Genomic DNA, 72089 nt, shown 5'->3' with positions numbered 1-72089 from the left:
CATTCTTGAGTGCGTTCACTGTCAAGGCTGTTGGAAGAGTAGTTCCACCACCGGGATGCCTCTCACCATAGGTCTACTGCTGCCTGAAAAAATGCCAAGAGGAAAGATCCACTGTATGTATGGTCGGACTGCGCTACACACAGCCCATATGGAGTCTATCTTTAGCCTTTAAAAAAAAAGAAACAGTGATGGTTGCTCAGAGATACAGATTTTCCTCCCCTTTCCATCTCGCACAGAAGGAGCCGCCAACACATCAGTGCTGAGCTACGTGGAGTAGAGGAGCCTGTTTGTCCCACCTGCTCTGCCGACAGCCGTCCTGGTCTCTGAGACCATGAAGGTGATAAACACCTGAAAGGGTTTCTTAGCATCCCCTCAGGCCTATGTGGCCAAACCGCCAATGGCAGCAGGGTCAAGCTGGGTTGGGCTCTCATCAGTCCATTCAAGTTAAACAATTTTTTTGGCTTGAATATTTTCAGCAGAGGCTTTAAGAGGCAGGCTTTGGGAGCAGAATGGGCATGTGGAGCAGTGGCGTGTACTGGTCTGTGGAGGTGACCATCTGCTGCAATGGTGTGAGAGATGGAGGGACAGGCTGGGACAGCTGCTGCCAGGCCAACAGTAACTCTGTGCCCCCAGCTGCCGTTGTGAAAGATGCTGGAAATGCTCCTCTCACTTCCTAAAAACTGGTCAGAACAACAGAGCTGTGGTATCATATCCCACAGGAGGGAAGCTCACAGAAATCCTCTTTGCTCTCCTTTTTTCCCCTTTTTCCAGCAAACACACATGAGTTATCCAGCTTGCATTTATCTGGCTGTCTTGAGTGCACTGTTTTACTACAAACCACAGCAATGGCTTTTGTGTGATAGAGATGCCACAGGTGGGTTAGACAGAGCCCTAGGCTGACGTGTGGGGTTGGAGGAAGCCTTGGCTATCTGGAACTATGCCTGTCCTTTGGCACAGTTCCTGGGACACACTTGCACTGCACCACAAAACAGTGTGGGGAGCTACCAGTTCCATAAGAAATACAATTCAAAGAAGCCTGTGCCATCCTCCTTCAAGCTTCCATCTTATTAGGAGTCCCCTCAGGTGAAGATGAAGGAATAAAGTGTCTGTCCTAAAGAGCTTCCAGCTGAAGGAAAAAGATAGGGAAGAAATCTGCGAATGTTCTGTCATTGAAATTATTTCATAGAGCACTCTATGAACAGCCAAGCATTGGTTTATTCTGACAAACAGTAAGAGGACCTGGTTGACTCTTGGACCTTAGGAATTTTAGGAAAGATGGGCATCTGTCCCATAGAGTGATCTCACGAGACAGACATGCTGTTAGCAGTTTCCCTGCAGGGATTTTGAGGTTGTTGGTACTGTTTATGCTATATAGAAATACTATCAGACATAAAACTGAAGTTTCTTGTTCATGAGACCCATTGGTCTGACACATTTGCTAAGGAACAGACCAAACACAGATTGATCAGCGGCTGCTTAAGGCCAACAGGACTGAATGCAAACACTGTCTGCCTGAAATTGGTTATTTCCACTGGAGAAGTAATAAATCTCATTCCCTGCAAGTGAGGATAGTTTCCTATGTTTGTCCCATATTTCTATGTTTCTGTTCCTATATTCCTGACATCTTCCAAATATTATCCCGGGTAACACACTCAAGTACTTATTCAGTCACTTGAAATCTTGTTGATGTTACAGAAAAACCCCAGCCTGGATGCCCCTTGCACATATTTTGCTTTTGTTTCATCAATTACTCCTTATTTACAGTTTATAACAAACATTTTTGTTTTCACATGTTATTTGGGAAATAATCCTATCAATGTATGAGTTACTTGCTGAACAACTCTTACAAATCCATTTCAGCCAATGGATTACTTGTTCACCTGAAAATCTGTGTGTGAGTGTGTCATCTATTAACCACTGTCTGAGGTTTTCTTTCAGAAAGATAATAGTCTTTGAGTTAAGCAAAGTCTAATTCTGCAGTCAGGCCTCACTGAAAAAGTGTCATCTGTCCAAACATAAAGTAGAGTTTGGGTCCAACAGGCACCTCTTCCTTGATACTGTCATTCCATTCATCTCCTCTAGGGGTAGGAGAAGGAGCTGGACACTACAGTGGCTCCTGAGGGCCAGCAGCATGGGCCCTTACAGGAATGAAGAACTATGCATTAGACCGTGAACAAAACTGACCTGCTAAACTACCTCCAGGATGCAAATATCAGCATCCTGACACCGCAAGATAATTCAATAAATGACCAGAGTTGTGGTGGTTCTGCACAGAGCTTCAGCACAGCTGGGGCCCAGGACATCACCCAGGTGCTGCTGCAGCACGTGGTGAGACAAGGGAGCGCTGGGTTTGGTCCCAGCTTCTCTCAGCATTTGGTGCTCCTGTGGTAGGATGTGGTCAGGAGATTTGACAGTTGTCTTCTCCCTTAAGGAAATGCTGATCTGTTGAAACCAAAATTTTGCTTGAAAAAACAGGGTTTTTTTAAAAAACTCAGCATAAGAGATCAAAATGAGGGGACAATAAACCCAGTGTCAGGTCTTCCATGAATTAAGTGACCTGACCAGTGGAGTATCTACAAGCTCTTTCAGTGTCCTTTTTACTGTCAGCATATGTGAGATTCCTTTTCCTCTGTGGAAAACAGAATAAAATTCTTGATCTCAAAAAGTGTGGCAGACTGTGAAAACCCTTTTCAGCAGGTTTCATTTGAATTTAAGAAATACAGTTTCTCTCCACTACCCACAAATGTTAGATAATTTCATACTGGTAAGGTGATATGTTGAAGAGATGAACTGAATAAAAAACAAAAAGGAAGGATATTTTTAGTCTTATTTGCCAATGAAATAATTACTTGTATCATGCATGCTAATTACAGACGTTGCAAAAATCAGAAGAAAAATGAAATGAATTAGTTCAACAGGGGCATAAAACCAGGGAGTTGCCATGGGCTGCCATCTGCCCCTCGCCCTTCAGCCATCGAACAGCAGCAGCTGGGCACACAGAAGGAGCTTGTTCAGTTGGTTTCTGCTTCTCATCCCAGAGCAGAACCAGCGTTAAACTCACCATGGGTTTCCCACGGGGACTCCTCCTTATCTACAGACAGCAGCAAAAATCCCAGTGGCCACAGGGCCTCCTGACCAGGGCACGTGGTGCTCAGCCTCCCGCGCTCACATGCTCTTTTCTCCTCCCGACAAAGGCAGTCTGGGAACCGGGGGCATCCCGGCGGGGTGTAATCCTCCATGCCACAGCCTTGGTGGCTCCCACACAGTGCTTCCTTGGCAGAGAGAGGAAACATGTGATGAAGCATCCGTCTGTGTGCTCCATGAAAACGGCCCCTATCTTCTTTGGGTTTAATGAGAAATCTCTCAAGCCTGTTAAGAGCTGGTATTTCCTGGCTTGTAACGCGGCTCCATCACCACTCCCAGGCAAATCGTGCCCTGTACATCCCGTTTACCTCCCCCCTGCCCTGCTTTGGGGCTGTGAAACACCCTCTCACAGGCACTGAGCTGAGGGGACAAGGTTTTCAAAGGAAAGGGATGCTAAGGACAGGCAGGCAGCCTTGCCAAAAGGGAAAAAGCAAGTCCTCCTCACAAGAAGTCATTTCCCAAATTGCAGAAACCACCAATGCCCACTTTACATCCAGAGCAAGTGGGGGTGCCGCTTAGGCACGGTGCCTGCCAAGGACCACATAGGGTTGCTTTGCATTGTGTTTCCTCTGAAATACAATGTCAAACCATTAAACTTTAATAGCACTAAAAAGGCTGGGGCATGAAACCCTTGATGCACACTCATAATGGGCAAAGGGAAAAGCCTTTCAAGCCAGATTTATTCCTGGACACTTGGATAGCTGCTGAGACAGGTCTGGGTTGCAAGGCTCCACTTCCCTTCCTTCTGCCCTCTAGTGCCAGAGAGAAAAATTAAATGTAAAGAAAGCAGTCTGCAATTTTCTCCTTGCAAAGTGCAAGAGAAAAGGAGGGAGAAAACCCTATTTGTAGCTGCATGCTTTGATACCAGTTTAGGTGAAGCATTCCAGAAAAAGTTATGTCACAAAAGCCACTGTCAGCAGGGTTTATAGTGCCCTTTGGGAGCCAGATGTGCCTCTGCAAAGTGCAAGCTGGGTACAGAACATGATATTGCTTCTGCTGTTGAACTGGACCCAGGCCTGCCAAAAGCGATGGAGACTCCCAAGTAAGGTAGGAGCTCAGAGTTTAGTGCCGCAGGTTGGGACAGGTGTATCCCTGTAACCACCCAAAGATGTGTCTGTTCCAGTCCCGCTGCTTCCTTTAGGTTAAAACCCTGACTAAGCTTTGAGTCAAAACATTTACACTAGCAAAGTGCCTGCTGTTAAACGCTTTGAAACTCATTTAATTCACACTTGCTCTTAATCTCTGCCTCTGAACACCACCTCATTGGGCTGAGTTAGACCTGTTACCCTGACTGCTCTCTTCCAAAAACATGGTGGGAAAGGCAGCTGAGCCGGGGGAGTGCCCTCATGCCAGCGTTCACTTTTGTGTATGTGTCTGTGCTTGACATCTTTTGCTCAATGAAGGTGTAAGGGAAAAGCCACGCTGCCGTAATTTCAGCAGCTTCTGTAAAACAGAGGAGCCGTCACTTGCATACTGAGCTGCCAACAGCAGGTGAGAGCTCCAGGACAACACAGGTACAAACATCAACAGGAAAAGACATGAAAGGGAGATGAGGGACTGGCCCAACAGTCTGAACAACGGGGCTCAGTGATGCAGCCCAAGGATGATGCTGAGGTTCCAGTAAACCAGTGCATGGGGCTGGGAATCGGCTGCCCCAAGTGACTGATGCCAAACAAGCCTAATGAGGACCAATGGGGCTGAGCCAGCTTGGCCACCAAATGGGCAAGAGGTCTATGGAAGGACAGACAGAACTCCCTGAGCCATGGAGCAGTGCCACACTGGTCTTCACTCCTTTCAGACTGCAGTTTTGAAGGTCTAACATCCTTCTGATGCTCAAGGCAACACACTGGATGGGAGTTCCTGAACAACTGCTCAGCCCTTTGAAAGGTTCCTGTCTTGGGATGTGTGAACTCTTCTTCCTTGTGTTTCTTCCATACTCCACTATTTTTATCTTACTCTCCTGCTGCTTTGCCTTTCACCTGGCCCAGCAAGATGAGACCCTGACCCATCCTGTCCAGTTCAGGGGCCTTCCTGTCACCAAAGGCTCCCTTAGCACTGCCATGGACACCAACAACATCCTGAAAGTACTGTGCAACCCCTCCCTTTTCCCATCCTCTCCCTTTTCCTCCTCTGTGCATATCTTACGGTCACAGAGGAAGCAATTAGGAAAAGTGACCAGAACTAAGTCTTCCCTCTTGTCTTTGTTACTTGACAAAACAAGAGTTTTAAGTCACATCCTCCCTTTGAAAAAACAAGTTGTGCTTGTGTACATTTTGCCTAACTACTCAATTTCAATTTCAAAATGCTTATTCCTGGTTTTGATCTATTTCTCTTGTGTATCCTCATCAGGATGTTTCAAAACTTCGGCATGAATTTTTCAGTGTGTTACCCCCTCGACTCCAAGCCCTGCAAGGTGACGAGCTGTTCAGTGTCACACAGCAAGAAAAACTGGTTTGCATTTCTGCTTCCCTTAGTCTGTTTATCTGTTCAATTAGTTCCTTGCATTCGCCTACAAACAAGATTCCTGGTTGCACAGGTCATGAACAGTGCAAGGTGCCGGGAAAGTTCTCCAGGGAAGCCACTGACATTTTGGGATTCCCTGCCAAAACAAGGATCCAAGGGATCTGCAACTGAGGGGATGCAGGAGTGGACACAGTAGTGCAGTTTTAGCTAAGATACAAGGAGTGGGGTATGATGTTGCTACCAGAGAAAAGATAACAGGACAACCCCCCAGCTTTATTCAGGGATCTGCTGTGGTCCTCCAAAATCAAAGTCAGGGTTTCAGGAGGACATTCACTTTTTTCCTTTTTTTTCTGCTCCCTGCTGTTCTCAGGGATTTAAAATGTGACATAGTAGGAAGGAACTATGAAATATAGAAACTTCTTATGGCAACTGTTGCTGCAGGCTGGTACAGGAGGACATTTCAGGGAAGTTACTGGCCCCCACACACCGTGCTGTAAGCACAGTACGTGGTCATTGCTCCCTTTTCCAGATAGTTGTGGGAAGTCTCAGCTTTCCTTTACAGTAAAATCATCACAATTCCACAGCAAAATGGCAAGACCTGAACTCACTTGAAAACACAGCACGAGCAAGGTACAGGGGGGTTCTCTGAAGGTAGTGAAACACAGGGAAAAAACCTGGAAGAGGACACAGAAAAGGCATCTTGTGTGGGCAAGCTTGGATGGAAAAGCTGAGGGAGAACACTTCTGAGGTTCATCTTTGTCCATCAGAGGTTGAAACTTGCCTTCACTTCAGTCATTCCTGTGATGCAGGAACTCTTTGCATGTCTTTATGAGTAAACAGGGTAGCATCACATGAAATGAGCTTTCCAGCATAATATTCTTCTCTTTATGGAAACAGTTCTCAGGATGGTTGAACAACTCTCAGGCCACATAAAGAGAAATGCACGTACACACAGACCTGTGTCTGCTCCTTATGTTCACACCCACAAAAGAACATTTCAGATGTGGTTCAGGCGATGTGCCACTGCCTTCTACAGCAGCAGTCACAAGAGCACACTGGAGGATGCTGAGGGATAAGTCAGTCTCCTGTTCCCTGCCCCGTGATATGGAGTCCCTAATGCCATCTCAGCCTGAAATGATGCTAAAATCTCTGACCTGTTACCAGATAAAACCTTTTTTATTTTATTTAAGAAACAATCCAAACCTCTTCTGGTTATCTTCTTAGGGAAAAGCTCTGAGATAGGGCAGCCCAGGGAGAGCAGCGCTGGAAGCCACAGGCTTTGCGTTCATGTCACAAAGGCAATTAAAAGAGAGAAGAGAAGCTCCTTTCTCCCTCACCTACCACTCAATCTCCCTCAGTCTAAAGATAATGTGTCACTTTATTGCGCTTTAGTGAAGGTGAGGCATCCATCTCTCTTGACACTGCTCAATAAGAGGAGTAACCCAGGGGTTTCGTGAGGAGGCAGACAGCACCAGAAACAGCGTGCTGAAAACTATGCATGGTTATGCCAGTAGGTCACATGGCCAGCAGGAGCTGGGAGAGGGATACACGAGCAGTACCACACAACCACACATTGATTGGCAACATCAGGGACTCTTGAGATAACCCAGTCCAACCCCCTACCTAAGCAGGGTCTGCCAGAGCAGTTCTTCAGGGCTGTGTATTATCAGGTTTGAATACATTCAAGAATGCACAACCTCTCTGGGGAACCTGATCCAGTGCTTGACCATCCTCACTGTAAAATAGCTTTTTCTTATGTTTCAGTGTACTTTCCTATGTTTTGGTTTGTGTTCATTGCCTCTTGTCCATTCTCTGGATACTCTGAGGAGATCCTGGGTCTGTCTTCTCTCATTACTCTCCTCACCACGTATTTTACACACAGAGAAGATACCCCTGCAGTTTCTCTTCTCCAGGTTGAACAGTTCCAGCTGAGGACTGGAGAAAAGATGCAGCAGGAACAATGAAGGTGATGGATAAAAAACCAGCAACAACTCCATGATCGAGGTCATGAGGACCACATCAACAGCAGGTCCCACTCAGTGCTTGCTAGTCTCGATGATGGCATGAATATCACAGCCCAAACACAGCCCCTTCCCAACCTGGCCCAGTCTGCCCCGGTGGGTGTCCACAGGGGTTGGGGCTGGAGTGCACCAGATGGCTGAGGCACTGAACCCATATTTGAAACGCAGAGAAAGGAAGGGAGATGATGGGGCATGAGCTTTTCTTACAGCGATGGCACTCGTGTTTTCCTTACAGCAACAGCACTTGTGTTTTCCTTACAGCAGCGTGGTCCTGCTGGGTTTTATTTTATGTCTTGTTCTCTTTCACTTCTCATGTTTGTGTTTGCAGAATCCATCACACAGTTGCTATGTGTAAATATGTCACCTGTTGAAGTGTTGCTTCTCCAGACAAGCCTTCCCGTCCCAAGCTGAGCATGACAGATGCACCCAAGCCCCCCGTCATACCCTCTGCTGCTGCACCCCGTGGTGAGGTGTTTGAGTGTACTGCCAGTCAGAGCTGCACCGTGAGGACCACATTTGCCACAGTCAGTGTTTGCACACACTCAGAGTACGAGTGGTGAGTTACGCAGGATCCCGATGCGGCCCAGCGAGGTAGATCCTCCTCTTCCACTGCTTCCACCACCTCTGGTAGCGTCCTTGGTCAAGCCCTGACTGTGACCTCCTCCTACCCAGGCTGCCTGCCTGCCCCAGCTCTGCAGCAAAGACGCTCCTGTCACCCAGCACAGTTTTGCCAACCTGTGTCAGATGTGTTGAATTAAACCCACAGTTCATCGCCGCTGGTGTTGATCTGGGTTGAGGCCAAACCTCTGCTTCTCAGCTTGGCACCCAGAAGAGCTGCTTGCTGTGGGTGCGCTGGTCCCTGAAATTCCAGCAGCGGGGCCTGATGGCTGCTCCATGGGCTCTTCTGTGTTCCCCGCTGTGCAAGACCATCAGATTCCCCATAGCCTGGTCCCTGGTGACTCAGATGCTTCGGAGGCAGCGCAGTGCATCAGCTGCTGCAGAGCAGCACTGACAGACATGCCAGGGAGAGGAACAGCCAAGAGGAGCTGAGGCACAGCCAGAGGCTCCCGACGTGAGACGGCGTTTATTTTTAGTGTGGTAGCATTGAGGATATGGAATGAGCTGCTTCCCTCTCGTCATGCTGACGCCATCACCCGACGCCCACGCGCCCACTAAGTGGGTTATCACAGCCCATCAGGCTCCCAGGGAGAGGGAAAGAACACAAAAAGGTCACTTCTCTTGCCAGCAAACAGCAGAATACGTACAGCGTTGTGATGTTTATTAATGGAGTTTGGTTTAAAGTGCTGAAGGTGTCTTGGGCAGGACATCTCTCCTGCTGTGCAGAGCTCCAGGACCAGCTGTAAGGCACCGTCCTCCCAAACCCATGAGAAATACCAGATCTACAGCACTTACAGAGGGCTTTCGTCTGTCTCAGCTGATAAGCTACTCCCTGTATCCTTGAATTTTCCCTGACCTGTCAGTATCCCTTCCTCTCAGCTAGACATCGCTAAAATCACTGTGATCCCAGCTACCAACCCTCTTCTCAGATGCCTTCTCTGTCATTTTAATTTTCCCATCTGACATATCAAAATTCACACTTGTCTGAGATGTTTGTGTCCTTTGTGCCACAGTGTTTACAGGGGTTCTCATGGGATGTTGTTATCCTCATCTAACACAGTGCAAGCTTCCCATCCCCCATGCCAGGGAGAGATGAACAATGTGCTCAAGACAGCAGAGACCACCCCAGCCCTTTGCACCTCAGGATCACACTCTTCCCTCTTTCCCTATTTTTCCTCCAGTTAGAGTCAATTCACTGATCCACAGGCCCCACTCCTCCCTATTCACCATCCTGTGTGTCCTTCCATCACAGAACTCCTCACCAGGAAGTTTCAGCCCATGTTGTTGAAGGTTTTTCTTCCCCCAACTCGCTTTTTAAAATTTCTGGCACCAACAAGGCACTTGCTGAAGTAGTGCCTCTCTGCTCTTCATCTGCCTCACCATCTGCTTAAGAGAGCGTGAGGCAGGGGGATTTCTGCAGAGATTTGTAGACTGAGGGCCAGAAAGAACCAGGACGATTTATATCCCCAGCATATAATAAATGCTGTAGACAACCAGAGAGCATTTCCCACAGCAAGTCCTTCATCACTCAGTGCTCTACCCCTAACCAGTGCAGATCCAGACTTCCTGTCTTTTTTTTTTTGAATGGCACTAATTAAAACATTTTTTGTACTATGAAAATATGTAACTATACAGGGAGAGGACAGCTAAGGTTTGGAAATCTTAATGACCAGATTTGGGAAGGCTGAATTCTTGAGAGAGCAGCAGTTTTTCAGTCACATGTACACACAGAATGTTGAGCTTGCAGTTTAATTAAAAAATAATTCCATCCTGTAAAATATGTTGACATTCGTAAATGCTTTGTTCCAGTGAATATTGGCACCCACCTCCTCGGGGAGCCAGGACCTGGTGCTGTACTGAACGTCATCCCTTGCATAAACCCAAAGCTGTGTAATGGGAACCACCTATTCCTGCCAGCCCAAACACTGATGGAAGAAGCCCTAACAGCACATGGGCCAGTACAAACAGATGCCACCTTGCCATCCAGCCATGGCTCAGTAGCCCCTCAGGGGGCTTACTGGGTCACTGACCCCATGACTCAGGTTACTCCAAAGATTCTCTGCAGCTACTGATCTGGGGTAGCTGTGCATCCATAAGCACAGATCCAGCTTTCTCCCTGTCACCAAAAAACTGTAATTTCACCTGACCTGGAACATCATCACCATTCCTCAGCCTCAGGAGACTAAAGAACCTAAAATTCTTAACCTAGATGGAAGTCTGCTATGCTCTATTCCCAGCCAAGGAGTACGTGACAACAGGGGGGTATTTGCCCAATCCTATCTCTACGTGGTGTCCTACAACTCTTCATTTTATTCCTACCTTCCAGGAACACTGCCAGACACAGGGAGGACTAAAGCCTCCTCACCCCACAGCCAGAGCCAGTAGACTCTTATTTGGTTCTGACGATAAGCTTGCTCTGACTAGCTCAACTCAGATCTCTCAGCAAGTCTTCTCAAAAACCTAATTATAGCCTGACCACCAACAATAACATTAGCCTGGACTGTTCTGGCAATTCCCTCCTTGGTGTCAGAAAAAATCCAAAGCTGAAGCCCAGCAGCACAGGTCTAACCTTTGCCCCAGAGCCTGAAGTGGGGTTTGACTGGGATGATTTAATCAGCCAGTCATCTCCCTGAATAAAGGGCAAGAGAAGCTAATATTTGCAAACTCATTAAAAATGTGCATAGAAGTATATTTATTTTCTTTGCTTTTGTTAAAAAAAACCATTTTATTCAAAGAATTAGTGCTTTCTTTTTAAAATACCACTAAAGCTTCCCCCAGTACAGGCTAAGCCTCTAACAAAAGACAGCGTGATACATGGTGTTCATTTAGGTGTAGACACATGAGAACATACTGCAGGCATATCTGTGATACAAAAAGTCATTTTATGAAGCACTTCACAAAGGGCTTCAGCATCTCCCTGGGTAGGAGCTGACATTGTGCGGGTGGTTCACCGGGGCCTCCCACGGAGAGGAACACTGAGAAGCAGCACACAGAGCTCCCCACTGCAAGCTGGTGGGAGCAGGCTGGTGTGCCATGCTGCTCGGGAATTTCTGTCCAAGAATATCTATATCATTGGACAATCTCTTAAATACTGTAAAATATAAAGAGGATCCTGCAAATCTTTATGTGCAGATTTCTTGTTTAGTAAAAACCGCATTACTCATGGTCAGAGAGAATTGACACTGATAATGTAGTATTTAATGCTGTATTTTAGTAATGTTAAGAATCAGTAAACTTTAAATAGCATGGCAATTTGCTATCTCTGGCAAATGCCTTTTTCTACTGATGGATTTAAGCAAAAGTAGAGTGATTAAGAGACACATAGTTGATTTGGCAACACTAGTGACTAATTCTTTTGGAAGACACTCTCCTAAAAGGATACTGCTTTCTCTCCAGACTTCTGGGCTTAGACTCGGGGTCACCAGCAAGAACTGGCAACATGCAGCGATCGACCCCACATGTACCCTTTGTCTCTATCAAACACAAGCTGATCACAAGTTAGAGGCGTGCACAAACCTGCAGGGCTGTGTTCTTATTGGCATCATGGAGACATGGTGGGATGGCTCCTAAGACTGGAGCGTTAGAATGGAAGGATACAGGCTCTTTAGGAAGGACAGGCAGGGGATATGAGGAGGGGGTGTTGACCTCTATGTCAAAGACCAAGTGGAGTGCATGGAGCTTTGCCTTGGGATGGATGAGAGCCTGCGGGTCGGGATTAAGGGAAGGGCAGGAACAGGTCACATTATGGGGGGGAGGGGTCTGCCACAGGCTGCTCCAAAAGGAAGACCAAGTGGATGAGGCCCTCTACAGACAGATAGGAACAGCCTCATGTTCACAAGCCCTGGTTGTCACTGGAGACTTCAACCACCCCCGTATCTACTGGAGGGACACACAGCAGGGCATAAGCAATCCAGGAGTATCCTGGAATGCCATGATGACGACTTCCTTCTCCAAGTGATAGAGGAGCCAACAGGGAGCAGTGCTATGCTGGACTTTTTTCTCACCATCAAGAAGGGTCTGGTAGGGAATGTGAACTCAAGGGCAGCCTGGGGTGCAGCGACCATGACATGGTGGAGTTCAAGATCCTCAGGGCAGTGAGGAAGGCACACAGCAAACTTGCTACCCTGGACTTCAGGAGAGCAAACTTTGCTTGGTAGAGTCCCATGGAATAAAGTCCTGGAGGGAAGAAGGGCCCAAGAAAGCTGGTAAATATTTAAGGATCACCTCCTCCGGGCTCAGGAGTGATGCATCCCAACAAAGAAGAATCCAGGCGGAAACACCACAAAGCCAGTATGGAGAAACAAGGAGCTCCTGGACAAACTCAAACACAAAAAGGAAGCCTACAGAGTGTGGAAACAAGAACAGGCAGCCTGGGAGGAATACAGAGAAACTGTCTGAGCAGCCAGGGATCAGGTTAGGAAAGCTAAAGCCCTGATAGAATTAAATCTGGCCAGGGACGTCCAGGGCTACAAGAAAAGTTTCTGTATGTACATTGGTGATAAAAGAAACACTAGGGAAAATGCGTGTCCTCTCAGAAAGGACATGGGAGATCTGGTTGTTCTGGTGTTGTTCAAACTGGAGAAGAGAAGGCTCTAGGGAGACCTTAGAGTACTTTCCAGTACCTAAAGGGGGTCTACAGGAACAATGGGGAGACACTTTTTATCAGAGAGTGTAGTGATAGGATGAGGGTAACAGTTTTAAACTGAAAAAGGGTAGATCTAGATTAGACATTAGGAAGGAATTCTTTACTGTGAGGGTAATGAGGCACTGGAACAGGTTTCCCAGGGAAGCTGTGGCTGCCCCACCCCTGGAAGTGTTCAAGCCCAGTCTGGGTGGGGCTCTGAGTATCCTGGTCTAGTGGAAGGTGTCCCTGCCCAAGTCAAGGGGGTTGGAACTGAATGATCCCTTCCAACCCCAAGTCATTCTATGATTCTGTGATTCTGATTTAGCTCAGCCCTCTTTCATACAGTCCTAGACCAGTGCTCAGAGTAAGAAAAAGCAGATGCATCCAGATGATTTGCTTTGAACAGAGCAGCTGAGCCACATCCAAATGACTAAGTTCAGATAAATTGAGCCATCAGATGCCCACTTAAGACAAATTAGTTTAGAATGGCCACGCTGCATTTGTCAATGGTTTAATGCACTAGAAGTGTATTTATAAGACAGGGCTAATTTCCTAGTCCTTGAAGAAGAACACTTTGAGAAAGCAACTGTTCCATCTAGCAAAGTCTTTTCAGATGCAGTCAAAAAGGCATTTGGAGTGCTAGTTTACTACAAAACAGCTTTGACCAAGAGTCACTCTTCAGGTTGAGGAAATATAGTCTTTGGTTTTTATAACTCAAACGGCTGAAGTAAGTGGCAAAACACTGAAGACATCAATAAATCATGTTGAACAAGTTCTCTGCTTTTTCACTTTGACCAGATTATATAGCAGCTGCAATGGAAGCCAGAATAATTACTCCACTATTTTTTATAAACTGGATTTTAAAATTCCAGCAGAGAATGTTTCTCTTACTCGAACATCAGCGAAGCATTTCACTTGAGCCAGCTGTGTCTGGGAGAGACATAAAACAAACAAACAAAAAAAGCACCCTACTGGTGCCAGCAGGGTGGGGCTGGTGGGGCAGGGTGACCATCCAGCCTGTGCAGCCTCTTCCATTGCTGGCACTGCTGGCTCACAGGGCTGTACAGGGCACTGAAACCCTCTTCACTGCAAGAGGAGCAAAAAGCCTAATTCTTTGGGACTGTAGCTTTATTCAGCTTTCCCCTGACTGTCTCTTCCTTTGTCACTGCTCATTTCTAGCTCAGACTCCTTCCCCCTGTCCTGGAGGAGCAAGGAGAACAGCCAGGGTGGCTGGCTGAAGCGGGACAGTGGAGGAGGCTGGGAACAGGGTAAGGTCAGGACAACACTGGACTAGATTGCTTGGGAAGGCAGTTTCCATTGTGGAAACAAAATGAACATAACAAATAATCTGTCTGGCATGAAGAGAACAAAAGCAAGGCCACAGACTCATTTTCTGAAGGTCCTTTTAGACCATTCCCTATTACACTGAGACAGCAATCCATACTTTAAAACGTTTACTGTCTCCTAATAGCAGCCACTGTGTACAAGAAAAAACCCAAACAACAAGTACTCATGAGCTTGGAAGTGGTGATCAGGGTTATAAGCCTCTGTGTCTCACTTTAGACTTTGTCAAGTATTATACAACCTCTTAGGAGAAGTAGAATTCTGAAATTTTTTAAGTCTCCAGTTATGCAAAGGTGAAAGATTACTAGAATTATTCTCCTTTGTATGGAAAAATTCTGGAAGGAAGACTGCAGCTCAAGTATTTGCTCCAGTTTTGGGCCATTAAAACCAGCAAACTGGAGCCAGTTCAGAGATCACCAGAGTGGTTGGGGCTGGGCAGAGGGGCTGAGGGAGCTGGCACTGGCCAGCATGGAGTTGGGATGACTTTGGGGAAACTTACCTCCAGCTCCCCCAAACCTACGAGGAGCCATCAAGGAAGCAGAGCTGGTCTCTGTACATCAGGGTAGGGGGAGGATGAGAGAGAACAGGCTCTTAAGGAAAAATTTCTCCCTAAGGACAGTCAAACATTAGAGCAGATTGCCAAGAGGGGTTGCACAGTCTCCATTCTTGGAGGCTTTCAAAACCCAACTGGATAATGCCTTGAGAAAGGAGCTCTGATCCTCCTTTGAGCAAGATGTTGAACCAAACACCTCATGAGATCCCTTCAGACCATCTGCATTTTGATTGGCTTCAGGCTCTGATGAAATTCAAGCACACACATTTACACAGCTTGTATAGAAGCCGATCAAGATGCAGATGAACAGCTCTCCAGGCTCCATTGCCTATTGATCCAATCTCCACGCACAAAGCAGACAATTCAATTTATGTACATCTGCAAGCTGAGTCCCAACCACTGCCTAGTAGTTTATAACCTAATTTCTGTATATTATATACACATTCCTTGCTCTTTTATGCTGTATTAGCAGACAACAGCCTAACACAATCTCCCATTTAAGTGCTTACAAGGCGATTCTAGTGTCATTTGCTTGGGAGTTTTTACCATGTGAGCTCAGTCTGTCTTGGCAGCTGGGGGCGAGGGATGGCAAGACATTGTAAGAAGCAGAGGAGACCAACAACTTTTTATACATCTTAATGGAGAAGTGTCTTTAGTCATGGTGCTCAAGTTTCCATGGAGCGTGAGAAGCCCCTACAATCACCTGGCTCAGCCTGCTGTTTTCTTCCTGGTGCACAGGAATTTTAAAATCACCAGATCTTAGAGAAATTGAATCAAGTAAAAAAACAGTTAGATGTCCCTGGAAATGTTGCCAAACACTTGAAGGCGGCTGTGGATCAGTGAGGCTGTGTCTGGTGAGAATGAGTATCTCCATGGATGGAGACAACCCCTCTAGGCAACCCTTAGAACAATCAAAGGGGTTTCTTCTGTCTGAACAGAATTCCTTGTTTCAGTTTGTGCCCACTGTTTCTTGAACTGTCACTGGGCACCACTGGGAAGAATATGTCTCCATTGTCTTTTTGCTCTCCATCAGGTATTTGTACACATGGACAAGATCTCCCTGAGCTTTTGCTTATCCAGGTCGAGCAGTCCCAGCTCTCGTGCTCTCCTTGTATGACAGATGCTCCAAATCCCTCGGTCATTTTCACAGTCCTTCACTGCACTCACTCCAATGTGTCCATGACTTTTTTTGGACAGGGGAGCCCAATGCTGGCCCCAGCACCCCAGATGTGCTGAGCAGAGAGGATCATGTCCCCTCAACCTTCTGGCAATGCCCCTCCTAGGGCTGCCCACGATGTCATTGGTCTTGTGTACTCTGTACATTGCTGTCTCACATCCAACTTGTTGCCCACCCAGATGCCCCAAGCCCTTTTCTACAAAGCTGCTTTCCAGCTGGTCACCCCTGGGTGCATGGGGTTATTCCTCACCAGGTGCAGGACTGGCCATGTCCCTTTGTGGAACCTTCCAAGATTTCTGCTGGCCCATTTCTCCAGCCTTTGTGAGATCACCAAGCCTGCAATATTCAACAAGCCAAATCTTTGATATACCATGGCCAGCAATAAAGTAGATGAACATCAGCAACTCACCCTCTTACAATTGAAAGAGCAACCCTCAACAGAAACTACAGCTTTAAGTCACAGGAAAAGGGGTTTGTACACCTGATTTCAGGCAATTCTACATCATTTAATGTAGAATCAAAGTCGTGACTTTTCACACCAAATCAGTGCTAATGTCTGCTGTGCCCTGGGATGTCAGAACCACTGAGACAGCAGCACCTGCTACGGCTGAACACTGAAGCATGTGGTGTGCTGCTTGCATGACTTGCTAAGTCCAGCTCTGTTGTACTTCCCTACCTTCCCATTCCAGAACCACTTAGGGTACCTATAACCCCTTTTCCATGTTGGAACTAAAACACAGTTCCACAGAGCATCTCTTGCCTTTTTTTTATTTTCAAGTTCAACGTACTTTAAACCTGGCACATAACTTTCACATATCCAACCCAGTGTGGCTGCCCTCAGACTTCCTAGGCTGGGATGAAAGCATGCATTCAACACTCAGGATGGCAGCCAGTATGGCTGAGCTTCTGTCTCCATGGGAAGTACTAGTTCAAATGAAAAATAAAATACAAAGGTTTATCTGAAACAGGATTTGCTAGCAAGGAAGCATTTGATTGCCAGTCCAAGCACTAAAATCCTCTGAGAAAATCACTCCAGCAAATCTGTCACTTCAGTGTCTACTGTCCGAATCAACAGGTCTCTCCAGCACTTATTTGCCATAGCTTCAAGGCAGGCATCTTCCCCAGGCAGCAGTATGAGTCATACCAGAGAAGATGGAGCCAGCATTTGCCAGCATGTAAGAAGCACGCAGACTCCAGCAAATGTAGAACGAAGAACTTAGTATCTGACAAACACCATAAACCCAGCAACAGCTATAAATATTCAAAGATAGAGAATACTCTTTTGAATTTATTGTATACGTTACAGTTTTGGACACATACCTAGATAATCCTCCTTTGAGTGCCAAATTTGCTTTAATGAGTGGGACAAAAATACAAAATTCCTGCAAACTGAAATGATTCAAAATGTCGAGCCTATTGTATTTCTGAAAATAGGTGCAATTCTTAGAAGCAGGGATCAACAGCTGCCATCTACCACAAGCAATGCAGTTCTCAAGAATGAGAACACTGAATCACTAGAAAGGAAGATGAAAATATACCAGGAGAAGGGAAAAGACTGAATTTTACACATCTCATTTCTAAAGGGGAACAAGACAGAAATTACATTCCTTGTCGAGTAAGAGGCTGTATAAGGCCAGGCTGGCCACAGATACCACAGCTGCTCAAGAAATTCCATTTAGGAAACAGGTCTTCTCCCCCACAGAGCCTATTTAATTGCCCACCTCCAAACCTTTGTTCCCACCACAGTGCATCCTGTTACCCTCCTACTGGAGAGGCGCACATTTCCCCTCCCTCTCCCCCATGCAGGGCTGGCTTGTGGGGGCTTCAAGCCTCTGCCGTGCTCTGCTGACATCCCAAACCTGAGCTAAGTACATTGACGTTGGAGACAAACGAGCAAAACGACAAAGGTTTCTCATGCACGCTCCAGCCTATGAGCTGTAGGTTCCTGGAAAACACCTCCAGCCTTGGAAACAACAGGCTGGACCTCCTGAATTTCACTCACTCGTTCTACCTGGGCTGACAACTCAAGCTGTATGGAGAGCATACACACGACTTTGTTTTGGAAGACATTAGACACATTTCATTATGTACCACTGATTCCATCCATGTAGATTTCTTAGATCCATCCAGCTTTGGTGTGTTTTACAACTTAAATTCTTCCATTTATCCCTCCTTCCTCAGAGCATTCTTAGCCATGGTAGATTTACTGCTCTGCAGACGCCGTCTGCCTACAGCAAATGGGATGTGAAGCCATCAGACTGCAGGATGGTTTCCGCACCTTACGTGCGTAACACAAGCACACAAAGCAATTTACTCTTTCAAAACTGATGAGAATTTAGGAGACATTAGGGAGTGATTTTATCTTCGACTCCCTCCCCCCAGCACATATCCCTTTTGCTCTCCATTTTGCAAAACAGTGAACTGTGTCCAAACCAGTTGTGAGGAGACAATGCACAGAATCCTCATAGTCTATCACCATGAGAGAGTTTTAAGATGTAGCACATTTACAGCTTGTACGTAATAACCAAATAGGCTAAAGCAGAAATTGGACTCTTTCTCCTCCCCACTGTGAAAATAAGGCTCAAAAATGACAAAGCTTGATGAGTTGAGCCACGTTCAGCAGAGTGAGCAAGGCTGCACTTAAGCCAAGGGTTTTACCTTCCATTTGTTGTAAGCCAATTGTACCAACACTGAGTTTACTTCAGCTGATTGTAACACTGCTCCTGCCAGGACCAGTGCCGGTCTCCTGTGGACATCAGTTGTGCATTCCTGTCCATTCCTCCATTCTGCTGATGGTACAACAACAGCTTGGGACCTATTCCAAGAAGTCCTTTCTCAGTTACTTTTTAGACCAGCCAATGTGCTGATGTGAGGGAACAGACAGGCAGGATGGACGTGACACAACTGAGGCTGGCCAGCCTCTTTACAGGGTTTCTGTGCTCATTTGGTATAACAGCTCAGTATTCCATGTGCCACTCCAATAGGAGTTAAATTTCTACCTGACCAGCTTACGTTGGGCATTGAAATATAAGCAGGATCTATATGCATGCTGAGAGTGGATGGTGCAGTAACTGGATGGCACCAGGCTGTTACACAGCTTATTCTCTCAAAAGCAGAGATGAAGTGTGTAACATTACTTTCATCTATAAACCAGCAAAATTTGAAATTCAATCACGTCCTGACTTAAGTTGCACCCATAAAAGCCCAGCTATACCAGGAGGTTTTAACTGAAAGGTCTGTGAAGTAAAAGCGTATTAGAAAACTTAAAACTTCATAAAATCTTTTTTCTAGAGAAGCCTTAGGATCAAAGCACAATGAATCACAGTTTCTGTGACAATAAGTAATCTCTGGATGCTCAAGTGCATGTAATCTTCCATATTCACTCTTTCTCATCATGCCCAAGAGGAAATGAAATCATGTGTTCAACATGAATACTGGTGCAACCACCACCAAACATCACCTTGTTCTGGTGAAAACTGTCACCAAGGGGACACTGCCCAATTTGCTGTGTGAACAAATAAATCCCCAATTTCTGTCAAAGCTGGGGTGCTTCTCGAGAGCCACACTAGGTTTATGGCAACATTGCTGACAAATTTCCATGCATTTTTACACAGTGGTAGAAAAGTTTGTCCCAAGGGCGGAACAGGATACTCCATACTGAAGTGGAAACTGGTTGCCTTCAACTACCTGTAGTCCGGGTCATCACCAAATCCCAAAGTTTAACTGACTTTCCTAACATGGAGAAGCTCACAGTTCCCAGTGTACGCTGGTATTCCTGTGTTGCCTTACTCTGCTGATAGACAGCAGTGGGGAAATAAATCACCAAGCAGCTTAACCTGTCCAGGAGCTTCCAGAACAACCGGCCTGAGGAATAATACTGCAATACTTCCCAAGATGCTTATAGAACACAGTAAATGTTAATACTTCCACGCTTACATCCATTGCTAACCTTGTTCAGATACAGCTGAGAGACAAACCTTAAAAGAAAAAAAACCCGTGCATTTCCAAAATATTTTTTTATGTAGAGAGAGGCTATTCCAGAAGCTCTTCTTTCCTAGAGGCAAGACCAGAATAATCTCTGAAGTCATCAAAAATAAGTCCACGACATCTCCATATTTGAGAGCCATGATACCAAAGCACCAACACAAATGTTAAAATACATATTTAAGACCAAGCCAACACCTTATCTAATAATTTGATGAAACCACTACTGAGGAAATCCTCTAGTAAACAAAAAACCACATAAGCTTTTTTTGTTTGCTTTAAAAATGTTAACCAGTCATAGCTCCCTAATAGAGATAGATATTGCTGCTTTCAGAGATATGTTACAGGGGTTCCTGCTGCTGCTACATAGCCTTAGGTGATGGTTACAACAGCTGTGTTGAGCAGGAGAGCAAGCAAACATTTTTTTCCCAAAATTAGAAATATACAATTTCCAAAAATGGGAGCGAAAGACAAAAGGTAATGAAAAATACTGCTGAAGAAAGGTTTAATTAAAAAAATCAGGAATTCAACAGTGCCTAAATCTTTATTTTTCATAACCTACATATTTTTTTTTCAAATTAGACAGTTTTACATTTTATGACACAAAAGGAAACTTAAATTACTGATAGTTTACATGTAAGCTTGATTCCAGTCTTAATGGAAGAAGAACAAAAACAAAAACCCTCAAAAAGGCTCCCATATTACACTTCTGTTTCATGAATTGGCAGCTGTTAGGTCTCCTTAGGAATCTCAGATTGTCTGCTGCTATTAGTGTAATCGGTTACAAAGCACAAAAGTCCCTACCTGTAGCTACTGAAGGAGATACAGAGATAGGTGTGCACCATTACAGTCAGCTGTTGCTTGTGATACACTGCACCATGTTCCAACAAGGGCCTTTTCCATGCCAACTGCTCAGGGCTTTGAAGGGTAATGCAGCAAGGTAAAAAAAATTGCCACTGTTCACAGATTTCCAAGTGGTGAGTGACAGTGTCATGGTGAGGGACTGATCTGAAACAACCTTTGGTTTTGAAAGTAACCTTCATTTTTTTAAAATTCCTGGAAGGAGAGTCTCAGATCCCATTTTGACTCATTTTCAAAATGAAAAGCATCACTACACAGTCCTACAAGGTAAAATGCCAATTTTAATTACTGCATCCCTGAACCTTTAACTCAGCTACTGCTTTTGGGAGGTTTTTCATTTTAAAAGCCACATTTTAATCTCTCTCTGTATCGTAGCAACAGTCTGCATGCAACTTCACAACTCTACTCCGAAAACTCCATTTTGTCACTGAGTGGGGGGGAAAAAAAAAAAAAAAGGAAGAAAATCTCAAAGTAAAATGCAGTAAGGAGAAGTCGTATGGTATGTTACACAGCAATTTGGCGTGTCACTTTGTTTTTTTTTAAAAAAAGCTATAAAAACCACGTCAGAGGAAGGTTTAAACTTTTGGTGCAACAGACTGTTGCTGGGTAAGCAGTAATTACAGTGTATTGACCTAGCACAAATGGCAGCAGAATACATTAGAACAGCACAACACACCCCGCTGGTCTCAATATATCACCTCGGGTACCAGCTGAGCATCATGACGAGCCGTACACAGTCGCTGTAAGGAACCACTCGCGATTGTTTGCAGCTGGAAAGCCTTTCACTTGCAGCAGACAAACAAAATGAATCATACAGCTGGCCTAAACCATACACAAATCTAGCTACCATGTTCACTGCCGCTGGGGAAAGGAGAAGAGTATTAAAAAAAATAAATCCAATGACAGAACTAGTTGAGCGGTTTTGGTGATGTTGTCGGGGTCTTATCTCCTCCCACAGCATTCACAAAGTGCGCTTTTTAAACAAACAAACAAACAAAAAAAAATCAACAGACTCCGGCATGCCCTGTTTTGACCAATTCTGCAGCATACAACAGGCTGGATTTTAAAATGTCAACTAGTTACCAATTGATGCTTGTAATAGGAGATTTATCAGGAGTCAACTTCTATAGTTACTTTACAGTTCTGTGAATCATGCACTGATACTCTTGAAAGCACACAAGTAAGCTTCAGTGTATATTTTTGCAGCAGTCAAGTTTTTTCCCAATTAGACTTGATTTTTATTAATGACTTTAAAATTACAGTTTGACTGCTGAAATTCATTATTTACATTGCAGAACACTTTTGAATTGGTTAAATCGCTTGTTTTTAGAGGGACTTTGGGAAAACATTTGAGGGCTTTCAAATAAGACTTTCGTTCCATTTCCCTTTTGCAGTGAAGAGGCAGAGTCAGTTCAACACACCAGAATAAAATAAGAAAAAGAAAAAACAACGAATTAAAGTAATATTCAAACCACAACATTTAGTTTATCTACATCCAGCTCAACAGCAACATTTATAATATCAATAATTTTTATCAGATTTTTTTCTTTAGGGTACCTTTTTATATGTTCTGATTATTTACAACTGTACAAGCAAAGCACACACTTCCAAGTGCACATATTTAATACAGTATTGACTATTTGCATTTACAGGTTTTTCAACAATCTGAAAAAGATCAACTGTTTAAGATCTTTAAGGTATATTACAAAAACTGCTGCTAGTTCCTGTACTACAGTATGTTTACCCAGTAAGACCAGTGACAATAGATACATACTGTAACTGAGTAATTCTGTATTCCATTCATGCTAACCCTCCATGGGGTCAGACCTCATTAACTCTAAGCTGTCTTGTACAAAAGTTAAGGCAAAGTCATTTTCAAGTTTAAATAAAATTCAAGTCTTTAAATATTGGATGGAAATAATTCTTTAAAAAAATCAGTTGTTTAAATAAACATTTTTGTGGAATAAACTGTACTGTCATAGTCAGCAGGAACGAGTTTTGTCTGAACTTCCTGCAGTTTAAACATTTAAAGAAAAACTTTAGGCATCTTAAAACAAAAATAATTTATATTCAACTTTATTAGAAACTTGCTAATTTAGTGCATCCTTGTCCTTCAGAAAGCGCATCACTTCTAAAGTAAATAAGTGTGAGAAACCTCATCCCAGAGGTAAATATCAGGGATCTCTTCCTCCACCACACAAAACAAACACCACTATCTCACGTCTTGAAAAATTTAAATCCATATGCCAATGCTTGTAGTTACAGGAAGATGTCAACACAAGGCTGACTGAGATATGAACTCTTTCAAAGAGCACTTGGGGCAGAGCTTAAAAAAAAGTCTACACAGAGCACAGGGGTAACCAGAATATACAGCGCTGACTCAGTTAACTCCCTTACAAGCACAGGGAAGCTAAAGTTATCACAAGAAGGCTACACTGCTTTCTCCTGATAACATCCACTCACTAACAGGCTTCACCATCATAGAAGCTCACAGACTTGATTCTTTCTATTCACAATGTGCTTTGTATTTGCAAATTAGAACATCAGTTTTATTCTGGAGTGAGAAGATGGTTACTTGCTTGCAGTAAGTCAAAAAAAGGAAATATTTTAGAAAGACTGCTATGGTGCCCCGTAGAATTAATTTTGTGTGTGCAAAACATCAAAAAAAGATTATTTTTTTAAAAAATACTAGAAACAGCTACTCATTTAACCTAAAAGTGCAAGTTCATTTGCTGACACTTAGTACAGCAGCCCAATAAAAAAAAAAAATCTTCAAGGTCACATACTAATTTGTAAAATATGTTCTACCTCCTTGCACTCTACACACTAGCTGCCGTTATCAGTCTTTTGGACACTTTAGATATGTACTTGCAGACCTGTTTATTAAAAATATTGCAGCAGCACATTTCTGCTTAACAGTTTAGAAAAAACTCACTATACAGAGCTTGCACTCACACAGCCACAGAGAGGCTTAATAAAAAGTTGATTTTTTTTTTTTAAAGACAAATATTTTACACCTTGGAAAAAAAAAAAATCACACTAAGCTTCACCTCCAATTAAGCACCAATCTAAATGTAAGGTTTAGAACAACTATCCAGAAATACCCAGAAAAATAGAATGTTTGTTCAAGAGGGGAAAAAGTATTTCACAGAAAAATAACTTGCAGGCATTATTATATGCCCAGTATCACTGCAAGCTCCTAACCAGCAACTCATTCTCAGGTATCTTAGTGGGAACATGGGTTTAATTTGTGGGAAGTAGACCTCTTCTCAAATCCCCCCCAGGTGTTAGTTTCACTGAGGAGATTTTGGAGGGGTACTCTGTTCTTTATTTAAGCGTTTGCCAACGGCTGGAGGGGACGATCTGCGTCCTGACTGTCTCCTCTGGTCTTTGGGTTGTCCAGGATGTGACTTTGCAGGAGGAGGTTCTCTGTTTTTCTCTATTGTTTCTGTGGGCTTTCTTTCTTCTTTCCCACATGCTACAGTGTTTGGCTTCTGTTCTTTCTGGGGTTGCAATGTAGGAGGATCCTTAGTTGTTCTCTGGCAAATTTCCGCATAACTAGGTTTTCGCAGTTCCTGTGAAATCGGAAGCAAACAGGACAGAGTTAAACAAAGCACCCTGAGAAAAAAATAATTTATTTTTATAAACAAAAAAAGCTAAAGTCCCTGTCCTCAAAGACTGCTGCACTAAAATATGCAGATGAGGGCTTGAGTATGAAGTTTACAGAAGCTGTACAAGACAATCAATTGGAAGACAAGTAAAATGCAAAACAGTGTTCCAGAAAAATGGAGTACTGGCATAGGGCAAAATAATTCCCATTCAAACAAACTCTAAACCAGCTGAAAGATGATGAATACTCTTGTTTAAATATCAACATGTGTACTAATGCTTCTACCTCAAGTATACTACCAAGGAGAGGATTTGGGTAAGGAGCTATCTTTTGCACTGCTAATTGCATAATTATATCATGCAAGTGATCATGAAGCCATCAACACACAAATTTAAAGCTGCTGGGCAAATTCAGGGTTGCTGGACTTACATGATTAAGCAACACTGGGTAGCAATAAATAGTCTGTTAAATGCATCAAACTGTATCATTAAGAAAAAGTGAAGTAATAAGGTCACTTACTATGGCAGCCCCATTGACTTGTACCGATTTACATGCAGTACTGAGTGAGGAAGAAGAAAGTCTTTCTGTACTCTGTGTCTCTCTCTGCTGTTTATCCACAACCTTGGGGTCCCTGTAAGCATTAGCAGGAAGCAAGGCTCATGAAAAGTGAAACTTCAGGATAGATCAATGATCTGATAATAGGTCTAAAAAGTTTGAGTAGGACTATAAGTAGTTATAGCTATAATTTGCCTAGCCCATGATGACTAGCATTGCTTTTTAAAATGTTATCAAATAAAAAAAAGTATATTCCTGTGGAACTTGACACTACCTGTAATTCGTGATGTTCTGATAGCATTTGGTTATTCAGTTATCTTTCCCCTGATACTCAAACACCTCAATTTGATTTGCAGGTTCCAAAGAAAGTGTTACAAAAACTTTCTTTATGGTATGGACATCAGTACTGCCCACAGGACCATGGGTTTACTCTCCATGCTTCAGAGCTAGCTAAATACAAGACAGTAAGGTATTCATTAAACTTCTAAATACTTGCAGAAACCAAAACACAACACTAAACTTTGGTCTGCTAAATGACTATTATGATTGAGTCACTGTTATGATATTGTTCAGAAATTAAATTTTATTGCCTTTACTACAAGTACAATACACAAAATATTACTTCTTTCACTGATTAAGATTTTAATAGCTATTTACATTGTTCTGCCTGATGAAAGAAAATGCAAATGTGATTCAGAGCAGAATAATTATACCCATGTAATTAAGTGCTTACTCAGAAGACTGCGGTGGCGAAGGAGACCTTTCAAAGGTCCTGGGCAATGTAGAAGAAACCGGTAACAATGGCTCTCGAGGAATTCCTGATGGAATAGTGTTTGTACTTGCATCCACATTAATGTTCTGAAGGAGGAAAAAAGGCACAGAAGGACAATCATAATATCTAATTAATATGGTTTGCCTGAAAATTAGCACAACCAGGAAACAGTTCACAATTTGAATTTTAAAGATAAATTAACTATAGGAAGGTACAGAAGGAGCCAATATATGTATTATAACAAATATGTTATTTTTTTCCTTTACATTTATTTAGAAACACAGACAAATTAATAACACACCGTGGTTGTTTCCAAAAAAGTTGTAAGCTTAGGTCCCTTTGGGACATATCTGGCTGACAAACTTACTTAGAATATTAGAATCATTAAGGTTGAAGAAGATCTCCTAAGATCAGAGTTCAACCTTTGATTGATCATCACCTTGTCAACTAAGACCATGGCACTATGTGCCACATCCAGTTGTTTCCTGAACACCTCCACTTCCCTAGGCAGCCTGTTCCAGTGCTTAATTACCCTTTCAGTGAAGAAACTTTTCCTGATGTTCATCCTGAACTTCTCCTGGTGCAGCTTGAGGCCACTTCCTCTTGTCCTGTTCCTGGTTTCCTGGGAGAAGAGACCAACCCCCACTTGGCTACAACCTCCTGTCAGGGAGTTGTAGAGAGCGATAAGGACTCCCCTGAGCCTCCTTTTCTCCAGGATAAACAACCCCAGCTCCCTCAGCTGTTTCTCATTTGACTTACTCTCCAGACCATTCATGAGCTTTGTAGCCCTTCCCTGGACGTGCTCCAGCACCTCAATGTCTTTCTTGTAGTGAGGGACCCAAAACTGAACAAAGGATTTTAGGTGCAGCCTCACCAGCGCTGAGTACAGGGGGACAATCCCTGCCCTGGCTCTGGCCACACTATTCCTGATACAGGCCAGGATGCCATTGGCTTTCTTGCCCACCTGGGCACGCGCTGGCTCACGTTCCACTGGCTGTCAACCAGAACACCCAGGTCCTGTCCCACAGGGCCACTTTCAGATACTCTTCCCCCAGCCTGTAGCATTGCAGGGTTTGTTCTGAAAGAAGTGGAGGACCGAGCACGTCACCTCAATGAACCTCATACCCTGGCCCATTGATTCAGCCTGCCCAGATAACTCTGCAGAGCCTTCCGGCCCTCCAGCCGATCAACTCTCCTGCCCAACTTGGTGTCACCTGTGAACCAATTGAGGGTGCCCTCAATCCCCTTGTCCAGATCATTGTTAAAGTTATTAAACTGGACTGGATCCAATATTGAGCCTTGGAGAACAACATTAGCAACAGGAACCAGTGACTTCTTTCAACCTGGAGATTTTGCACCTGCTGGTGACAAAGCAGGCTTTGCATCTGTTCATGTAACCACAGGCAACCTATGAAGACAAAAATCTCCTAGAGCCATGCACTAAGAACTGTCTTCTTCAAAGCTCTAACTCTGCATTGTCCCAATAGCTGGTGCAAATAACCCCAAACCTTAAAAAACAAAAGTTTCTGCAAACTAGGATCTGACCATCATTTAGAAGTCCCCTTCTTATGCTATAGCATAATTTGCTACCAAGCAAAAGGGGCTTTTTCCATAGCCCTCAAAAGATTCTGCTAGTGCCAAGCGATACTTGTGTAGTGCCAAATTGTACTTCCAGATAAAGGCCAAATAGGTTCAAGATGCATACAATGAATTTAAATTGTCACAAAATAAGAAAAGAGAAAGACAACTCTGTATCCTGAAAAATATTTCTCACATTTAAAACCATTTTGTTTGTTTGAAAGGGTGCTCCATTCTTTGTACTGCTTGTGACCTGTCTGACTAAAACCTGAAAAGATTCTGGTATGCTGAAGGGAAAGCAATGGGAAAACACAAGAACAGAAGGAACAGAGTCATTCCTTTCCCCCAGCCCAGCCACCGTTCAAAGGCCATAAAACCTAAGACTCCTGTGGTCACTGTTAGAAAGGAAAATGGTATTTGATATCACTGTTTTAAACTCAGGCAGCATAGATTATTGCAGTAGATCTAAGCCTAGTCTGACTCAAAGCAAAAGTAAAACAGTAAAAGGTGGATGTTTAGAAATAAAAGAACAGCTTCTATAGTTTTACTCACTACAATAGTGCATGCAAAGGCTTGAAGTTGCAAGCTGCTGAGCATTCTGGCCCAAGTGCATCAGAACTTGCAGGTACATAGTTAAATGTGAATAGTTTCAAGCCAAGCAGACATGCAAGTGCTGTTCCTTGTCAAAACAGCCCTTGATCTCACGTGCTGAATTTCCTAGCTACAAAATGTAGGATCATTACTACCTGCCATTCCCCAGAGCTACACCTAGCAGCATCACAAAGCAGAGAGCATAAAGATATGATGCTTGGATAATTACTGTTGAAAATTAGAAAACTTTAGTCCGCTCAGCTTCTGTACATTGAACTTGCCCATGTATAAAACAAGAGCAGCACTGTGTAACTCTACTTCAGTGCTCTGTAACTCTACATCAGGTGACATAAAAAAATATTGAGATCAAAGTGAAAAGCAGACTGTATACATTGGCAAGATTCTGATGTTAGCTCAAACACCTTTGTAAAAGAACACAATTGCTCTTTGGAGCCAGTTGCCATTACCTTATTCTTTATTTAAATGTCAACAAGGAAAGGCAGCATAATCCCTTTCCTCCGTACAATGGTACAGAATAACTCCTGTAAACTGGAAAAATAAACTTGAAAACTGAAGCTTTTTAATGTGTCAGTGCATTGCACTATCACAAAACCTCAGTGCCTGACTGATAGGAAGACTGCCTCTACAGGGGAGAAGTGTAAGTTCTTTACAATAAGTACAAAGCAAGTACTAGATTTGTAATGGGGGAACAAGGGGTTTTCAGCTGCAGGATTAACAGCGAGTGCTGGAACTATATTTAAAACATGAAATACAATAGTCAAAAAACACTTCATAACTAATAGAGGTATGATACCTTAAAAATGGATACGTCTTGGCCAAAAAGAGCCTATAATCTGTAGTACTGACAGTAAGTTAAACACTGCTCTTACCATGGCTCTGAACTGCACATTCCCTCTAAATGCAACCCTGGAACATAGCTGCCCCTCTTACCACTTGCAGGAGACAGAGCAGATGGTTGTATGTACAATCACTGCTTGGGGTGCAGGCTGCCCTGCTGCTTCCCTTTCCCTTGACCAAAAAATACTCTGTACCCACCCCTGACATGTAGGCACCAAAGAAAACACTTCTGCAACAGGCTGGTTTTAGAGACAACACACGAGAGATTTCGGTGTTTCACCAGGTTGATTTGAATTGCTAATCCAGGGGTTAACTTCTTCAGTTGTGGTACAGCTAGAAAAACACAAGTTAAATTAGGGCTAGCAAAAAAAGCCAATATAGACTTCCATAGCCTAGAGTGTTCCATAGTGCAGAGGGCTATATGAGTCTTCCTGGAGGAGAACATACTGTCACTCACAGATGGCATGGCAGAGACAGTTCTAAGAATGAAATCTATGAACAGCTACTGAACATTAATTTTCAACTGCATCTCTACTACATCTATAAATCAGTGGTTGCCAAGTTATCCCGGCGTATTTTTATCTTTCTGAGCAATATGACAAGACAACGCTGGGATCCAGCTGGTTTTGGTAACAGTTCTTGTTCCAGCTATGATGCCGTGTGTACTGAGATCATGTAGGCAGCTACATTATTTTGGTGCTTTGTCTCTGTCACTTTAAAGCGTTTCATATACAACTTAGAAGTCTTTCAAACAGGAGGAAAATGTATCCCATACTTTTCACCTGAGTCTATCAAAAAGCCTGAGGCAGTTAAGAACAGCAAAGAGCATATTTTCTAGTCTCTGCTATTAACATCTACTTATTATACTGGTACTCATACTCCACACCAAAGAGGATACGCAAGAAATTCTAAGATGTAAGAGAAGAAGGCAGCAGCACATCATTTGACAGTTGAAAAGCACTCCTTACAACCCACGTAAAACCACAAGTTATTTCTACCCACAAGCCACCAAATCTGAAAACAACAGGTATGCAATTCTCTGGTTTCCCAACAAAAATGAACACCCATTACTCACTCTTTCTTTTGTCGTTCCTATTACCACATTGGACAGTCGGTTTTCAAATAGGTCTTCAGTCTTCAAATTGCCAGCAGCCCCGGGTAATGGAGGAAAGCTAGATAAACCCAATTCAAAGCTGGGAGATGGAGGTTTTGCGGGTGGTGGAGACTGTGTTTGGCCTCTCTGGAATAGAAATAGCATGTTGAGGTTACTGCACTAGATGACAGAAAAGACATGCAACTCTAAACTGTATTTTGCACTTGATTTATATCAGTGAAGCCCTAGAGAACTCCCAAGAAAACTACACAGTACCAAGGAATAGATGCTTTCCTTTTCCACTGTTGCCCTTGAAATATGTAATTATTACTTAAATGGGATGGCATATACATAAGCTTTAGTGATACTGGTATAGTAAGAAAAGTCTTCTCACTGACCCTTCCTTCAGGAAAGACACATGACATAGAAAGGAAAACATTGGTTTATGTTTCATGATATAATGAAAATACGAAGCCCATTTATGTGCAGTTGGTTACATTCTAAATAAAAGACAGGAGTCAACAAGAATCTTATTTTCAGATTTATCAAGAAATAGCAAGACAGCATGCCTTGCATGTAGTACAGACAACAGCAATTTTCATCTAATTAGTATGAACTTATATGGTCACTATGTAAAAACGCAAAGATAAGTGTCAAAAATATTTTTGAAACAGAATTCACTAAAAAAATCACTAAGCCTACGAAGAAAAACAATGCCCCAGGCAAAAAACCCCCAGCAAGATCAGTGAGTTAAATGCAATTATTATGCAATACAGGCAGCAGTTCAGGAGTTACAAGTACCACAGTTAAAGATCACTTGTGAGGACTGCTTGTAAGGATTTATAAAGCTACATTCTATTTACACGGAAAAAATAAAATTCCTTTTGTAATATGTTGTAAATGAAGTTACCAATTAACTCCATCTGCACCATGCAAACAAAGAAGTAACTGTTTCTTGACTGTGCTCAGGCCTGTGCTAAGATGATCTCTGCCACAAAATGCCAAATGCAAAGCACTCTTTGAAACAGCTCCTATTTTGAAAACGAAAATATGAGTATATAGTCAAGATGGTCTGAATGGGAGAACGATGCTTCTGGACAAAAAGAGCAACAGATACAAGACCACCTTTGAGTTCTTTTCACAAACTACAAATTATGTCAAAAGAAGTGTGTGTCAAGAGGGAAGTGAGGAAATAACAAATACAGAGGCAAGAACAACTGCAACTCCCAGGACTGCTACTGAGCCAGCATTACCCCCAGGACACAGTCTAAGAGTGCTACAGCAACCAAGACTGCACACCTCCAAAACTGATGTCTGTGACCTTTGGCAGGTCATCTGAGAGAGACTACACTTATCCAGCTCAAACTGCAAGAGGAAAAGCTTGGGTTTTTTTAAGAATCGTTCTTCAAATCATAGCACTTGCTTTTCTTAAAGTGGACTGCAGTTCTGCAATAGAACGTGCTTGTTACAAACACTTCAAGTTACACAGTTGAGTCCTAAAAATCCCAACATACTAGGAGTCAAATGGCATTAGCATCTTAAATTAGCAGGATGAGGGAAGAGTGGAATGAATTTTAAACTAATTGCATAAAATTTCTCTCATTAATTTGTTACAAGTTGAGTAATTGGCTTATGACTGTAGCCTCAGAAACAATCTGATCAAACAGTTCCATGCTCTTTTTCATGCAAACATGCATACTCTCTAAATTTTTCCTTTTAAAGAAAGATCTTCTAAAGAAGTCATTACTCCATTCAAATACAACTGGTTTTAGTGATGTCCTGTGTACACTATCTAATGGCTAAAGCATCACACAAGAACTAGGATGCTGGATTCAATTATTTCCACAGTCTAAAGGGGTCAAATTTTAATCTTTTGCTTCAGAGTGTGCTCCTTCCCACTGTACACAGTCATGTGTGTGCAGCAGTTCTCACCTCTGCTCAAGGTACATCACCGAACAGGACACTGAAGATTCCTGGGCCAGAAGAGACTAAGGAATCTGTCTGCACAGGCTGCAATTATAGCCTGGTACTGAGAGAAGAGAACCGTGGGTCTCCAAAGAAGTCACATCTTCCTGTTTTTACACTCAGAGTTAAAATAATCTTTGCAGTCAGCTCACTCAGAAGTGCCACTCTGCTCAGTAAGAGTGTCCAAGGTAATCCTTTCACTCCAGTCACTCATGCACCTAACCTGTACCACTCCCTTGCTCTTTCAAATACAGAAAAAAGTTAATAGGAAAACCTCAATCTAAAAATTCAAGTGGCTTTGAAAGGGCAAAATAAAGAAGTCCAGGGAATCCTACATGTAATCTGATCTCAGTAGCTTTGCGAAGGTTTGACAAGAACTAAAAGCAACCAAAGGGAAGGAATCACTTGCTAAACCTTCATGCTCCTTCATCTAAGTTCACTAAGGCTACTCAACAAACACAGGAGCCACAAACACACAAATGCAATGATTCCAGACCTGCAGGGAAGTGTTATGGCTCATGCAGTGATGTTATTTTACAATTGTAACATGAATAAGGAAATGATCTGGTTCAACTTCATGAATATGCCATGTGTGGCAAAAACAAATTGCAGAGAAATTACTGGTTTTATCACATCAAACCTTAAACCCTATAAAAAAAAAGTTTATTCTCTTCTACAGAATTCTAGTGCAGCCTTTTCAAATATCAAGGCTATTTTGGTATTAACCATGAATTTCAGTTTACCAAAACCACAACAGTTCAGTAGTGTCAGCATACCCTTACCAAGTGGCTCTTGAAAGAGGCATTTAAGAAACAGAACCACTTCATAACTAACATTTCTGCTACACATTATGACACCAGGATGTATGTCCTTTAACACCTACATGAATGTATAATAATGAAGTATTAAGTGTTTTGAACTTCAGTTTAGCTGTTTAGCTCGCCCTGAATGTGAACACTGGCAAGTTGACAAAGTAACACTAAGATGGAAATTTTTTGCTACTGTAAGAGTAATTTTAACTTTGTCACCTGCTACTCCACGTAATATCCATACTCTTGCCTTGTTACCCCACATTTTTATTGTAGATGAATAAGATCACAAACACTCACTGTAAACTTGTCCTCCCTTTTCTTCCGGTAGCCGTATGAGTTTTTCCTAAGGGAAAGAAAGCAGAAATCAAAAACCTTGCCTAAAAATGGATGGAAAGCAGTTAATGAAACCAGGTGAAATTAAATCAAATTGCTATTTCATCCATCTTGATTCTAGACAGGTTATTAAAAAATGTTTTAAGGAAAAATTCCTAGCAACCTCTCATTAAAATAAAGGTACAGATCTTATGCAAGTCAGCATAAGAATACACTGGTTACAAGCAATTCCGTGTTAAAAGCATCTCAGTGCTGGTTACATAGAATGGTTAGACAAAACATTACAATATCTAAAGTAAAAGTTTCAGGATTTTTTTTAATACCAATGTAACCTTCCAAATATAGCTAACTATTTTCAGTTCAGGTAAAGCTCCTCCAAAACATTTTCAGCACTTTTCCCCCAGTCCTGTTTCAGGTAAAGCCCCTCCAAGCAGGAGTTTAAAATTTGCAATGCATTTTAATTTGGTTTCAATATATTTTCTAATTTTTTGTTTGACTTTTATTATTCTAAACGTATTAAATACTGAAACATCAGAATATAAATCTAAGTACTGACTACTGTAAATTTTTTGTAGTCTACAGTTTGAGTAATCTTGTTTCCTAAGTTCTTAATCACACTTTCATCCATTAGTTATAACACAATTTGGCAAATTAGATTTAGAAAAGTATTACAGTACTTGCACAAAATCCCCACTTAATTTTGCAATGATACAAGTCTAAAATAGGATCATCTGCAAAACATTCAACTTATCTTCCAATTCAGTAAGTCACTCAAAACATGATTTACTTAGAGACAAACACAGCCATTATCAAAGCTGCATAATGCTTTTATAAAGCACTTATTAGAACCCTACTATATTTAACAAAATTCCAAGATAACCCTGTTAAATTCTCACATTAATATTGGTACCACTGATTTTCAGCTCCCCAGATAGTTGGTTTTGTTCTTTGTTTCTTTGCTTTTTAAAACTATATAACAATAGTTTCCCTAGTTGCATGTAGCCCTTTTTCCTCGCTCCACACCAATCCACCATCTTTGTTCTGTCTATGTCCAATTTGGTCAAAATTCTGATCTTTCAACTGAAAAAGTTAAGAATCAGCACCGCTAGTAGAGGTTCAGGTGCACTGCTGAACAATGGAATGGGCAGAACTTCCTCATTAAAGTCAAGCAAATAATATACAAAAACTTTCTTATACCACATGAAGAAAGGAGGGAGGATCAGATCTTATGGCTGTACATTGTTCATCAGTTGCCATTAATGATTTTCATCTGGTAGGAAAGTATGCAAGTCCACTTTTGCACCTGTTCTATATTTAACACTTCCTCTGAAATACTTTCCAAGATTTTATCTTTGAGGAGACAATCTCATCTTAAAGCACTACTGAAAAGAGTCACAATACTGCACCTCTTCACTGAACGGAGTAGTTTAAAAGCAGCAGTACTTGGCTGTTCAGAGGACAACTACAGAGTGCACTCACCTTCCTCTCCCCAGTCCAGGAGACGAGTCAACGCTGGTCTGTTCCATCCGCCCAGTTCCTACTTCCCTCTTGGTGTAACTCGTAGTAGCACTCTGCATCCGTGTCCTGCTTTGTCCCGGCTGCCGCGTCTGTGGACTCCTGACGCCATTGATTAAACGATCAGCAGAAAAGTTGAATATTGTAGGACTGTCTAGAAGCCCAGGTCCCCTCTCTGCACTGGGTATTGTATGTCGTATATGAGACTTGCTAGGATTCCTATAAATTCAAAAGTCATTTCAACATACATACTAGGAGAGATCTTCTGAGGCCTAAGCCTGTACACAGGATTCAGAAGAAGCAAGATCTTCAGTCCTTTATTGTGTATTTCATGTATAAGAATGATCAACATTCATTTAAACAGGTCATGTGAATTATCAAAATTAACCTTTTCACTGTCTATTTTCAACTAAGCCTTTACCTAAAACCTACTTGAAATGGAAAATACTATATGAATAATCCTGCTGATCATGTCATCGTTCAGAATATTTCAGCTGAATACCCTAAATCATGGAACAGACAAGTTTTCAGCTTTCAGACTGTCCATTTACATTTTGAAACAGTACCTCCATTAACAACAGGAGCACTATCTGCCCTTTCGTCTCACTTAACCTTGCACCAGTTTCAGTTTCACAAGTAACCTCAAGGTAGCTGGTGTTACTAATATAAGCAGAAGAAAACCCCACGTGCCAGATAATACAACAGCTGTAAAAGATAGCTGAACTTGCCTGTTCCTGGGAGGATATTGTCTGAGTGTTGTCAATGGAGAAGCAGCAGGCTTGAAGGTTGGAGATGTGAACCCATTGATAAATCCAGTATTTGGAAATGGTGTTACCTATAAAAACATATTGCATGGTCATCACTATAAAGAAAATCAGTATTATTTTTTCTTAACCCTGTCTTTTACGTCATTCCCTGCAGGACAGTACTTAAAAGATTGGCTCAAACAGCAATAAAGCATTTGTCCAGTGCCTTGTAACCAACTTACAGATGTTTTTTGAGAAGACAGCACTACACATATTCAACTCCTGATAATTTAAGAGGATTGAAAAACATCAAGTCAAAATTCTTGCAGCTAAGTTAAATAACTCTCCTTCTATTTCACACCATCCTATGCAGGACTTTGGAGTACACAGATACTTCTTTGTCAAAGAATCTCTCATCTACATAGTCTGTAATTGTTTTTCTTATAATTCATATGTGAATCCCCCCCAAAAAGAAAAAAAAGTCTTTTTAGTTACTCATTTTACTTCCATGTGATACCTAAATAAAGCCCAGAGAATAAATGGATGTTAAGTGGAGCTCTGATGCTTTTCACATCTTACCATCTTATTCCACATGTGAAATACTGTCTTTTTGTCTGAAAAAGCAATATTAGCAAAAGATTTCCTGGCGTGGGTGCATAACAGTGTCTTGTATTAACAATATATCTCAAAACCTGAAGCATGTTCAAAGTAATTTTTCCAACCTCACTAGCACACTTTTGTCTTTTTTATTCAAATGTACAAGTGAGTTTCATTTAGGAAATGTTACTTTCAGCATCAGCAAATGCTTGCTAGTCTTCTACCCCTGAAAATAACTACAATGCAGAACAGTAAGAATCTTTCTACCCTTTATTAAATGACGAGAAACAGCTGGGAGTAACACCATTTCCTCTAAAGGTATCTTTAAACTTGACCGAGCTTTCTTGCAGAAGTTAAAACAAATCACTTATCGATGGAAAAGAAAATTTAACACCAAAGCTGTCATAGGTCAAACTACTGTTAGCCTAACTCAGCATGCACGACACCAAATGCTACCTCAGACTCCACAAAAAGGCCATTAGGAGTGTAATAAATCTCTTTGAGGAACAGAGTTTCATCAAAATACTGCTTTGAAGTACTTTCTGGTTTCAGAGTTACAACTTGAATGCTGCAAAATTCCATAAAAGCTAGTAAGCAACCACTGTGCCTGAATAACGAGAAGACACTAAACATACTAAAGGAAAACAAGTTTAACTCACTGCTTAAAGGGACCTTAGCAATGTTCAACCCTTCTTTCTTTATAATGATGGATGATCCTTTTGGAAGAAAAAAATGTTTGGGCTTTTTTTTCATTTTCCAGTAATACCAAAAGCATCTTCACAGAAGTCATCTGCTTCAAACATACTTTTTAAGATTTTTTCCCCTCCCAAGCAGGACAAACTAGATATTTTCTGAAACACTATTAAGTATGTGATGAAGAACTAGGTAGTTTTAGAATTGAGGACATGTTGCCATACTCTAGTTTCAGAACAAAAATGGTATGCCCACACTATTTAGTGTATTCAACCTCAAATTAGAGATGAGAGAAAGCACTGTTAGTGCTTATGCTGAAGCAGAAGAGAGAAACTTCTGCTATAGAGAGCACAGAGTTCTCAGAATACCCTGAGTTGCAAGGGACCCACAAGGATCACAAGGCCAACTCCTAAGAGAATGGTTCATACAGGGATCAAACCCACAATATTTTCATACAAGTCTCTACATGCAAACTGTAACCCTGTCATGAAAATTATTCCTGTGTCATGGCTCCTCATGGTCCCTGTTCTCCTCAAGTGATTTCTATTCAAATATAGCTCTTCCTACAAAAGAATCAAGAAACATCATGTTACATTCATGTACATAAAATGCAACTAACCAATGACAACACACTGCAAAACAGTGGGAGATAAAACTCAGACAGTTAATTTTCTGTTTTGACTAAGAAAGGTACGACATCTTTAATGCTGGCAAACTTGTAATGTCTTCCCCAAAGGATAGGACTGGGTAAGTTTTCTTGAATACAAAAAGTTCCAGGACAACATAAAACAGGTACACAGTATGCTGTGGCCAATTAATCTATGTCTTCTACAGCAGTCTCATCCAGCTACTTCAGTATCCCACAGCAAGACTGCATGAATCAGTCTTAGTTTATTTAGAAGAATATTCACATTCATTGCTGCTTACCAAGGTAGCTTTCTACTGGAAGAACACTGTTCACTATGCTACCTTGTTTCCTCCACGTTCTTCATCCTCCATAAAAGCCTTCCCCCCTGCAAGGGTTCTGGTTTCCTTCCTGCCTGTGAAGTCTTTAGCACACCAACTTTTTAATTAGCTTGCTATTCAGTACACAAGAAGTTTGCTCAAGTTTGTTCAAGGACACGTTAATCCTCTGCCAAAAAACCTCTAAAGAACTTCTAATTTTGAGCATTGCTACCCTCGTTTCTTTAAGCTGCAGGTAAAGATGCATTTCCAGAAGAATGAAAGAGGGTCCAGCTAGGAACCCTTGGTCTCCCAGTCATTACAGGAAACTATGTTCCTGTTAGTTTTTGTAGAATAACAAAGGCAGACTTAAAGGGGCCAAGGTAATTCTGATGGGACTGTCACAATGGAGAAGATGGAAGCAGGACTGCAGGATGAAAAGGGTGTCCCATTAGAATAGATAAGGATTACTGCTATCACTCTAGCTCTAAGGCTTACCAGTAGCCTCCTTAAGAAAATTTAAAAAAAAAAAGGTAATTTAAAAGTGATCTTTGTAATTGGCAAAAGTAATTTTATTTTTTTATTGCCAAGAGATGTTACTTTTGCACAGAAAATATTTTGCTTTAAGAACATGACAAATAGCGTAATTCAGCATGTCAACCTAGAGCCTAATTTCCTGTTAGAAGATCAAAATACCACATTATCCTTATCTATCTGATTCCATTAAGTTTATTCTGTACAAATCAGAATTGCTTTTTCTGGTATTCACATACATATTCTGAAGATCTAATTTCTAAAGAAGCTTTAACCCATTGCTAAAAGAAATTCTTACTAAGATTTCTTTTGGTAATGCTTAGTTAATAATCTTTACTAAAGAACTGGCTCAAAAAGAATCACACTCCAGCCTGAGACCACATACAATTTTCAAATAATCCATCTTTGTACACCACGGGAAGGATTCTGAAGAACTGTTTTTCAAGAAGAATTAGAATCTTAAACTCCCCTCTTCAGGACACATATGCTTCCTACACCACAGTACTTCACAAGAAAATAGTACCAAACTTTGAAAAGAATAGAACTGCTTCACAATCAAGAGACTTACCAATGAAGGGTCAAGGTAGCTGTGTGTAGCTGACCAGGTCTGTGGGCCAATTAAGCTGTACAATGGGAAGTGCTGCTGGGGACTGTATACTGGAGGTATGTAAAAGGATGTTGTGTAACGCTGCTGCGTGTAGAGGTTCATATCCAGAGGTCTATATCCATTCTTTGGCAAAAATGTGTTTATAGCTATTGCCTTTGCTTTTATCCTTGCCTGCAAAGGAGATGAGATTATTTACTACAGCAGCCTTTCCAATTATATCAGGATGGTTCTAACTAGCAGCTCTCAAATTTTAAATGGACACTTGTCAGTAACTGCTTTCTCCTTCAAGGACAGCAGGAACAGCTCAATGCTTCCCTGCTGCCTGATGCTAGGCTGGATGTGCCACTGTGAGAAAGGAGGAAAAGGAGAAGTAGCATTGTATGTGCTACATTTCAAAACTCAACTCCAGGTCACGTGGCTCCTGAGACTGCACCACTTAAATTTATATTAGAAAACACAGTGAACGCCACAAAAACCAGAACATACCCACAAGCTTCCCCCCAAACCCCCAAAAGCTTTATTTACCTTAATTGGTTTTCCTTGGAAAGTTTTCACTTCTTCTCTAAGGTATCTGTAAGCCTTTAAAAAAAGTAATTACCATATTTGTCACATATAATTTAAACATAGGAAACTTACATTTTGACAGGCTAAGCCTACAAATAATTCCTGGAGTGCCTGCTAATGTTACACTACAGAAAACTCATATATAATCTGCATTCACCAAAATTTAAGTTATCACTGCAGAAGTGCTTTAGTAGCATTAAAACAAGACTTTAATGCTTATGACTGAAGCATTTCAATGCTTCACCCAAAACATCAATGTTCTCTGTACAAAAAAATCATAGTTTTGGCCAGGACAGCAAAGATAAAGATGAACAAGATAAAACTCCTAAGAGTTATGTTTTGTAGTACTGATAGTACTAGCTCAGGGGAAGCATTACTGTTTTTAGAGGTTTGGGTATTATTCTTTTTCATTGTTACACATTTGTAATACTATTTAAGACCTGTCAATTCACCCTCATCTCATCCTTGTTTACTGTTACATTCTAATATGCTTCAAAAAATAGTGTTACCTGCTGTGCATCGGCTTCGGATTCAAATGTGATGAACCAATTGTCATTATAGGCAAACTCACAGTTGATGAACTTAGGCAAATTGTCTCCTTTGAAAAGTGCTTCAACCTCCTGAAGAGAGTGGTTTGATAACGAGGTAGAGAAAAGGGTGGAATAAAAAAAAAAAAAAAAGGATGGAGAGAAGAAAATATCAATTTGAAGTGCAAAACTTTGGAACTCCAAGCAAGAAAGAGAGAAAGTACTTTCAGGCTTACAAAACAGAACTGAGGAGTTCAGAACACCTGCAGCAGTGATAGTTCTCTCCAATCTACCTGCTAGCTAGGAGGAATTCAAACAAGCACTGGCTAAGGCCATAATGCAAGAGAAGATGCCTGCTCCCTTTAAATATGGAGAGATAAACTATTTGGGTCACAGAGAGACATTTAACCTTGGCATCAAGTGCAGAAAGATGTCTATTTCTCTCCAGTCCCTAAAACCATGGAGCCTCACGAAAACCTGTGCATATGGCACAGGACAGGAGAATTCTGTCCTTTCAGCAGAAACCTGGAGATAAGCTTCAACTAAAATGTCTACAGATTCATGTATTTGAAACAGGGTTTACCTTACCTCAAACACAATCAGCTAGTTTCTAGAGAAACACAAACCTTGGACTTTATATTTTAATTTATTTGCACATTTTTTGTTTTTCCTCACAGAGTTGAGGCGAGCAGCATCAAAAGGCAACGTAACTTGGGAGACCTTTACAGTATTTTGGAACTTTGTTGCTTAAATAAAGCCTGACACTGCTGTGCCAGAAAACGTAGGCTATTAAATCTGGCCAGTTAAGTCTAGATTTTTTCAGTCTGGCAAATTTAAACACAATGTATAAAACACTACACTTGAGACCAATTCTTTTGAAAGTAAAGACTTCTCAGAACTTTGTCTGAAGCATTTAAGAATGACCACCCAGGGGTAACACATGCAACATGACAAACTGATGACAGCAACAAAAATAAATATATATATATAAAAAAAATCTACAATACTAAAAGCTAGACAGTCTTTGAAAGGTTTCATTTCACTTGGAAAGCTAGAAGGGGCTATTATCTTTAAGCTACCTACATAGCAAATATCCAACTTTTTCCTTCCAATTCATTTTATCATGTTCCTATTTATTAAGGCCTCTTATTTTTTTGTTATAAGTTTTTAAAGTGCAGTACTTTGATTTTTGTCTGAAGACTATCAAGAAGAGCAACTCTTTCAGAACATTTAGTCTTCCTTGTAAAATTAAATAGAGGGGAAAATAAAATATCTACCTATCATAAAGAATCTGTGCATTCTCCTTCTTTTTGAAAATTCAGGATTGTTTAATCTACAGCCCCATAATCTTTTCTAATATTCCCATTAGTCATAGTCCCACCTACATCACAGTTGCATTGAGGATCTTTTAAAGAATCAAGTTCTCTACTGTTGCACTTGTTCCACAAGCCAGTGGAGATCCTAAAGTGACTTATTTACAGCTCTCAACTCAGCATTATGGAAGTGTTTGCAAAGCCTTAAGTACTTTGCTTGAACAAGCTTCAAGGTTCAACAGTGGCATTTTCTAGGCTAAGACTTATCTTCCTTCGTCTTTTTTGCTATTTATCCACTAAGTGCATATGATTAAGGCAGTGTCCAAGAAAATGATGGCATCTCTACCAAAGACAGCACTGTCAGTTTCTCAGTCCTCTGCAGAGCTACAGGTTCTACCACAGCCTTCCTATGAGGAACATGCTCCTATGAAACATATTTATTTTCCAAATAAACACAATAAACTAAGTTTAGGAAATGCAGTGAGAAATGTAATATGCTTACTGAAATCCAGAAGAAATCTAACTTCCAAATCCTAAGGGAAAAGTATTCTTTACGTAACAAGGAAACACTTACTTCAATGGGAGTAGATTCAGGTACTTCACGTAAAATCACAATACAGCGATTCTGATTTGGCCTAACTTTTTCCCCCTTCTCATCCACTTGAACTAAAGGCAACGCTAAGAGAGAAGAGACAAGAATGTATTTCAGAGGTCAGCAATCATAATAGCTTTGCACACCAAAAGATGCTGTGGACACAGTTATACAATGCAAAGTTTCAAATATTTTCGAACATTAAGAAATGAGCAGACAATGATTGAGAATATTTTCAAACCTATGAAACCAAGTAGACATGTTCCTTATAATTTCCACGCTCTTCCAGCCTAGAAATTCCCAATTCAATAGCTTTTCTTCTAAAGCACATGTTGAGTCATGTTCTTTTTTGATTCTTACCTTAGTGGTAATGTCCACCAGCCTTTTCTGAGAAATTAATCACAGAAACATAGAATACCAAGTTGGACCTCTAAACCATCTGGTGCAACCTTTCTTGGCAAAAACATGGTCTAGACAGGATGGCCCAGTTCCCTGTCAAGGTATGCAGTGTTGGGGAATACACTACTTCCCTGGGAAGATTATTCCAACGACTAATTGTTCTCATTGTAGAAAATGTTCCTCTTGTGTCCAGTTGGAATCTCCCAAGAAGTAACTTGGACCCACTACCCCCCTTTTTCACCACATGAGTCTTTGTATAAAAGGAGTCTTCATGTTCTTTGCAGCCACAGTTTAAATATTAGAACATGGTAATAAGGTCTGTCATAGAAGGTGATCATGTTTGTCAAGCACGATTTGCCCTTGGTGAACCCACGCTGATTTTTTACAACCAGATGCTTCATTTGACCTGTGATAGTCCCCAAGAGGATTTGTTTCATAACTTTCCTAGGAAATGAAGTAAGACTGTTAGGTATGTAATTTCCTGGGTCCTCCTTAAAGCCCTTCTAATAGATGGGGGTAATATAAGCCTTCCACTCTTCTGGGACATCCCTTAATCTCCACAGCTTCTCAGAGATTATGGAAAGTGGTCTCGCAATGATGTCAGCCAGCTTTCTTAACACCTACGGATGGATATTTGTCAGGGTCCGTCAATTTGTAGGGGTCAAGCCCCTGAAATAGTTCACACATCAGCTCTTCCTTCACTGACAGTGGGTCTGTGGTTACATCAACCTGGGTCAACCTGTTCCCAAGGTCTGGGGTCCATCAGTGCTGGTAAAAGCAGAGGTGAAGAAAATGTTAAGAATCTGTCTTTTCAGTGTCATTGGTGACCAGTTCACCTCTCCTGTTTAACACAGGGCCAGTATTTTCCTTCTGTTTCTGTTCATTGTTTATATACCTGAAGAACCCTTTCTTGTAGTTTTTGACATCTCTGGCCAAATTCAATTTGAGCTGAGCTTTTGCTTTTCTAACTGCATCTCTGTGCACCCTGGCAATGCCCTTGTAGCTCTCAACAGGTATTCATCCACACTTCTATCTCTGGTATGCCTCTCTCTTGGTTTTGAGCAGACTTAGAAACACAGAGTTAAGCCAAGGGGGTCTCTTGATCCACCTTTAAAGGAAATGAAATGTTTTTGTGCTTCCAGGAGAGAACTCCCAGCACTCATTAGCTCTTTTATCCTCCATGGAAACTTCCCACAGAATCCCTCCTAACTGTGCTCCGAGCAAGCTGAAGTTTGCTCCTCTAAAATCTAAAACCTTAGTACCAACCCTCGGTGTGCTCAGCATGACCCCAAACCCCACAGTGCTGTGATTGCTACAGCCAAGGCTATCACTGAGATATTACAAAGCAGGTTCGCTTGGTTTCTGAGTAGCAAGTCCAGCAGCGCCTCATTCCTGGTCGGCACATCTAAGACTTGTATGGGACAAAAATTCTCTACACATTCCAGAAACTTGATGGATGACGTGAGCTGCTGTATTGTTCTACCCACAAATGTCTGAGAAGTTGAAGTCACCTGTAAGAACCAGGTTTGGCTGATCCAAAACTTGCTTAAGTGACCCAAATATTGCTTTGTTGGTCTTATTGTCTTGGTTTGGAGGTACTGTAAGATCCCCCTTGGAGATAACCCCTCTGATCTTGACCCAGAGGTATTGCACAGTGCTTCCACAGTTGACGTAGTTGACTTCTGTACATTCAAGATTCTGTTTAAAAGAGTGACTTCTCCATCTCTTCTTCTCCACCTGCCTTTACAAAACAGCCTTGAGACATCCATTGTGATCCTCCAATTACGTGAGTTGTCCCACCATGTCCCACAATTTAAACTCACATTATTCTTATTTGCACAGATCATTATCCAATACCTGAAATATGAAGTAGCTTTGATAAAAATACAGTTCTATAACTGTGATGGTCTAAATTGGAAACTGCTTGGGCTGTTTAATGCTTAACAGAAAAATAATGGTCTATTATTGCAATACATCAAAAAAGAAAGACTGAAAATTCAGATTATTAGTCCTATGGCAATAACCAAAATGCTTTCTAAAACTGAGGAGCTTTTACTTACATCTCAGCACTTCAACAATCAAATCCATATCAGTACTGAGTTTCTTGACATGATCAAGGTTTGCTACTGTCATTATTGGCACATACTGATCACTGTCCATCTGTGATATAAGGTACATGTCACTGGCAAGATTTTCTCTGTTGGGAGGAAAAAAAATTAAAAGGACAAGTGTCACAGATACAACTTGAAACAAAAACTCATCACAGAGTAGAAGGCAGATTCCTTCAGCATTTTCACTAAATACTTAAAATAATTGGCTTAAATAAAGCTTAAGTTTCTCAGCTTTAATTTGCAAAAAAAACCCAAAAAAACCAGAAAAGGTCATAATAAGAATTCATCTGATCTGTAATTGCTCATAACTACTCTCACTTCAAATCAACATATTTGCTAGTTTATTCTTTAGGTTTCATGTTTAAGTTTCATGTAAGCTTTAAGAGGTACATCAATATGATACTCTGAAATTAGCATGTTAATTTCCCCAAATTCTCATCCTTTCCACTTTAGTTTTAAGTGACAGATGAAAAATATATTAACACACATCCCAAGTTAGGTACTAGGTCTTGTTGGTTATCCTCCAGTTTGCTACATTTATGTATATACATACCTAGATAAACAGAATTCCAGTGTCTTTTTCAGTAATTCTCGTAAATCTTCCTGACCTTCTGGCTGCAACTGTTCGTTTCCACCTAATAATTAAAATACTTCGGATTAAAATGTAGTTCTGTTGTATTACACAATAGATATTTTAATCAAACCATCATGTCTATTAGTCACTATATAACTAGTAACAAATTTTCAGATTGAATAGATGTTCATTATGTATTAGTTCACCAACCACCAAAACTGGATGGGAACACTTTTTATTTAAGACAGAAAAGAGAAAACATGTCTGACTTCACTTATTAACCTCTGTCCTCCAAATACATGAAAATCTGAAGCATTTTAGAAGAAGTAAATACTGAACTGATTTAGCTTGTAGACCTGTCTTCCATTCTCAGGAAACTAACCTCTTTCTGGCTGACTAAACCATGATTAACGCAGCAAGAGAGCAACGTAATAAAGGCACTCCATACTTCAGCCCTCACTCGAAATTACCAATACACTAACTCAGAAAAGAGTTCCAAAAATGAGGTTATAAAATATCAGCAGATATACAATCTACTAGCAACATGTGTAATTGACAATCTTTTGGTTAAGAAGGCAAAATTAATTTTTTTCTTATACTTGGGAGTTTCAAAATTATCATCACATTGAAAACATGGATTTTATGTTTATTTTAATTTAGACCCAATATACTAATGTCAGTAGAGGTTAAACTAATTGTGCCAGTGGGAGAACTGTTTAAAGATTAGAAGTTTAGCGTGGTTTTTAGAGATTTATAAAAGATCTAGTAACATGTTATTTAATATATACCTACGTAAATTAGTTTTTTTTAAAAGTATTGCCCTCTATACCCTTCCCTTCAGTAACTTTCATCCTTTTCTTCAGCTTTCCTTAACCATTCTCCTTCCTAAAGCAACTTCTAATTTCCTCCCACCACGCTGTCCTTCACGTGTTCTACTCTGAACAAGATAAGGCCAACACCTGAGAAATACACTTATGTTCTAACCACTATTTTCCTTCCCCATCTCCCCTTTCTTTCTTGTCCAAAACCCAGCAAGGACCAAAATTATATGCACTTTAAAAAATAATTATTAAAAAAAATTAAAAATCAGATTTCAGACTTGGGACCACCTGCGTCACTCACTATTCACCGGGTGGAACAGATCCAATGTGCTGTTCAGCCACTTACAACACTATCTGACTCTTGTTAAAAGTTAACTATTTTGGGCACATAAAGGACACGCTGACAAGTTTTAACACTAATCTGAAGAATACTGTTCCCTTCTAAGCTGTGAGGCACCTTTAATACAATTTTCTACTTGCCATCTAGTTATTAATATTCCCCAATAGTACCCTTAAGTAGAAGAGTCAAAGAGAGCTTTCAGTTTTTCAACATAAGCAAGGATGATCCCACGACCGTGTCTGATTTTAGTTGTCTGGATTTCCAGCTATTATGGATGCTATACTGGTAATTTTAAATATATGTTATAAAATCAGCTAAGCACAATGAACAAGGAACAGACCTCCCGTGAATCTCAAGAAACACCCAGCACATTTTCCTCTCCTTCCCATCCATCAGTTCAAGTAGTAATCCCACATGCATCTTGCAGACCTTCTGTCCCTTTCAGTGAAATATAAGCATGGCTGAATCTCTATGCTAGTTTCCAGAAACTTCTTAAAACATACCATCTGGTATAGACTACAGCTACTACCAGTTGCACTGAAAAAAACCCCTGAAAGTTCATTAAATAAGAATGCAAAGAAGTTAGACTAAAATGTAGCTTATTTTAGCATTTCAAGTACTGGTCTTTCCACACACTAACATTACTACTTGAGACATAAATGCTATGTGAATTTCACCTCACCACCTGACCCAACTAGAAACATGCAGCTTAAAGAGGTAGATATCTAAATGTAAATGTCTACACTAGGGATTTCCATTCAGAATGATATTCCAGAAAATACTCAGTTAAATCCAGAACATTCGTGCAGCACCTCTTAAGACTTATACCAGGACAAGACTGGTCTCCAAACATGTCTAAGTGTGATTGCAGAAGAGACAGGATTTTCTAGGGTCTGTTTACAGCACGCATATCTTGAACAACAAAAGTGGCGTAGCTCGGGGGGGCTCGTGGGGGTTTTTTAGATGCTCACTGTTCAACTCAAAATACATGGTTTGTTTTTTTTTTTTTAAACTAAGCCCAAGCAAATACTAGCTTTCCCTTACCTGTCTGGGTGGTTTCATGCATAGACTCATACTCAGAATGATCGAGAGCCAAAGGGTTCATATCTGTCTGGTCTGACACCGAAACAGCTGGTGACGGCTCCGGCAGCTCTGTCAGCACTGCATTCTGATGCTTTTTGTCGCCATCACCGTTGGCATCCAGTCCTGCAGCACAGATGACAAACACTCAGAAAGCATTCTTTCTAATCACTGTGACTTCACAGTTACAATTAAATCTGAAATAAAGTTGCTTACTCGTTTGCTTTAATTTTTTTAACAGAAAACTAAAATTGAGAAAATTCTGCACTGAATTTTAATTTTTGCTTGAGCAACAGCTAGAAAATGTCATTCATACCTTCTTTACAAGAATCTGGAGGTTGGTCAGGTATTTCTTCCCACGTTTTGCTCACACTACCATCAGTGGCACCACTTCCTTCCAAGTGTAACATATGATTTCCCCACACCTTTGCATTAGGGTTTAACTCGGAAACCTTGGTTGACTCCTACAAAAAGAAATTGATTATGCACTTTGTGGATGCACAGCATGCATCTGTGTGTAGATAGGTACAGTTTCAAATAACAGTATTAGACATACAACTCAAGACTGTACTGTCAAGTTTTTTCACATCTGAATATATTAACTGAATTCCCATAATCATTTCAGGTACAAAACCAACTGAATTGTGCTGCATGGAATTCATTTCCCTGATTAAGAATCATCAGAAAAGGCTAGCCAAGCAGAGCAAACAACAACAAACATTTCAAACCCATACTTGACCTAGACTTCAGGCAGTTCTCTAATATACATGTCTACTTGATGTTGACTATATTGGTATTGTATCTGTTTCTGCAAAATAACATTAAAGAAAAAAATAATCAAGAAAATTCCAAAGTACAAGGGTTTTTTTTTCTGAACTTATATAAACATGTAATGTTTTTGATGAAGCATTATGGAAAATTGAAAGCACTAAGATGTGCATGACAACTTCTGCCATTACTTTAAGAGGAGGAACAGTGCATTAGGACAGAAAGGATGAATTACCAGGTCCAGTTAAATCATCAAGACAATCTCCTTTAACCTGGCCTGGAAATGCACACATTTAATGATTATATATGGTTATATACAACCATCACATAAATGATTATATCTGTGCTTCAGAGACATTGCTCTCTGCAGTGCAAGCATCTAAATACTTTTTTGATGGTTACATGAGAAAGTTTTCTCTTGTGTTGCTAATGTTTGAGCAAAATGCATTAAATTATTCCATACAAAGAATATACTTGGAATGTTTTAATATAATTATACAGGGAAAGAGGATTGTTCATATTAAGACACACTAAAAAAGCTTATTGAAAATTTGTTTTGTGAATTTATGGATTCTAGGAACATTGCAGCATTTAAGACAGGCACTCCAAAACTCCATGAAGCTTTAAATCTTCTTAAACACATGCACTCAGGTAGTTATTATCACAGTGCGTAGAAAATATATCCAGAAAGTAAAAAGATCTAAAAAATCTCATCTTAAACACATCTATTGAGTGATAGAGAAAAGACTTATAAAAAGTGGAAGTGTTTGACATAACTACCTGAATAGTAACTATTCAAAGATGACAGCAAGTTCCATCAGTTTCCATTTTTAATATACAAAGTTCCTCCAGGAGACAGCAAACAGCCTCAAGTACAACCCACTGCCCACACTGCAACTGCTGGGCAAGGTCAGAGCAACTGCTCCAACACAGTCAGTGAGGGGAACAATATCCAGCACTGGCTCTGCTCAGTAGGGAAGGAAAAGGAGCAGCAGCTGCTGCAGGTTGGCTTTCACAGGGTGAGTAAGGTTGGAGAGGACCACTGGAGGTCATTCAGTCCAACCTCCCGGCTCAAGCAGGGCCCTCAGAGCTCATTACTCAGGACTCTGTCCAGAGGCTTCATTTGTTTCCTATCACAGCTTTCCAAGATCCAGCCCAGCTCACTCCCCTCACTTCTCCTGGAGCCACTCCTTTCTCCAACACTTCAGAAAATCATCTCCAGAAGTGAGCAAATATTTCCTAGTTGCTACCAAACAAGAACTTCAGGAAATCCACAAACATTTCTTCCTATACAAAGGTAAAGAGCACTATTAACAGTCTGCAGAAAGCTTCCTTTCCCACACTGAAGCATTTATCTCGAGTTCATCCAGAACTGAGAATCTGCAATCAAGTCACTTTGCCCAACATTTAAACTTTCACTCAAAGTAAACAGAAACAAAAAGAAAAAAATATATTAATATTCAGCAACATTTTGAACTTCTGTATTCTGTATAGCATTTGGCTTTGCAAAGGAAAGGGAATAGTCAGCTTCAGGACAAAATAACATGATCTGTTTAACTAAAGAAACCACAGTTTGACTTGGCTTAGTCAAAGTCCTAGTTTCAGCTTTAAGCTTTAACATCAAATCACTTCTGCAGAATACTTACAAATTCGTCTTTATTTTGCCATCCCCAAGTACCAGCATTTTCTGGTGCTAGCAGCTGATATGGATATCTTTCCACTGCGTATGAAGCACCTGTTAAATCTTCAGGTTCATTCTGGAAGTTTTCACTAACTATACAAAGTCTGTCATTCTTCACGGTATCATTAGAAACTGCATTATTCCATAAAAAGCCCACCAGATATTCACCATTACCAGCAGGAACCGTGTCAGAAAACAACTGATTTGTCCAATCATCATTGCCAGTCTGAAAACTGATGAGATGTGGCCACATTTCAACATGGGGGTTTTGTCTGTCCAGTTCATAGGAGTGCTGCTCTTGGCTGCTGGGTACATCTTCCATCAGATCTAACACGCACTGCTCACTGCCTTGCTGAAATCCTGCGGCAACAGGAGCGGCACTCTGTATTTCATAGGAAGGAGTAGCAGCGTATTTGTCTACCTGCTTTGGGTCAACACAAACTCCAAGCTCTTTGTTCGAGAAAATCTTGTGATCTGGCTGCATCTGTTCCCAGGTTGTGGTCAAGTCATTTGTTTGAGGATTTAATGTGTAACTGGTGTTTTTCAATTCAGTAGTCTTGGCTTCTAACAGCTTCAAATTCCCGCTGGCAAAAGGTTCTATATTCCCAGTTGATACACTAAAACCAGTGAGGTTCTCCTTTGAGTGGATACTGACACACTGTTTTACTTCACCATCCTGAAGATTACATTCATTTACATCACACATACTTTTTTCAGGTGTTTCTGATCTTTCTTCAGTAAAAGACACAACAGAAACTGCAGTGTTCCTGACCTCTGGCTCTGGACTGGCACAGTGACGTAACTCAGGCTCTTCCACTGGTTTGTCATGCACATGAGAACGTGCATTTTGACACAATGATGGTAAACAATTATGGGCTTTATGTAAGAGATGACTGGTATCTTCCAGATTTTTAGTGTCATCTTTTAATTTTATGGTCTTGTACGTACAACTGTCCATGGCTGCAGGTACAGTGGAGTCAGAGGGAACCTTCTGACTATGAGTCAAGCCTCCATTGCAATTGAAGATGCCTTTATCACAATCAACAATGTCAGCATCCAAATTTGGTTTTACATTTTCTGCATTGTTATCAATGGACTCATTTAGGTGAACTTCAAATTTTGTCTGTTTTACAGATTCTACTATATCCCCAGCTATTTTGGCTGACTCTGTCCCTGCACTCAATTGATTTTCTCCTGCGTGGAAGAAACATGCATCCTGTTCATCTTGTCTACAGTTCATGTCTATTTTATTCATATCCTCACATTCCACAGGCACAGAAGAGACACTGTTATCTGAATTTGAATATTTGCATACTTTACCTTTACTCCCTGGTGACTCTTGTGAAATCTGACATTCTAGGCTGTTTTCCTTTAGGAACATGTCATCTGCGTGTGGGTTATGTTGTTCATGAGATGTCAAAGTGCCAGCACTTACCCACGGGCTAGTTCTGCTCAAGTTACCAGCTTCCTCAGTCAAATCACCAGTGACACGCTCACAGACACCTTCCTCTGTGCCACCATGGTCTGCAGCTTCAGCTGATGTCTTGATTTCAGTGCAGCCCTTAATTTGAGTTTGAAAATCAGAACTTTCCTCCAAGTTTTTGTGCATTTCAGTCGTATTCAAAGCTTCACAGCTATGCAAAATTGTACCTGTGCATTTCTCTCCATCTTTCAAGGACTCTTCAAAACTGCTGTGATATTCACTACAGTCTGGTGCAAACATTTGGCTATCACCATGAGTTCTTTCAAGTGTTTTCTTTTCCACACTTGAGTTTACTTCACTTTCTGGCTCTAGAAAGCAGACTTTTTCAGCAAGTTTTTCTACATTGTCCATTTCATGTAACTCTAGTGATAATTTAAAGTTATCCCTTGCGTTCTCTGCCATCTGTTTAGTATTTGTTTGCTCTACAACATTTGAGGAATGCCCACTTAAACCAAGTGGTACAATATCAGAATGATTACTTCCCTCAGTTTTTCCTGAATTACATACTCCAGTGTCTAACGAGACACCGGAAATACAATCACTGTGTTTCACCTTTTCTGAGTTAGGGCTGTACTGGTCCTTTTCAGCAGCATCCACAGGCTTCACAGAATTACAAGCTGTATGGAGTGATTCATTCCAACTGACAGCACTACCTATGGAATACACCTCCTCTTGCTGATTCTCAGGGATGATTTCATCAAATACTGTTGCTCTTAAGACATCTGTTACTGTACTGCCAGTATTTAACTTACGCACCTGACACCTGTCAGTCAGTAAGTTATCAAAAGATTGGATATCTATGCTACAATACTCCTTTGTGTCCTTTTTCTGCATGTTTGGCCTATCCTCTTTTTTATACTCAAACAGTTCTTCCTGTGAATTAAACTTAGCTTCCACTTGTGCCAAATGCTGCACTGGAAATTCCTTCCCAGTGTCTAGAGGTCGTGCCATGCTGCACATTCCTTCATCAGTAACAGCTGAGTTATCTATGTCTGCTGCAGTCTCTTCATGCACAGTAGCTGGCACCTCTTCGTCCCCTGTCAGATCTTCGGCATCTACAACACAAATACTGTAAAACTCCCTGTCTTTCACATTTTGACTGTTGTCTACATCAAGATAGGAAAGTGTTCCAGGCACCTCTCTATATGAACTTGAAACTTCCTGTAGGCTGTCACTCTTGCTGTCTTTAACGTTTATTGTTGTTTCATTTTGCCTTGAATGGTCACATGTCACTGCATAATCCTCCAGAAAATTTCTACTTAAGGAAATTTCACTCTGTAACCCTTTGTCCAGGATGTCTGGTACATGTGAATTCGAAATATGATCAAATAAGCAATGCTCTTGTACAGCTACATTTTCATTATTAATATTACTATTAATATTTTCTATATTGTTCATGTGCTGACCATTGCTATTAGATTTTTTAAGTGCTCTTTTTTTAATAACTCTGTCTTTCTTTTCTTCACTTTTCTGCAGATTTCCATATGTACCAGAGACTTTCAAGAGGTGACTAAAGGAATTAAAGAAGCTAAAAGGTCTGTCATACGTCCTCCTAGAGCTCTCATGGGGAGTATTCCCCATGCTTTTATATGACGGATATTTCCCTTTTCTACCCAAAAAGTCAGATTTAGAATTTGACGCTGCGCAATCATCGCTACAAACGCATTCACTGCCGACCGTCGCAGCCGCCCCGTTAACTGTCCTTCCCACTGTATGCAGATCCTGGCTTTTCACAGTTCCAAAAATTGAAGATAAAGTTTTACTTATCCTTGACTCTGGTGCTTCCTCTTCCACAGATTTTTGTAACAAGCTGGTTTTCTCCTCATTCGTGCTGTTACTCAATTCTTTACTGAAGCAGCAACCCATGTTTAATAAGCAGTGTCAGAGGGTCTTCTCATTGCAAATCACCTTCCTCTTACACTAAACTAACTTTCTATGGCTACTGAGGAGACAAGCCAACACCCAACTGCCAAAAATAGCACACTTTAAAACCATGCAGGGGTTTCATATGTCATTGCCACTCAAAGTCCAAACCCCAGTTGCTGAGCAATGTTTCAGTATTTCATCATATGCACTGTAACATTCAAGTCAAATAATTCTAATGAGATTACAGCCTGTTTACATGTATTACCAAGTCTTATGAACTTCTACTGTTTAATTTCCTGGAGAGTTTAATTCATCCAAATCTCTAAAATATTTAAATGACATCTTTCACAATGTCCATGTGTGCCAGAAACTACCCGCCTTCATATTTAATGTAACTCCCACTTCCTATACAAGGATAAATGCATTCTGGCTTCACATGTTTAAATCTCATGTCTAAATCAAACACATTTCAGACCATTTTCTCCTTCTCCTCCCTTCCCCCAGAGCTGAACCTACACCACAATTACTTCTTTAGGAAAAACAGGCTAAAGATAGATAAGACCTCATGTATTCCATTGAGCAGTCATTGTAAGTTTATCAGAAGCTAATTCTGTTCCAAGCCTTCTTTTTTAATTTGTTATCTGCATGAAAAAAACCCGAAACCATAATCCCTTATAGCACTGGAGGGGGCCTCAAGATCATTTAGGCACCTTATGGTACTGTGGCAGGATTAATTATAGTTAACCTCCAAAAAATTTGTGTATCCTTTTAAAAAAACCTCAAAAATATTTAAAATTATTGACTAAATGCTACTCCTCCTCCAAAGAAATCTGTCCCCAGTATAAGTTTTCATTGATGTGCATAAACAGACTTCCTTCCGACCTTATGACAACTAAAACATTTTTAGACATACGTATTTACATACTGAAATATTTCTATTACTTTAAGTCTTTCTAGTTGCTAAAAAAAGTGGTTCTGCTTCTTCAAAAAGAAAAAACCCAATAAAAAAAGCTGAAAATACCCACCAACCTTTTTCTACTGTAAATGGAGTTGTTCTTATTTGCCTTTACATTATCTCACATCACTCAGACCTTCTCTCAAATTCACTGCTATTATTTCAAATTTGGACATCATTCTTCAGAGCCTGCAGACTGTACAACTACAGCACCACTCTACTCTGTTACTTCAAAGATACTGAAAACACAGAATTCTGAGTATAAGACAAGATAGACCCTTAAACTCTATTTCAAATGTTCTTTCAGATGTACATTGAATTCAGTGCTATTTTTCCACTGGTTGTGCACCTTAAGGCAACTAATACTCCACTAGCTGTGGCCATAGAAGAATATTGCTGAATTGGCTAGAAAATACATGCCCTCCTCAGCACAGTAGGCTTCGAAATTGCAAAGTAAGAACAGAGGAAGTATATCCTGCCACCCCCAGCTTATCCAATGCATGAAGCCTCAAAGTGCCTGCAGCTACACTGTTCCTAGGGATAGGAAGTTTGATGCATCATTGCTGCCATCTGCTGCATTTTTTTTAATTCTCCCGTGGGACAAACTTATTCAACATGCTTCAATCTAGACTTAAAACTATGCCAAGTCACTCCTCTCTTTAGCATTCCCTGGAACCAAGAACAGGGAAAGGGGGAGGGAGTTACTTATAATAGTTTTTTTTGAAGAAATGCCATGAGCAAACAATTTAACTGTTTTTAATGTCAGCTTAAAGTCACAGTAATACTTACAAAGTTCACAGCTATTCACAAAACTCCTTCATCAGGTAAAGAAATAGCAAGATTTTTCCCTTTGTGATTTAACTAACTCGTGCTTTCCAGAGAGGAACTAAGTGTCTTTAAGAGACGGACCAGGGCAAAGTCCACTTTTCCAGTGCCTTAACAACCACTTCTGCTATCAACTAATGGGGAGAAAATGGGTGAAGCAGTTCAAGCAAGCAGAAACTTCTTCCAGTTTTCCCATACCCTTCTCATGTGCAAAGGCACATTTTGTTCTTGTTTCTTCAGTTTTATCTAAGAGTTCCAGGGATAATTTCTATTTTTAAGGACCTATAGTACACATTCATGAAATCACATTCCTCAATACTGTTTATTGTTTTTTATTTTTTTTTACAAAAAAAGGAAAAAAAATAAGACAAAAAAAAAAGACAATATGAATTTAAGCAGAAAATGCCACACTTGTTACGCTACATCATCTGAGACTGCTTGTTTAACTTCCAAGACTCCTGAATCTTAAAAACCTTCTGGCTAAGCTATACACTGCCACCTGACTTGAAAAGCACTTAACAGAGCTTGTGCTCTGCCACTTCAGAGCCCAGCTCAGTTGGGGAGTAGGTTTTGTTTATTTTGTTGGGTTTTTTATCCTTTATACATGCATATTTTAGCTCTGGCATATTTCTCCTCTACTCAAAGCCTAAACAGCTTTTCCTTCTCCATGAAACAAAAAGTGCTCTGAAGCACCACTTTCATAACCTGAACAATTACTTTTTTTTTTATAGGTATTTAGTCCTATGTCCTGCACACACCTATGCAGAAGGCAAGAAGTCAACATGCTTATTAACAGGAGTATATCTACCTATCTATTTTCATTTCTCCATGTACCTATTCTTTGCAAAGGAATAAGGATTTATCCCAGATATCCCAGGCCTAAGTTTTAAAATACAATCTTAAGTTACAATAGCACAAGTCAAAACAGTCCTTACAACTTTCTGACATCTGACTTCCTTTATTCTTTTTCTATAATATATTCATGCAATTGTAACAAGTCCTGAAGAAACAGTGATTATGCTATACTCCTAGGTCATACTTGATGTCATGCCCACCACTAGTTAAGGGAACAGAGAAGAGCAGCATCACAACAGATGTCACAATGTCACTACTGTGGGCTTTTGGAAGCAGCTGATCAAATTGCTTAACTTTCCCTCCAATATATGTCAGGGTTAATGGATTGCTAAGAGTTTAATCACGTGTTTCGTAGGTTAAAACAGGGAAACATTAGCATTAGACATTATCTACAGCTGCAAAACCATTCAGCACTTTTCTTACGGCCTCAATCTACAATAACCATGAGAAAGAGCAAACACTGACCAGTATTGATCCTTCAGGATGCTGATACCGTACATGTCCAGTTTAAGGTCTAATCATCCCATTTCTTGTTTAAAGCTATTCATGATCTCTTGAATTATTAAATACCACCTACTTGTTATAGAAACTGCTACTTAACTCTTAATTGGCAGATACTGCATGTAATACTGTGTATTGCCAAGTGATTTGAGGATTATATGTTGTAGTGAATTTTCAATGAACTGTTACACATGCTCCTACATTAAATTAGTAAATCTAATTTCCTCAGTTCCTTTTTATTCTGAGGCTTATCCTTGAATGGGTTGCAAAAGGATTTTTGAACACCATAACCTAGCAGCTCTAAGTCTGAGACATCCTTTTATAGTATCTCCTAAGAAAAACATTTTTGGGAAGTACAATTAAGTGCCATCTTTCATGAATTTCTAGTTATTTTTCTTGTGCTTAAAACAAACAATATGATTGAACTTGAATTTACAGTACCTATAAGCGTTGACAAAAACCAGTGTACCACACTGATTTGAATTCCCATTAACAGAAACCCATGGCAGCACTTGATAATTATTCAAGTAGGGAAAGAATGGGTGATGCTGATATTGCAACCAGGCAGCAAGTTCAAATGGCCTCACTGTAATATCCTCCACCGGAACATACCAACATTTGCAGAACCTGTTGTCGCTTGAGGACAAGAATCCCACCTAGAGTTATTTTCAAACTTCCAGATCAGGTCTTCAATTCAGTCAATCAAGGAATAAAAATTGTTTGGTACTTGGAAAAATGTGAGCACGGCAGAAGAAGAGTTTAGGATCAATAAGCAAGGAAAAAGACTATGCGTGCCTTTAGCACCAAAGGCTAGTTAAGTCCTGCCTGGCAGAGACAGGTCATACAAGCTACCTCCACCATGGCATTGGGTCTTGGCCTCTTCCCTCAAAGTAACCTCTAATTTCTAGCAGGGAAGTGTTACTATCGAAAAGGAAACACAGAAGTGAATTAAAACAGAGTGAAAGGCTTCTTAATCGCTGACCTTCCTGGGTCCAGCCTCACAAGCGCTTTCTCTGAAAGAGTACCTCTCAATCAGGATACAAAGAATCCACTGACAGACCTCACCTGAAGTGACAAAGCCTACCTTTGCGTTACAGAAGTTGAAAAAACTAGCATATTTAACTCTCAAATTTATCAAAGCTATGAATCCGCTAATATCCTCTAAATTATGTACCTCCAATGTGTAAGTCTGAGCTTCTATTGACAAGATATTTATGAGGATCCTCAAGTTGCCAATTTCTTTCAAATGACTTGTGTGCAAAACCACCAAAATTCTGCTGTTAAATACTACTAAAATCAGCCAAACTCAAGATTTATTGTTAGAAATGAACCATACTAGGCTTGCAATCGACCTACATTATGCATTAAACAGCATATAGTTTTATAGCTACTTCAAGGCAGAAGAAAAGACTTTGCCTCCTCACTATAAGATTAAAACTTTGAAAATTATTAGTAAACAAGTGACCTCTGTATCTTTAACATCAGCAACGCTGGTAAGTGATTTCTGAAAGGGTTCCATACATCAAAACTTGGGATCTTTAATCAAAAACTTTGCAACATCAAAACTTTAATTTTAATATAGTCACTACTGAGTACCTGTTCAGCATCACTCACACTAGAACATGTGTTCAGTTTTGCTCCAGCCAAACAGAATGAAAAAAGTCATAATTAGAAAAATTTATTTATTATTAACAGATAAAACAAAAAATACTTCATATAACCACTTCAGATAAAGACTAGGATACTAGTTATTTTTTCAGGATCTCCGGAGGTGCATCAAAATTTCCCACAGAAATTCTACAACTTTCGTCCTGAACTGTCACAAAAGCATTCGGACTAGAGATCAAGAGATCCCAGTGGAACAGCACAGCCAAAACAGCTAGAGAACATTTCAGCACATTTCTTAAAAAGTGTATTATCAAAAAAAAAAAAAAGACTCCTAGAAATCTCTGTAGGTACCACTGCAGTACAGCCCCATATCAAACACACATTGAAGCAGGGATTGTCACAAACATGCATCCATGCCTTTATGCAGTCTAGCTCCATGATCTCAAAATAATTAAGACACAAGAAACAGCAGGTGAATTTCACTTTACCTGAAGCATGTATTTGCTAAAGGAAATAGAGGCAGGATTCCAGAAGTTTTTTCTCCTGCCTACCATTTACAGAAAGATTAAAGTGTCTTAACGATTTTAGTTTGCTAACTTCTCCTGCACTCTGTGAAGTTTTTCTCCAACTACAGTTTTGTTCCCAAAACTTGCAAGTGAGTTCTGAAGTACTGGCAAAATTAACTCACGTAAAGATAATAGCATTGCTGAAGAGACCTTTTTAAAAACACCACTTTCAACAGTATATATTGGTAATGATGCTTATACAACAGAATGACCTTCTGATGCTGTGCATAGAAGAGTATGATACTGGTACAACCCAAAAAAACTTAATAAGCTACAGGTCTCATCTTTTTCAGATATTCATCCAAGGAAAAGCTTTAATCACAAAAGAAGTAGTTATTTGAAATGTACCATTATAGCACTATGGATACATTCCAAGATATCTAAATTGACATCAGCCTTCCCTACTAAGGAAGAGAACAGTAAGGTCTTCTGAAATTTCTCCAAAAAAGCAGGAAAGAACAGAAATTAAGATTTAGATCCAAGTTTCCATGTAGCTTCATAAAATCTAGTATGTCAAATTAAAAGAGCTAGCATCCACATGAAGACTAATCAGATTGCCTTTAATACTAATGCACCTGTTGAAATGCACTGACAGTTCCAAGCTTTTGAAGCAAATCTGCAAGCACCTCTGATTCAAGCTTACACACTGGTTTCTTGGAATTAATGCCCTGAGTACAGGGGGGAAAAAAAGCAAATCATAAAAGCTAATTTTCAGAAGTATGGCACAAAATCAGGTTGAATTTTTTCCTCCAGTGTGAAATAATCAAAAAAGCAGGTTGAATTTTTTCCTCCAGTGTGAAATAGTCAAAATTCACATCTGAGAAATGTCAAACAGAGCAGAAGGGAACTCAGAATGAAAAAAAAAGGGGGAGAGGAACAAGCCAAAAGTCCACCAGCTTGTTTAGCAAAGAAAAGCACAAGTTTAGAGTGTTTTTCAAAATGCTCCTTAGTGCTTGCTGCAAGGTAAGTCGAAGCAGGCAGCATCTGTTGCTCAGCACAGCACAAGGGAAGTGCCTGGCAGAACACACACTGAAACCAAACTCTTCAATGTCCCAAGAGGAAACATTCCTTCCAACAAAGATGCAAATATAAACACATTTGAATACACATCAAGTACTCAATCTTCTTGAAGATGGATGTAACATTTCCTACAACCTATATACACATAGTACAATCCACTATATGATCTGCCAAAACCATACAGCGACTTCCTGGATCCTGTACAGTAGCACGGAAACAGCAGCGCGTGCCATTTGGCAGAACTGACTGAGCAAAATTCCTGTTACAGACTGCTATTTCCTATTTGTATGGGTTTGTACATTTTTCAATTACACACACACACCAAGTGCATTTCCTGTATTTTCCTCACACGTTAATGTGTGAGCATGAGCCTAAAGACTGGTAATACAATTCTTGCATAGCCTGAAAAGCCCTGTACCTTAAATGAGTGCAAACTGCCGTAATTTGCAGTTTATTTAAATCCCCCATAGAGCTGAAGGAAAGTTAAGTTGAAGTTCCTACTTGATTTGGAGAATTAGGCACCTCCAACAGCTCTGTTCTAGCTGGTTAATGTTGCAATGCTGTCTGTCAGCCAACTGTCTTCTAAAACGTTCTGACCTACAATTTTGATTAAGGCATAGTAAAAGGAAAAATGTTTCATACAACACTTATACCAGGGGAACATGTAATTACAATACTTACTAGATGAGAACCGTCCTTAACTTCTTGTACTTGCTGCACCTGCGGTTCAGCCACAACTTTAGTGTCCTGATCAGAAGTCATGAGCTGTCTGCTTTTTGGCTGCTCAGAGAGAACTTTACTGGTCACCTTTGTAAGCTGCGGAAATAGGAAGACAAAAGATTCTGTAAGCGTTTGTTGAAATTCCCAAGAACCCACAGCCATTCCAGACACGCTATGCTGATTCAGACCAAAGATCCAAAGAACTTCCACACAATATGGTCAGGATTACGTATCCAGAGAAAATATTAGAGCAGAAGATGAGGATACACTCAGCTCCCAGTCACTGGCTGCCTTGGGAATGCAGATGAACACTGGCTACAGCACTGGGCAGGGAAATTCCACTGGGAAAGTTTCTCTTGATTCTCACCTTAATTATCGAGACTGGATTTCAAACCATGACTTCTTCATACCACCTGATAGACTCCACTCACTAAGAAGCATTTAGTCACAAACCAACCTTCGTCTTCTATAACTACTCTGATGGTCACTTTATCTTTGCAACATTTAAGAAGCATGTTACAACAGTTCTCGATTAGTAACGCTCAACCAGTTGTTCTGCTCTGTCATCCCAAAATGTTATTTTATTTGATTAGACAAGTAAAAATCTGAGTAGAGTTGAAAGTCTAGTGACTTTGCTTTGAAATTTGATGCTACTGTTTAACACTGTTATTATAAAAAAAGGTATTTAAAAAACAATAAAAGCTAATTTAAAGTGTGAAGTCTCAAAGTACTACTGGGGTGTAGTAGTTCATCAGGCTTCTTACTTTTTCTTTTCTAAAAAGACATTATATGCTTTTTTAGTTTCTTATTCACATGGAAATTCCAGTACTGCATCTGTAACAATGCATGAGAGAAATTTATTGCCTTCACATCGGTGACACCAAACTCCTCAAAGCTCCTTAAAAAAAAAAAAAATTACAGATTTGCAGCACATGGAAGTTAATAGTATTGTTCCATTCTTTAACAGCGTAAGTTCCTTTTAGGCTACCTTGTCTCCAAAAACCAAGTTAAGAAGAATTTCTTTCAGTCTATGGCATTATGGCCTTCCATGGAATCTCCTTTACACGATATTTTGAAATGGACAAAAGCAAAAGCCTTTCATACAACTGACTAAACACGTTCCAAAATTTTCAAGTAAAATTATGACATTCCCATATGAACTGATTCAAGCATCTGTATTACGGGATTATGCAAAAGATATTTTGTACATATAGTTGAAGAAACAAATATACTGACATCCCCGAGAGGATGAACCATTCAGCTTAGATGAACAGTTGCTTATCACTTCATGCTATTGATGTAAAGTCAGCATGAAAAATATGTTTCAAAAGAAATACATGTACTGTGTCACTGTTACATTGCCAGAAGTTTCTTTTCCTAACACTCTGACTCTCAGCTCGGAATAGAAACTACTTAAGTAAGGAAGAAATGGCACAGACAAAAAACCACACAAAAATGAAATTAAAAAAATTACGCTATTCCTCACAAACAGCATAACACACACATAAATATACCCCCAGTTTACATACTAGAAAGTCTGGAACTCATTCAGGTTGTTTGTATTTTATAAAATAACAAAAAATCATCCTCAGGAGGAAAGCAGTTTTTCAAAAGCAGGTATTAAATAGTCAAGACTCCGTATTTCTCAAAGCCACCCATGGGAAGATGTAGGCACATGAACACTACAGAAGGTGTCTAAACTTCTTGGAGAGCACTTCTGTTAATATTCTTCAAAGGAATTGTGTTTAGCATTTCAAAATTATGCATTAATTTTCCTTTCTAAAAAGAGCACGAGACTCCTTAATAATTTTCTGTTTGTTGTATATAACCTCCATTGCTGATCATACTAACCTTGAGCATACACCATTAGTCCAGATTCACAAGCTAAAGTCTACTTTACAGGAAGACAAATGTATTTCAGTAAGCAGTGATGTTATCTACTCAGCATTTTGATCCCCAGATCAATGCCAAGGTACTTCTTTGCATCCTTCTGTCACCTGCTTATTTCACATATTCCAATTCCCTTCTAGGATCAGCCTGTCATGCAGCAATGTCTTCCATCTGCTGATATATAGTGATATATAGTGTTAGCACCAGAACTTTGTAAATCTATGCATAAATGGAAGGAAAACAGCTAAGATCATGTGAGTCTATCAAAAAAGAGTGAAGTTCCTCTACACATATGTCCTTCAAAGCATTTGCTGACTGGTCATCAGGCACAAAATACTCAGCTAAATCATTAATTTCAGCTGAGGGTAGACAACTTGTTAGCCAACTTGATAACACATGACTGCCATGTGCACATTGCAACTTCAGATTTCTTGGGCAAGCCAGCAGCAATTAGAGCAGTATATCACTCTACCGCTTTTCAGAAGTCCCTTAGATGAGATTACGCAAGATGCTTACCACAGGCCAGGTGTACATTGAAGCTCTAGGTAACTTTGTTTGCACTACTCAAACTAATAATTATATTATCATTAGATACACAGATTTGTTGTGATACACACCACACTAAACCCACCCACCTTGTAAACAAATTATTTTTAATAATTACAATGTCAAACCTATGTATTTAAGTTCAATTTTGATCATTTAGGATCAAAATGGCTCTCAAAACAAGGGAGATATTATAATTTGTTTGAAGAAGATATGGCTTGCCTTCCAACTCCCATGATTTTAACAACTATCAGCTACTGCCTTTCTGCAAATGGATAAGCTACATGGAAAGATCCTCCACACAGGAAGAGCTTCCTTTGCAATTTTCTTCACTTAGTACTATCACACTGCTACGAGCCCCCAGGATGTCAACTGCTCTGCTGCAAAATCCCATCAATTGTGATGTACTTCAAAACGACTCCACGTGCAGGGCTGTTCTGGAAAGTTAAAGCCATCAACTTTTCTACTGTAGAGCTGCCACTAACCAGACTCCTAAAGAACAAAACATACATGACTACAGACTCCCATGACTATCATGTTAGAGAATACAGAGTTTGTGGAAAAAGGCAGTGTTACTTCAGAGAGAGAAACAATAAAAATCATGGAACGTTAAAGGTTCTTCACAGGATATGTTTTAGCATGCTTTTCATGTATTGATATATATCTTCATATAAAAGCTTATTTACACAAACCACAATCAATAGCCAGTAGTTCTAGAAACTACAGATAAGGATTGATGGTTTGGAAGAGTTTATCCTCTTTTGATGATAGTCTAATAGCCAAATTAGCGAGCAAGTTAAATGGGGCATTTCAATGCAGCAATAAAAATTATCATCGACCGAAGAGTTAACTTGCCCATGACTTTAAAAGATACACTGAACTGTTGACTGATAAACCATATCTTTGCATAAATACATGTTGCTGCAATAAGCAGGAGACATTCAAGAGAAAAATGCAAGTTGGCAAACCCGTTTGGGATAGAGATAGCACTACCTACAGCAGAACACTGAGCTATCAGAATCAGACGGCAATTTTTTCTTTCATAGAATCACAGAATAGTTTTTTAATTGGAAGGGACCTTCTAAAGTTCATCTAGTTCAACTCCTCTGCAATGAGCAGAGACATCTTCAACTAGATTGTTCCTCAGAGCCCCATCCAACCTGAATTTGAATGTTTCCAGGGATGAGGCAACCATCACCTCTCTGGGCAATCCTCAGCATAAAAACCCTCTTCCTTATATCTAATCTGAATCAACCCTCCTTCAGTTTAAAACCATTACCCCTTGTCCTACCACTACATGCCCTGGTAAAAAGTCCCATTCAAGTACCAGAAGGCCACAGTGAGCTTTCCGTGGAGCCTTCTCTTTCCAAGCTGAACAACCCCAATGCTCTCAGCCTTTCCTCATAGGAGAGGCATTCAATCCCTCTAACCATCTTCGTGGCCTCCTCTGGACTCATCTCAAGGTCTATGTCCTTCCTGGGCTAAGGATCCCAGAGCTGGAGGCAGCACTCCAGGTGGGATCTCACCAGAGTGGAGCAGAGGGGCAGAATCCCCTCCCTGGACCTGCTGGCCACACTGCTGGGCATGCAGCCCAAGATACAGCAACTCTCTGTGCCACCAGTGCACACTGCTGAGTCATGTCCAGCCTCTCACCCCTCAGCACCCCCAAGTCCTTCTCAGCAGAGCTGCTCTCAATCCCTTCATCCCCCAGCCTGTGGTGATACTGGAAGTTGCCCCAACCCAGCTGCAGGACCTTGTGCTGGGCTTTGCCAAACTTCATGAAGTTCCCATGGGTCAATTAATTCAAGTTATTAAAACAAGACAAACCCACAAGAAAAACCTTCAGACATACAATCTCTTAAATAAGCTGTTAAACAGTATTTCTACTCTATAGTTAGCAGTTTCACAAAAATATCTGTCTCCAACAAATTATGTCTACACATAGTCTACAGAATGGACTGCATTTAGAACTGATTTAGAAGCAACCAGTTTTAATTTTGTAAATTATATATTTTATAATTTTATACATTTGTAATAATTTCAATTCTGTAAAGGCATTTAATAAATCATTATGCTTCCTGCTGGTTTGCCATTTGGTTATTGCAGAGTAACGAGTCAAGTTCAGCAATGTGAAAGTATGTCTCTAGATGTGTCAAGAGTAGACTTTCAAATACTTATTTTGACAACTACCTAATCCAAGAGGAACTGCATAGATTTTATTGAGACTTATCAAAAGCAGTTTCAACTTGCTTTGTAAGCAAAACATAGAAGGTTAAAATACATGGTAAAAACATGTTTCTTTAGAAATTGCATAACATTCAACATGAAGTTCTCGCTGTTCCCAAAACTGTAATACACTGCTCAATCTGCTAGGCTGGTAATTGCAAAAGGAAGGGGAAGAGCACCTTAATACAGTTGTTTTCTCCCTAGTTTGAGGGCAATGGGGGCAGTCAGCCCTCCCTCGTACAGAACTGTCCATCCCTGTGGACACCTGGTCAGTAGTGGTTAATCTGAGGAGTTACCAGAATATTTTCAGGTGAGACTGAGACCACCTGGCCGAGCAACACAGGTATTTCAGCCTAGTGGTTTCACTCTGCAACATCCACAACCACCTTCACAAATAAAAAGATGTGGGGTTTGTTTGTGTTGTGGGTTTTGTGAGGGGTTTTTTGTTGTTCGTTTTTTGTTTGTGTGGGGTTTTGAGGTTTAGGGTTTTTTTAAAGTTGACAGAATTATTCTTTACTAGCAAATATTTTCAAAACTGTCCTGTTATAAGAATTCCATAATTTTAGAAGATACCAGATACAAACCAACAATGGCTTACAGGATGACTGTACAGATAAGTGCACACAACCACATGATCATTCTTGTCTGGGTGCCAAGCCAAGCAGAGCTGGGACTGCTCTCATTCAAAAGCCACACATGTGTGTAAGTGTGGTGCCAGTATCAGGCTAACCTTTACACTGCATTTTAGTGCAGGTTTAGGTATCTTATAGTACTGGCAGAGTTAATGTTCAACTGTCTGAAGGTATTTATACACACACTGCATCCACATGCACCACAACCTTGCAAACAGTTTGGAAAAGACATCTACTTTGATCATTACAGAGCAAACAAAACCACTGCTGCCCCTGCCAACCTCCCAAAACCTCCCTGAAGTGTAGCCCCTGATACTCCTGCTTTTATTAGCAGTCATCTCTAATTTTTTTAATTCACATTCAAAAGGTGCTTTTATGCAACCTGTTTCACTATCTAGAGTTACTAGAGTATGAGTAGCAACATGTGCTCTCTCAATCAAATCAGTCAGATAGATCTGTTATTTAAAAACATGCAAAACCCCAAACAATGCTCTAGGGCTGAGATCTTGCCTGCCAACTTTCAGCCCAGAGTAATCAGCCCTTAAAAAGAGATTTACAAATGCAAGTGCTGACAACTAACTTTCACCCTGCAAACAGCAACACCATAAAACAAAAAAGCTCACTGGAATAAAAGGACTTTTCACTGCTCTTCCAGCAAGCACAAACAAAAACAGATTTGAGTTTGGCTTTGTGCAGAACTCTTCCTAGCAAACATTTTAGAAACTTCAAACACAGATTAAGATAAACTTTTCACAAGGCTAATACAGAAATACACTCCCAGTAACATGAGAAAGCCAAAGATGTTTTCCAAACAGAGGTGAACTGCTTAACTTAAGCCTCATAACAAGCTTCTAGTTGCAGGCCAGAAATCCTCTTTCCGTTGTGAGAGATAACATACTTTCCCACCACCTATCACACACATATGTACCATGAGGATTGTGACACCACAGCAGAAATGATCAGAGCCACCACTGACCTCAGCTCTGAAAAGAGTTGTAGCACCTGTGGAAGACATCACATAGGAGATGTCTTTATAGGAGAAGTAAGAGATGCCTCTTCCAAAAGTATGCTACACATTTAATACATCAGCTTCTCTTTAAACAAAGGTTACTTTTTCTTTATTAGTTTCACCAGGGTTCTGAATACCCAAAGCATATGTACTACATCAAGCGTTAATCACGTTCTTGGTCCAGGTAAAGCTGCCAACTCAGATATGGGATATTTTATCTATAAGGTTACAGAGCATCATCAAGATAAACTGACAAAACCTAATCCTCAAAGGCTGCAAGTTTCCCTCTTAGTGTTATGAACAGTGATACAAACTTTCAATTTTCACCAGGCAGCTGTTTCAGAATACTTTCAAAAAAAGATTTTGGCTGTTAATATAAGAGTTGAACCATCATCCTGCTGCATGGGGCACATGTTACCATTCTGTAGATGAATAACCTTACCAAGCTGCATCATGCTCACAGAGAAAGCCTGCGACAGAACTCACAGGTTTCCATCTTTCCTTTCAAAGCAGGAAATCAGTTTCTTTACAGAGCAGATGACACAAGCAATCTATCTTTCAAAGGATGGCAGTATGGAAAATAAAATATACTGCGAAGCAGTTCCATTACCACAGTGGATAAAATAGCTGCAAATGAGAAATCCAACAACCCCAAAAGCATATCTGTTCATGGCGATCTCTGCAATCATCACTGTGCCTACATCAGTTGTAAACTCTGTACTACACAACAGCAATTAAAAAGCTGACATGACATAAACATTTAGTCACAGCATGTGTCTACAGAAGTCTTGAATGCACTACTATTAGAAATTATCACAAGGCTCTTAATTTGTTTAACTGTTAATTAGCTAAACAGTTGTGGGAGAAGTTGAATATTCACCTCTGGAGCTTAGTGTTTAGACCCAGACATTTATACAAGTCTGTCAGATGGAGGTTTCAAAATGTACATGCATCCAGCGTACGTGCCAGCAGGGCGGCTGGAAAGTTAGACTCCAAAAAACCCGAGAAAAGTACCATCTGAGTTGTTTCGGTTTTCCTTCCTGCCAAGAAAATTACTTACTCCCAGGCACCCCCCCAGAACATTGCAACTTCTGAGTTCTCAAAGAGGAACATGGACATAAGCACTAGGGCCAAACCCGCAACAGGACACTCGGCAGACCCAAGGCATTTTAAAATCCACAAGGTAACTGAGCGTTAGCAAGAAATAGTGTCACAAGAACCTAAACTTTAATGCTGTACTTCTTTAACATTCTGCAACAGAAAACATGAGCTCAAATCATTTGGAGCTGCTGCATCTACTTCGCAAGTTGCTTTAAAAAAAACCAAAACCAAAGAACACAAACCAAAAAACTTGTGTTGTTTTATAAGGTTGATAGTCTGCAAAATTGTTCTGCAATTCTATTAATTATCCCTTAAAATGCAGCCTCTCCTCTAAGAAAGGCTGAGATTTCAAGAGAAATGGCAAACCTTGCTATTTAAAGGGAATGCTACATTTCCTTATTTAAAGATCTCTGAAACATTTCTGTGTGAGGCTTCACAAGCAATTCACAACTCCCATCATTTACTGATGAGCTTTCTAACCCACACAAACCCGCGCAATGAACAGTATGCCAGAACTGATTACTCTGCAAGTCTAGAAACTCAGATCATTACAGTAATTAGCTGTCCAAAAGATGCCAAGCAATAAGTTACTAAACAAAGGTGACAAAATACCAAAGGAACCTGATAGTGGTAGATGATAAGGACTCTGTGCAGGGTATACGAAAAACTCTTCCAGTCAAGAGCAAGAAAAACGGGAAGAGGGTAAAATTACAGTCTTATTCACTCACCTAATCCCAAACAACAGGAAGATAACAGGATGACCCCTACTAACAAACAATTGTGATTATCATTTTTATGTCTAGTCTTTTATGCACTGTATTTTAAATATATATGCTTAAAATGAAAGGAAATCATTTCACTACACTGAAAGGTCTCTCAGAATTTCTGCAGTCCTACTGCACACAGAGAAGTTTTACATGCAGTTACTATCTGATGTGCACTCAAACATCACTCCAGAGACGGACCAGATCATATCCTCCTCAGTAATGCAATGCACCAGATGTTTAGTAGTATAAAACCTAACAAAAATCTTACCATTTAAAAACACTAGGAGTGCCTACCAAGCAGGAATAAACCACTGGAAAGAAATTTTTGTGCTGGATAAGTGTCATGTGCCTTTAAGACGAGTGTGATTGTGTCATGAGCAGTTTTCAGTTTGCTTATGGCTTGTTCTCAGTTTTCAAGTCTTAAGCAGCACTCTCCTGATTGCAGGCTGAAGCACATAACACTAAGAAACCCACTCATTAATTAACAGGGGTTGCTTCATGTAGCACATCCATCACAAAGCCACAAGCTTGTTTACCTCACTGTAAGTGGACTAACAGCACACACCCTGCAGGTTATAAAGATGCATATTTAATTTCTATTATAACTATTGTGTCAGATAAGATATTTATCAGATGATGTCTTCAAAAAGTACCACACTTAATTAAAATAAATCTCTTGATTCTCCCATTTGTACATTATCTGAGCAACTCCTCAAATGGCAGAGTTAAGTTGTTAGCAGCTCAGCCAAACCATGACCATTCTGAAAGGAAAGGTGGGATGCTACCTTAATATAAAGCATCTGTGAGCATAATTCTCCAAAACTCCATTCTCTCTTGAAAAGCTGAATGTAGAATTATACATTCTACATTCATTACCAAGGCCTACAAAAAGCAGAAAACATCTCACATTGAAGGGAAAAGGTCTTTTATCTTTCTCAGGAAAGAGATCAGGAATTTGCTACTCAAGCACATTAGGTAAGTACCTCAAAGTATAATGATTTTCCACTAAAATACTCCACCACTTGCCCTCTGTTATGTTCGTGAGCATTTGACTCCCACCCTACCTCCCAGCTCTGGTGTCACTTTTCACTTTTCCAGGACAGAAAACAACACCAGCAAGAACAGAATTTGAATAAATTTGAACTCTTTCAACAGCTAAACAGAGAACTACACAGCAGTTGCTTGCACATGCACTTTACTACTGGGACCAGGAGTAGTAGAGGAGAGAGGATCCAAGTTGAACACCTGATGTCATTAATCCTTCTGTCCTGTTCTCTAGGAAACCAGCAGCAGCAGAGCACTGCAAACCCAGAACTGCAGCTCTGAATGGAACTTAACAACTCAAGTTCACACCACTCTGCCACTGCTGCTGCTTTTGCTCTTGCCTACAAAGCATCACATGTGGTTCCTACAACGATAAAAAAAAAGGGGGGAATGCAAAGACCACAGTAACATACCTGCAGGACTTTCACAAGGGAAACCTCAGCAGACTGCCTGTACTGAATTAAAGAGTGAAAGGACAGCTCAATGCAAACCACTGCACTGAAATAATCAGAAAACTAATGAAGCCTAACCATAGGGCAACAATGCTTTAAACCACCTACAGAAGGACAAACTCGGAGCTGGACCCCACGCTCTGCACTGCATTTCACATCTGTCTCTGCTTCCAAACTGTACAGTACAGAATACATTTGTTAAAAGAGGATAACCATAGAGGCAGACTAACTTTTCATACAATCATCCAAAACCAGCCAACCTAAATAATGGCTCAGTACATAAAAACCCCTCAGATATATGCCTAACATGGGTCAAGAGAAACTGCAGAATGGGATGGAAGCTCCCTCCTTCTGCAAGATTTTTTTTTTTAATTAATACATTTTCAAAACTGATGAGGTTCTCATCACAGCACAGGCATCATATATCATACCAATCCACTGCTCACATTAATTTCTTGTGACACTCCCACCCATCTCCATTTACGTGTTACACTTGCCTAAGCTACGAGGCACCAGCCTGTGCTTGTGGTGTCCAGTGTGCTGTGATTCTGGCCTGCAAATACAAGTCACAGCTGAGGTAATGCAAAGAAAAGTGTTGGTATTTTTACTAATACACATAATTTTAGCAGTTAAAATTGTTTACCTTCTACACAAATATTAACTCTAGATGCTTTGAGGTGATCTTTGATAGGCTAATTGCATTTCTCTGAAAGTCAAGGCTTTGCAATAACTTCGAAGATCTTTATGCCAACTAATTAGCTGGGACACTATTCCAGGCATTTAAAGTAATACCAATATTTAATATCAAAAATTGGTCACTGATGCAGGAATTAATTTTGTCACTTAATGCAAATGTTAAATGCAAAATGATGGAAAGCGTCATAAAAATCTGTTTTTAAATTTTAGCACAAAACCTCACCTAAATCATCAACTATCATCATCCATGTTGCTTTTTTCCACTAAGGTGACACGAGTCAACACTTCCATACACATAAAAAGCAGAAGAGCAAGACAATTGATTAGAAACAGTAAATTCAATTGGAAAGAAAATTCAAGCTTGCCCTGGAGTGGACAGGGCAGCAGTAAATACCTGTTAGCACTAATGACTACGGGTTTCACAAAACATTGTTCATTTCTGTACTAGTACTATTTTTAAACAGGCATTTACAGAATACTACATGGTAACTTAAACTCTTGAACTCTGATTTATTTAAAATAGACCTATATTGCTTTCCCACAGCCAACCAAGACACTACATGAAGAGATTAACATGGCTATCAGAAAAAGCCACATGAAAGACTTCTCCAATATTTTTTCCTGTGACCTGTAGTTTTTCATTTTGAAATACACTCTCTTTCCTGCAAGTGAGTTTAGTTTGGCACTCTAGACGCCAGGTCTGTCTTATCCTATCATACCCTCTCTGAACTCATGCACATATGAGGAATTACTATGCAAAGATAATATCTTGCATAATAATATATTTTCCTTGTTTCCCTTCCTTCTCCACATAACTGGCTTGCTCTCAAACCAAGGGTTTGGGATTTTTTTTTTTTGGCATTTGCTTTTCTTAAAAGTAGCTATTGAAGGGAAGTCAGAGATTAATCTTCCTATTCCTCTGCTGAAGGAAGCAACAATTAAGCATGCTAAGAGCTCACACAGGTCAGTGAAGTTTACAGAAACTGCTGCACTTTCACCAGGAGAGACAGTTTTCATTCTGAGACAAACTGATTCCTGATTTGGAGTGAAAACTAGAAAAGATAAGAACTTTGTTGGATAATGTACTCACCAGCATCTGAGCATGACAGGCTTGTTCTAAGTCGACCTGCCATTTCATAAATTCTGTTTATTTAACAAAACAACCTCAAGTTCTACAGTATTTTACTAGCTGCTTCAAGTTTTTAAAGTTAAGATGCAGCAACTGATGGTCTATTTGAACTTTCCCAACTCTTCAAAGAAACATGAAATCTTCAAATGATATAACACATGACAAAGGAGGTTTAGGACTTGCTTAAAGGGAACAAGTTCAATGTTGTGCATGAAGAGTGTCAGTTTAGCAATGCTGGGAACAACAAACTTCCTTGTTTCAATTACTGAAGGTTCCTCCTCACGATTTACCAACACCAGCCCTAAGTTTTCCGCATACTTCACTGCGCTGCGAACCAGAGAGTGGCTGATGCACTCTCACAATGCTGCCTGTGACTCAAGGCAAAGATAAAGGAAATTAACCCAGCTCTGCTGGGCGAGATCTTATGAACAGCATCTTCTTCAAAAAAATTCTGAAGTTGGCAAAAGAGGATGCAGTATTTCATGATGAAATACAAGATGAAAAACATCACTAAAGCTATAAGGTTAATATTTAGTGCAGTTGCAAGAGTGAGATTAGAAGTCTGATGTTCTTTAACAAGTCTTAATAAGTCTTATCTTAGAATATTGCTATTGGCTTCCATGTTTCAAGCCTGCAATCAGTGCTGCACTTAAGCAAGAGGAGGTCAAAAGCCGCACTAGGAACTTCTAGGACAATTCATATTTTAGTACTTTGAATTATTGTTTAAGACACACACATGGCTTCAAAGTCAATTTGCCAAGTTCTTTATCATGACATTCTCAGACCACACAATAAATGCCTAATTCAGGGAAGCAGAAAACTTACACCAAGGATCTCA

The 72089-nt window shown here is 40.4% G+C and overlaps 2 protein-coding genes across 6 annotated transcripts; both read right to left on the bottom strand.

Annotated features, from left to right (window-relative positions):
- Window positions 1-20453: 20453 nt before the first annotated feature.
- Window positions 20454-59854, bottom strand: LARP4B (La ribonucleoprotein domain family member 4B). Of its 5 annotated transcripts, XM_027686842.1 has the most exons (17): window positions 51011-51103; window positions 50796-50921; window positions 47228-47375; window positions 46876-47037; window positions 44650-44731; window positions 44046-44182; window positions 41569-41672; window positions 39664-39774; window positions 39116-39169; window positions 38552-38761; window positions 35200-35306; window positions 34436-34690; window positions 32921-32966; window positions 29829-29993; window positions 25688-25812; window positions 24919-25030; window positions 20454-24364 (listed from the first exon to the last, which is right to left on the bottom strand). In XM_027686842.1, the coding sequence occupies exons 1-17, from the start codon at window positions 51026-51028 to the stop codon at window positions 24083-24085; spliced, it is 2244 nt and encodes a 747-aa protein (XP_027542643.1). In that variant the 5' UTR covers window positions 51029-51103; the 3' UTR covers window positions 20454-24082. The 5 variants fall into 5 exon arrangements, with proteins under 5 accessions (XP_027542643.1, XP_027542644.1, XP_027542640.1 ...); XM_027686843.1 differs by lacking the exons at window positions 50796-50921; window positions 51011-51103 and adding an exon at window positions 59721-59854; XM_027686839.1 differs by having other exon boundaries at window positions 50796-52724.
- On the bottom strand, window positions 48254-50786 carry LOC113969304. The gene is made up of 2 exons (XM_027686844.1): window positions 49326-50786; window positions 48254-48966 (listed from the first exon to the last, which is right to left on the bottom strand). Exons 1-2 carry the CDS (start codon window positions 50739-50741, stop codon window positions 48919-48921), a joined length of 1464 nt encoding a protein of 487 aa, XP_027542645.1. The 5' UTR covers window positions 50742-50786; the 3' UTR covers window positions 48254-48918.
- Window positions 59855-72089: the final 12235 nt, after the last annotated feature.

This window comes from Neopelma chrysocephalum, unplaced genomic scaffold (genome assembly GCF_003984885.1).
Source record: "Neopelma chrysocephalum unplaced genomic scaffold, ASM398488v2 Primary Assembly neopelma1_72, whole genome shotgun sequence".
NCBI classification, from domain to species: Eukaryota; Metazoa; Chordata; class Aves; order Passeriformes; family Pipridae; genus Neopelma; species Neopelma chrysocephalum.
This window is presented reverse-complemented; position numbering and strand designations above follow the sequence as displayed.

Bases quoted from the DNA above. Each gene is read 5' to 3' on its own strand.
- LOC113969304 (XM_027686844.1), bottom strand. From the start codon at position 50,741: ATGTTCCTAAAGGAAAACAGCCTAGAATGTCAGATTTCACAAGAGTCA. The intron at 48,967-49,325 runs GTAAGTATTCTG...ACCTTTGTATAG, and splicing joins GGCAAAATAAAGACGAATTT to GAAGAAATGTTTGTGGATTT.
- LARP4B (XM_027686839.1), bottom strand. From the start codon at position 52,709: ATGGGTTGCTGCTTCAGTAAAGAATTGAGTAACAGCACGAATGAGGAG. The intron at 47,376-50,795 runs GTAAGTGCTGGC...TTCTTTTTGTAG, and splicing joins TGAGCAGAACTAGCCCGTGG to GAGTCAACCAAGGTTTCCGA. The intron at 44,183-44,649 runs GTATGTATATAC...TCCTCCCAACAG, and splicing joins CTGGAATTCTGTTTATCTAG to AGAAAATCTTGCCAGTGACA.